This window comes from Clinocottus analis, unplaced genomic scaffold (assembly GCF_023055335.1).
Source record: "Clinocottus analis isolate CAN_PGR_092001 unplaced genomic scaffold, fCliAna1.0.p SCAF_6, whole genome shotgun sequence".
NCBI lineage: Eukaryota > Metazoa > Chordata > Actinopteri > Perciformes > Cottidae > Clinocottus > Clinocottus analis.
Genome location: NW_027176218.1, coordinates 11,084,178 through 11,145,125, shown reverse-complemented (window position 1 = coordinate 11,145,125; position 60,948 = coordinate 11,084,178). Strand labels below are relative to the sequence as shown.

The following is a 60,948-nucleotide window of genomic DNA, read 5'->3' as shown; positions in this document are numbered from 1 at the left end:
ACAACGTGACAGACAAATTGCATCTCCTGGACTGCACTTTGAGCCAGCCCAACACTATCATCTTAAAGACATATGTTTATCAATACACAAAGGCCCACATGATGTCTTTATGGTCTCTTCACAGTCATCTGATAATCAGGCCAGTCCTGGCCGAAATAGAAAGGCAGGCGCCCATATGTTTAGACAAACAGAGACATTATGAACACTTGCTGTCTTATGACTTATCAGGAGATACTACGTTGGTGTGTAGATGCTGCCATAAGAGGAGAGTTCAATGAAAAGTCATTGGTCTTCTAACACATATAATATTATGAGTAAAACAATGTTTCATATTATTGTTAATAGAGAGTAAATACATTTTTCTCCCAACAGAAATGCAATTCAAACTACAGCAAAAGCGGTGCAAGGGCTATTAATGTTGACTGGTTAATTTACACAGGATCTGGCCAGAGGTGACTTATTGTAACGCCTCATTGCCGTGGGCAGGAAGGTTTTTCTGTAACGGTCCTTATGACAGCGGAGCTGGATGAGTGAGCGGTAGGAAAATGTCCTGGGGATGTCAGAGTCAGTCAGTGAGGGACCGGGGCTCTGTTAATGAGCCCGACTGTCGATGGGAAAATACTGTTAGAGTCGTGCCAGATGGAAGGGACACAAACAGTTTGTGTCCAAGGTGCGTGGGGTCAGCTACAATCTTTCTTGCTCACTTCAGGGTCCTGAAGGCGAACAAGTCCTGGAGGGACACATAATGTATGAGACGAGCTTCATAATATACAACTTACATTTTGGGAGCCAGCCAACTTTCACTCGTGGTTTTCACTTTCCATACCAGTGTAATGTGTCACGTTGTATCACATTTCTCCCTCTGACAGATACACTGTCACTTTTGTTGCTTGGTAATCTGATCCAGCTGTTGCGCAGAGGACTGCTGTAACCATAGTAACAGCATGTATAATGTATCAGTTTCCACAATGGTGAAAACATGGAGCAGGTAAGATGTTGTATATTTGTTTTTGTGTATGTGTAAACTACATCTAATGTCTTTACATCTACAGGAGTGCATCACCGGTCTGTACCGATCCCTGGGTAAGTCCGTTGGAGCGGAGCTTTCCTCTGAAGATGTGAGTCTCATGTACCACAAAGTGTTTCATGTTTCCTCCCACACCGATGAAGCACGTGTGGCCATGAAGAAGGTAAAAACTCACAACAAAGCCGCTATATGATCCAATCTTCATATGTCATGACGAGATACTCCTGTGCATCCGTGTCTGTGTCAGATTGCAGGAGGTGACAACAGTTGGTCATGTGTTGGTGAAAATGTGTTGGAGGTTCTCGTGGAAATGGAAAGGGAGAAGGAAAAGAAGGAAAAGGTAGTGGATGCAATGTTTTTCATTTGTTCTGCATTTCATTAAACGGCTTCTAAAAAAATCCAGTGACCAAAATTGTCTTTTGTCATCACTACTAAGTGTTTGTATTGTTATCTGCAGCTCTACTGGGACCTCCAGCTGCTAAGTGTTGGCAATCTCAGCACTATGAACAAACAAGTTAGTGTCGATCCTCATGTGCTGAATGGCTTCCACCAAAGCACAGACCCAAATAGTTTCAAACAGGTGGTGAGGGGGAAAGAGCTGTATGGGAGTGTGAGAGGTGTGAAGAGGCTCCAGAAGGCCGCCCGGCAGTGCTGGGCCAGGTGAGCATCAAAAGTCCAAATGTTACTCTAATACAAATAAGACGCTCACTCTATCAGAGTACAGAGGCAAATATTGTGTTTTACTCCATTACTTCATTTGTGTATAGAATTGACTTTATTGTTGCCTTGCAGATTGATGCAATACTTGCTAAACATACAGTTAGATACAGTCGAAATATCATTATTTGACTTAAACCGATCCTGTGCAACTTCAGCCAGGAAAGGGGACTGAATTGGTAATAGCTGGTCTGTGTAGAGCCACCTAACGTCTGCTAACATAAGCCATCATACAAGCTCATACTGGTGAAGTGAGGCTGGAGCACCTAAACCCCTGACTGTATTGATTGGAGCAACAATACATTTTATTGAAAATAAATTTACCTTTGAATTTGTTTGAGGGAGAATGTGTTATTTTTTTCTTTCAAAAGCCACAAAGTATAACTTGAACTAAGTATTGACACATTGCAATATTGATTCTTTATGGATTAACATTTTTTTACATCTAGAAACAATTAAAACCAACAATGATTTAATGTGACAGGGCACTCACTAAGCATTGAATTGCATTTATTTATCTTCTTAGATTGGCATCAGAGAGTGTGCAGAGTATATTACCCTCTCCCTGGCGGGGCCAATGTGTAGGGGTTAGAGGTCAGGCCTGGGGCTGTGTCTCCCTGTCCGACGTTCTCCTCCTGCTGGAAGTGAAGTACGACGTGGTGACAAACCTGCTTTATACTGAAATGCTTCAGGAGCACTACAGTAAGGAAACGTCCCGCTGAACTGTCACAGCAATAAAACACCAAGAACAATCTCTCACTCAAAGTATTACTTATTTTTGGTTTAAAAAAATATAAAATACAGCGCTGTGACATCAGTGTCTGATTTGATATAGAACATATATAATTCAGTTTATAAACATACAATTATATTTATTGAATATTTATGAAATCTTCTTCTTCTTCTTCTTCTTCTTCTTCTTCTTCTTCTTCTTCTTCTTCTTCTTCTTCTTCTTCTTCTTCTTCTTCTTCTTCTTCTTCTTCTTCTTCTTCTTCTTCTTCTTCTTCTTCTTCTTCTTCTTCTTCTTCTTCTTCTTCTTCTTCTTCTTCTTCTTCACCGCAGCTCTGGGTAGCTGGGAGAACCTGTTGCCATGGCAACAACATGAGGAAGAGGAGGGGCTGGGGGATCTTGCAGATGAGGCTTTGGAGTCAGGTGACATGCTTCGTTTGGCTGAGCTGCCGGGAGCCTTGAGGGGATACAGGTAACACACAATAACAAGGTTATTATTACGCATCTAAGATGGATGAAAATATTTACTGAAATGAAAGAAAACAATGAAGAAACTGAAATGCAGCAACATTTCCTGATTCCAAAACTAAAAAAAGTTAAGTAAAAATACAGTGAACCGTTGAGAGAGCAATTTGTTATGATTAAAACAAGGTCACTCATCTTCAGTTATAAATGAAATCACAAATAGTGCACTTTATCAAAAGTCACATAAACACTGTAAATTTTCCATCTCCCTTCAATGGGCGTTCAACAAAAGCACGATAACAGAAGTTACTCTTCCGCAGGGCCTTCCTGAGAAGCCATCCTGAGTCCACAGAACAGTGTTGGTCTGCTGTTTCGCTCCTGTATGAGTTATGCACATGTCGTCAACAAGAAAGGGACACTCTAGCAGTCCTGTGTGAGAGGTAAATACTTTGTAAACGTTAACCTGCTGGGAGTAACTCTACTCTTATGTTGCACAGAAGCTGGATTCTCGTGATGTCATGAGGTCAGGTTAAGTCTACACATTTGACACAAATGGCTCTTACCAGGTACCTAATGAGTTGAATCATTAATATCTCACCTTCGAGGCTGGACAGGGAGAGCCTGAGGCTGGTGTGCCTATACATCAGATTGGCAACTCTCAGAGCTCAGAGAGAAAACATGTCTTACAGCGCTCTACTGGCAGCTCGGCAGTCCTGGGAGACATGGTGAGCCAAAACGAAAAGTTAAAATTCAAATTCAACACTGAAAAGGAATATGAACAATCTCCAGGTCTTGCTTTTTGCCCTATGCACACTCTGTTTCAGCTACATTATATGCTGTCTGTCCCACATGTATCTGTTCAGGCCACATGTGAAGAGTCCCTGCAGAGCAGAGCAGGCAGCACTGTGGCTTCAACGGGAAGAGGTGGAGCAAATAAAAGACTTTATCTCAGTATCACCACAGCAGGTATAGCAAATTTGCATACACTGATTCTGAGAGAAAGGCACATGACATGACTTAATTTATAAAAATGTGAGATGTTTCTTGAGTAATGGCTTAACGGAAAACACTACAGTCGTAGTATCAGCAGCAGATCAAAAATGCTGGCCCTGTTACAGCAGACAGTGCTGCAGTTGCTGGTGCTGACTCAGGAGCAGGAGAGGAAGCACCTGGTCAACATGGCAAATGGGGTCTCCATAGAGGATTTGCAAGAGCCAGGTTGCACCCTGCCTCCAAAAGAAGGTATATGTATATGCTCTTTCTTTTTTCTGCTGCATGCTTGTCAGAATTCCTTTTCTTTTATATTCCCATAATTTGTATATACCATGTTTCTTGTTTTATGTTTCTTATGCAGATTGTCATCAGCAAGCTGCTTTAAGAAATGGCTGTAAAAAAAGACTGAGAGAAATCCATGCTGACCTGCAGAGACGCAATGACACTGTGACCCCCTTAAAGCAAACAACCCCTCAGCCACAACTCCAGCGCAACACAAGCAGTGAACCGGCAATGTGGCACCAACACCATCTGGAGGATTGTTCCCTGCTCCTTTTGACCCATCTGATGGAGCTCCAGGAAGTCCAAGCATCTGCTTTACTGCCCGCACTGATGGACAAGGTAAGTTAAGACAAACCACAACATCCAATTCTGAAATGCAACAGTACTAGCGGGTCTTTTAATAAAGCACAGACTGTTCAAATAATGATGTGTGTCTTTTAGAGTGCACAGTGTGTCCAAACTCTGCAAGACGCATATGAATCAGAACTTCCAGCACAACGCTACACCAACCTGCTCCAACTGCTCTCAGATGCCCCACTTACTTCAGGCTCTATACTCGAAAATAGCATCAATGAGCAAACCACAGCTCTGTCCTGCTGCAGTGGACTGGTCGATGCTCAAAGCAGCAGTGGTGGGCTAGCTGAAGCTCCAACGGTGGATTCAATCAGAAGGGCCAGCAGAGAACTAAATGGGATGCAAGCTGCAGAATGGATTGACAGGGAGGACACCTGTAAAGGTACTGCAAACACAGGCAAACCTGGACTAAACAATTAAAGCTGCAATTACAACATGTTGCTTTCCCCCAGGTTATGGAGCAGTCATGGAGGACCTGCCCTACTTGGAGATCTTGTGTGTATCAGATGCAACAAGTCAGAGTGTGGCCGCAGATAGAGGAGCCCAGGAGAAAGAAGTGGGCTGTGAAACAAAGAGCCCCCACAGTTATGAGAAACAGGGCTCACTGATCACCCTTGCTTGGAGCAAACCACCAGAGCAGGACACAGAGCATGAGGAGGAGGCTGCAGTTGGAGGCACAGGACAGAGCCAGGATGTACAGCCAAATGATGCAAGCAGTACAGCTGAACACACACTGTGGAAGGAGACTACTGGAGAGAGTGACAGAGAAGAGATGAAACCCACCCTGTTCAACTCGGATTCCACAGGTCATCCTCACGCACCTGCTGCAGAGCAGCAGTGCAGCACAATGGGACAGGTACTCTGTCTGATTTGTTAAGCAGGTAACAAAACATTGTATTGCTATGTCATGGATCTGATTTATTTTTTTTGATCCCTTTTATATCCTCATTAGCCGACAATGGTGGAGAGCACACCAGCTGATCAACCAGAGAAAGGAGAATCTGAATGTGACCTGCAAACACATGCTTTAGTAGCAGAAACCCTGCAGGCTGCACAAGCACATCTCATGGTTGACCCTACTGAGATTAAACAGCACGGTGGTGATATCTGCTCTGAACTGATGAAAGAGACAGCTGATGTGGACAGAGAAGTGCTCGAGGTAGAAATGTGCCCCACTGCAGCAGAGTCGGAGCTGTGGGACCTGAGAGGACCTGAACCTGCTCATGCTGAGGACCAGAAGTATAATACTCAAGCCACAGTAAGTTTGTTGATACATGGTTGTACAACCAAGATCTGTGCTGTAGTCTCTACATTATTCACTCATCTGCTGCTGTTTCCTCTTGTACAGTTTGACAGTAGCCCTGCAGAGAGGGAGACAATGAGGGAATCCACACTGATTGAGAGAGAGCAAACAAGAGAACCAGTTTCGGAAATGGAGAGAGAAATAACAATGCAAAACCTGGTGGACATGCAACGAAAGGTCGAACAGAGGCAGCAGAGAGATAGAGAGAGACAACTGCTGAGGGTGAGAGAAAAGTGGGGAAGCGGAGTAGAACTTTCACCCACTAGTACTCGGATCATTGTTTGTGGGAGGCTGAGGTGACATGTCACTCTGACACGGTTTGTCCTCCAGGTTCAGGAGCGTCTGTCGATCATACAGAACAGAAAGGCAGAGGAAGACCTGCTTGGTCTGAAGCACACAGACAGGCTAAGGCACCTTACAAAAGATCTACCACAGGTAAAACACTGTATATTGAGCTCAGTCTACATAGTTGTATCTATTATTGTTTTACCATTCATATTGTGTTTTAGGAGGATAAGAACCAGCAGAAGACAGTTGTCAGAGAGCGACTGGATCAGCTGAGAAGAGAGAGATCCTATATAATGCAGTCCAAACGAGACAGGTAAGGAAGACCACTTTAAAATGAAACAGGAAAGTAAGGTTTACCACATCTTTTGTTTCCTTTTAATCTTCTAGGAACACTGCAGGATTTAAGGAGCTTCTGGGTCCAGTCGCTCTCAACAGCAGTGAAACAGATGAGGGAGCAGACTGAGAAACTACTGATGCTTAAAGTCTGCCACATTGATTATCAGATAGTATTCTGATGTGTTTAAGTATGTTTATCACGTTGGCCCTTTTGATTATAGTCATATATATATATAAGCTCACATGATAAAAAACAATTGTTAATGCAGTAAGACATCTCAAATTTTAATTGACTGTTTATTATACAGTTATCTTGACAAACGTAAGCATCAACATTAACGTCATTTATCAATGACCCCCTTTAGTTGTGTACACATGATCCCCGTGGCCTTAATTACATACACAATACGTCGCAGAGGTGCGGGTTAACGGTCTACAGAGGTTCCATCAACTCTCCTTCAGGTGAACATAACATATATTGGCGCTGTTGGCCATTACTCACTTGTAAAAGAAATAATGTGACTAGATGAAGAACACTGCTGTAGACTTATAATGCACCTGTGGACTGGGGCTATATTTATTTACAGATCTAGAGGGGTAGGAATATTGTAACATGTCAAAGAATGTAAATTTGGCTAACAATTCTACAATGGGAGGATATGTATAATACAGAGGTTTGCTGCGGGCCCAGTGGTTTTCCTGCAAGAGAAGATCTTTAGGTTCTGGTGAGGAGAGGGAAAATGTCTACATGGGAAAAATTCTGAACAAATAAACATTCTGTTTTTCCCTCTTAAATTGCCCCTATTTAGTGTCCACTAACACTGCAGTCCAACACAAAGCAGGAACACAAGGATTATTACGCTAATAAGCCAGAACATTCCACAGCAGCTCACACACGGAGCCGCTGCATTGCACACATACAGTACATACAAAGTACAAGTATGTCCTCAATTCAAATGACAAGTATGCAAATTAGGTTCAAATTGTGTGGTCTCGAACACACTGACATTCAAACCAACACAGACAAACAAGTTTAAATTTCAAACTAAGAAAGCATGGTGCCTGGCTGACTGATGTTTTACTCAGGGCTTTAATGTGACGGCTGGGGACTTAACAGTCGCATTTTCAAAATATGACTGTTCACCTTAGAGGATGACGTGGACTAAACGTGCTGTTCTCAGCAGGCTGTGCAGAGTACACACTTAGAGGGCTGTAATTAGGTCAGCTCTCTTGAAAGCAGGGCACTTTGATAGCAGTGACACACTGAAATTTAAACAGGTGGGGTGTCAGATTTCTCTGTAGTGTCTTATCCGGACCCTAGATCTACATGTGCAAGATCGTCAGCAAGAAAGCAGCATGCGCTTGTGTGTGATAGACTAAACTACACTGTATACAAGAAAGTCAACAATATTTGCATTTTATACACTAGACTGGTGTTTCCCACAGTGAAAGGTAAAAACAGAGGATGAAAACAGGGCGGTCCAAGTCAAGTTCATTCAGTGAACCTTCTTGCTGGAGGCTTTGATGAGCACTACGTCCATAAACACAAAATGGTCCAGCATATCTCTGACTTATGGGCACCATGGAACTGAGGAGGATTGATATAAGTGTATACGTATCTGTGTATATCTCTTTTTCATGTAAATCATGAAAGGAGATAAATCAACATGTATGTGTGTCTTGAATGGTGTTAGCAATGGGACTCAAGAGATGTCCATGTATTTATGCGTTTGTGTGTGCTCAATGTGCATGTTGTTATGTATGAGTCTTTCTATTGGTGTGCACACTGCACCCCTGGGCCATGATGGCCCCCTTCCTCATCAGAACTATCATTGTAGGCCTCTCTCCTGGCTCCACCTCCTGACCCTTGACTCTTGTCGAATTCTGTCAGGTCAACTTCCTCTGCATCTGCTGCAATAACAGGATTCTCAGCACGAGCCGGCAGTAAGCACTCAAGTTCCTGCAAGAAAAGATACGAGTAAAAAAACGACACCGTAATCATTCAAGCTTACTGGAGCTTGTACAACGCGGGATGTTTAACAATTGCAACTCACATTCAGTTTTTCGGGACTAATCCAATTGTTTTCGGGGAACTGAACGTCAAACTTGATGTAAAGGTCTCCCTTCTCAAATGGGTTTCTGTACTGAGGCATTCCCTCTCCCTTCACCATTCGAATAGAACCTAACACACAACAACACGCCAACAAAATGGTGAAACAGCATACAGATGCAACAGGAATCCTTAACCTAGGCTATGTACTCTATATTTGTGTTATAAGAAGAACAGAACTGTTAGACAAAACCATGCTTAGAATATGTGCATAACTCTGCTTTTGACATATTATGTTGGTTACAACAGTTAAAAAATTTAACTTTCATAAAAATGTATGTGTATACAGAAGATCTGGAGTTAATAAATAAAGAATTATGCATACACCTCCAATGGCATATTAGACACAAAAAAAAATAATAACTAACAGATATTACAAATAAATGAATGTCTTTTGAAGACTCGCTTACCTGGCTCGATGACCTTTCCAGGTGGATATTTGACAAGCAACTGACGTTCATCAAGGTGTGCAACGGTCATCTGGAAGCCACACAGAGCCTCAACCAGACCAATACGTTGGACCATGTGAAGGTCACTGCCATCACGGCGGAATTCCTGATTTAGATTGACATCCAAATGTGTCAAGTGTCAGAACATGATAGAGCTATGATAATGTACTAAATGCCACTAACCAATCAATATAAGAAGCCAATTGTTTTCTTTACCTCATGTTCTTTCTCTTGCAGCACCAGGACTATATCTCCTGGTTCAACTCCTGGTGCTTGGTCAGCTTCCCCAGAGAATGTGATCTTCTGCCCATGTCTCATGCCTTTGTCCACGTGCACTTCCAGCAGTTTAGTCTCCTTACACACCTTATGACCCTCACACTTTCTGCAGCGGTCTTTCTCATTTATCACCTCACCTGCACAAGCACACATGGAGAGATTGGACAATTTCAACATTGGTTCGTTGGTCTACAATATCCATCTTTAAAAAGGACAGTAAGTGTGTGGGTTTTCACAGACATAATACCTTCTCCATTGCAGTCTGTGCAGACTGACTGCATCTGTTGGACCATCCCAGGTGCCAGCTGTCTAATCATGATTCTCATACCGCGTCCTCTGCAAGCCACACACTTCTGCACTGCTCCTGCTTTACCCCCCTGACTAAAAGGTAAACAGTAAAGGGTCATAATTGTTAAAAGGAATGTATATCCAATAAAATTACTCTAACATCATGCTATTTTCTGTCAGGGCTTTGAAAATATAGATTTATTTTTTTTAAAGTAAACTCACCCATTACAGGCAGCACACAGCACATTCTTACTGAGCTGCAGTTTGGTGGTTTTGCCATTATAGAGGTCTTCAAGAGAAACTCTGCACAAAAAAAAGATATACAAGATGTGTGCAACCTCACAATATATTTGAAGCACCTTTTGAAAAACAGTATATATGTAACACACTTACTTCAGAGGATGTATCATATCATCTCCTCTCCTCCTGCCTCCATTGCGTCCTCTGCCCTGTCCCCCCATGAACCCAAATAGTCCACCACCAAAAATGTGAGAGAAGATATCGTCCATGCCTGGCCCACCACCTCCTCCCTCACGTAGGCCTTGCTCGCCATAGCGATCATAAAGCTCCTTTTTTTCTGGGTTTGTCAGCACCTCATAAGCAAAGCTGATCTCTTTAAACTGGAACATGAAAAAAAGGCACAATTAGACAGCTTGACACAATTTCAAACAACTCAGAACATCACAGCAAAAATGGACAACTGTGTGAGTGTTATTGATGAGCCCCTCAAAGTAAAAAGAAACAAGAAGATGATCTAGGTGTCTGTGTCACATTGCAGAATCTGAGAAATTAAGTCACAAAGCAGTATGAATCAAACAATGGTGTGCATTTTGAGAGGAGAATTCATGTTTCACACTCTGATCTGGAACTCACCTCTAAATCCTCAAAGAGTTGGGGGCTGTGTGATCATAATAAACTAAGTTGACATAATTTCTTGGTCCCAATTGTTTAATAATTGAGCTATTGCTGTTACTTCTGTTGCTAACTATGGTGTTGCTGCTGTTACCATGCTTTGGTGCATCATACCTTGTCTCCAGCATCAGGGTTCTTGTCAGGATGGTACTCTTTGGCCAATTTTCGGTAGGACTGTAATAAATCAAAATTCAAAATTAACAGAGCTGTGTTTGCGCCCTGAAGACGGAACCAACTGTGTCAAAAAAGCTCTACTAGCAAAACACTAAGTGTACGAACTGTCCAAGCCAAGTGCTTGACTTGTGGGCCTGCTGTCAAAAACATAAGAACACTTGCAAGAGCATCGCTCAACACCTCAGACACTCGAGCGTAAAAACGTCAGATGTATGATCTTCTGGCAAAATAAAAAATCACTTCATTTGTTTTTTTATAGAAAAACGTTTTGCAAGTGAATCCCACTGTCGCTGTTTGACACTACCCAGTATGTTTTAGTAGGAATAACAACTGTGACGACAGGCGATTCCTTAATATGTGTTAACGTTGGTTGCTTTACGTCACATAATGTAAAAATAATATATTGGCGGATAAAACACATACACAATGTATGTTTTGTTGATTGTTTCAACAATTCCTAACAGTCTGATGTTATCATTGAGTTCGGGGTAACGTCAACGTTACATAGAGACGTACGTTACATATAAACTAGGTATATAGTAGCGTTAGCTTACAACACACGACATAAACCACCACACAAGCGTAGCGTTATCCATAAACCTTAACTCACGACGCATTACTTTTCATGTTTAGCGATACAATATGTTTTACCAACGCCACTAACAGACATTTTTCTCTAGATGTGCTGCTCTCACTGAGCGACTCGGTGGCGGCTATTTGCTGGAATGTATCACGTAACGTCAATAGCCCGGCAAGCTATCGCACTCGTGGTCAACAGTGTATTTCTTGGTTTTCGGGAAGGCTAACTCCATGCTTCAGATTTACGTCACGATAGAAACGACCCCTATTATTGCTGATAATTTACAAACACTAATGAGTACCTTAATAGCCAAACAAAAAACGCCGCAGAGTACTGAATAGTTATTTAGCTCGATTAGCTCACTTGCTATCCTAACTCTCAAGCCGCTGCCTAGAATCCTTAGCTAGTTAGCTCACGTTGCTCGTTTCTAGGCCACCATTCACTGGTGACCTCTCTCTCTTGTTTCATTTCGTTCTTACGAAACACAGTTCGTTTGACAGAGTAACCCGTGTACCTTCTTCAGCTCAGTTTCAGAGGCAGACGGTGAAACTCCAAGGATGTCGTATAGCTTCGTATCCACAACGTTCGACATGATGCTAACCGGCTACCCAGAAAGACCTTCTGCGGAGCTTCAGCTGAGAGAAGAACCGACGCAGGAATCACCGGCTGCGCCGACAGGGTTGCCAGATACTACGACAAACACCCACTCGGAAACAGATGTCACCAAACGACGTCCAGATTGTTACAGAAACAGTCGCGGGGCTTGTGTAATTGCGTATGAAGTGGTATTATCTTCTTATGCAGTGAACCAAGTGGTACGTTTAATAACTATTTGGCACGTTATATTATAACTGATATTTACGCGTTATGCCCGGAAGCGAGTGTCTACATGAGGTGGAAATGTCTGAAAATGTACTTTTAGACTTATTGAATGGAATTATTGCACATGAACACCTAACGTGTTCAAATGGGTCCACTGACCAGCCTAAATTACATTTGCATCTAAATAATGTTGGGTAGGAAGGTTGCACCACAATGTCAGACATTTAAAGATTTCCTATGAGATAATTGGGCTTTTTAAATATATCCCCAAATCTGGAGATTTTCACTGTGGAGAAAAGCAGCATTTAGCTGAAGTGGGTAAATCCGAAAGTCCCTCAAGATGCATTGGACTGTAAAAGAAAAATTGTAAACAAATTTAGCTTATATCTGGTGTCTCTTAAGGTACATCTCAACCCCTTCTGTGATCAAGATTCATAATATTTGTATTTGCATATGCATACATAACAGACAGTTGCTCGGTACAATGAAAAGCTTTTTTTTTGCTAGGTCCTCCTCACACACTGAATTATTAGAAAATATTGCACTTTTTATTTCACAGCATCTATTCCATAGTCATGAGGTACTTTTCATATTAAAATTTTACACATAGAATTAGTTTAGAAAATATTATGCAATATTTTAGATTACACTACCTCAAAGTATAAAAAGCTATTACAATTATATACACTTTAACCAACAACAATTTTAAAGTACTGCTTAAATATTTAGGGGACGTTTTTACCTTTGAAACGTTAAGTGCATTATGTTGTCAAGTGTTGTTATTCTACTTGCTCTTGAGTATTTCAACATTGTGGGATTGGCTATTTATTTACTTCTTCCACCAGTTACCGATATGGATATTGTAATTGGACACAGGGGGCTAAGTCCTGGTCAGGGTCAGCATGGGGGATCAGAGCCACAACATGGGGTCCGATATGTGCACCTGGTGATGAACAAGTTACAGCAAAAAAGTAATTATTTTTTAAGGCTTCATTTAAAGCTCACTTGAGTTGCAGATGTTTATTAGCTGCCTAGTTGGTTTCATGTTGCAAGTAAATATTCAATATACGCTTCCCAGGCTTTCCAGCAAAAATCTGCTGGTTAGAAAGTGAGGGACAGTCCCTAAACACAGGTGTCCAAGGCATGGCCAGAGAGCAAAGCAATAATACTATTGTAAGAGTGAAATGATTCATTGCACGTTCTTAGCCATAATTTGAGAGTTTTGAATGGGAATATTTTTGCTGCAGTATTTGCTGTATCGCCCAGCTCATGAGAGCAATTTGTTCCAGGATGACCGCAAATAAATAACGAGTAACTAGGTCTTCTGTTTATACACTTGATGGACAGCTGAACTTTTCATTACGTTTTAGGTATCCGCCATTTTGATTTCCAATTCTGACAGATTTATTTTTGTGTTGCCTGTCAGCTGATATGTAATTTGGACCGTGTCGATACCGCAGGTCAACACATACGCTGGACTTGCCATGCTCCGCGTAAATGACATTGCAACCGGGGGAGAGGACAGCATCTTCACGCTAACATCATCTCTGGGCCTCTGGGTGACCTGAAAGCCTAACTCGCCGATTTGTGCCGTTCAACTTTTAGAGGACGACTGATACAATGATGGATACGTGGTAATACAACATTTAACGGAAACCTATAACGTAAACCCTGTGCGAGTGCTGGGAAGAAGGATGGCGACGCCAGGTGACGCCGTCACTGACCGACGTTAGCATCCAAGCTACCGTTTTCCACCCGGTAACGTTGCCGTATTAAAATAGTTTGGTAACGTTAGCAACGCGATTAAGATATTGCTAGCGGGCTGTTTTAAGACCTGGTTTGCAAGGTAAGTGAAAGGCACCGTCGTTATTAAACACTGTTAACACACTGACAGAGATTGGGAACAGGGGATGACATAACTCGGCATGACGTTAAGATAGCTGTCGGGATAAGATTAGTGATGCTAAATGAACCATCATATAAACAACGTGCCACTCTGTCCGCTGATAGCCAGCTAGCTGTTACCAGCTGATCGCAGGACTGGAGGAGAGGCCCGCCTTACAGCTGATCGTGGTGACGACATTTAAAACCCATTTCAGGTTTAGTTTCGGGGTAAGGAAGGATTCCTGAAGTTCTTAGTCTTAGCAAAAACACCTGCTTGTTAAGCCTTGTTTATTGTTGTTGTTTATAGCCGACATGTTTACATTAGGCAGCAAAGTCAATAGAATGTTATTGTAATGCAGTCAATTTTACCGGTGCGTGGAAATGAGCAAGTTATGTTAAAACCTAATTTCACAATGTAAATATATTACACATTTATTGTGTGACTGCTGACTTAACGGTATCCGAAAGTATCCATTTTCATTATTCGCAATTATGACAAAAACTCGCTGGATTTATCACGATAATCGACTGTTTTGTCCAATGGGTGATGGCTTGAATCACAGGCTATTAAGAGGGATTATATACTGTATCCGTGGTCTGCTTTGAATCAGGGGGCTGTAAATTGAAGGTCCCACCCTTAAAGCTTTTGGCCAGTGACAGCTTCTGCCTGCCTCGAACAGTGTTCAACGGTCACTATTACCACATTATAGTAACATAGATGCCAGATAATGCAAGACTCAATGATCCTTACCCTATCCACTGACTGACACATTGGTTTCAAGTATTTCTATTGTACGTTCAAGTTAAATGTCCTCCTGCAAGGGATTTATTTTTGACAGCATTATTCTTAATCCAGTCACTGTTTACTCATCTGACCATATGTATGAGGCCATTCTCAAAGCAAGCTGGGTAATGTCAATTCTCAGTTGTGCAGCACTAACTCAATTACAGATGCATTGCTTCCTGCTCCCTCCAGAGAGGAGTGCAAGCCTGTGAGCCTCATGACACTTACGCTGACTTGAATTCTTCCTCCGACTGTAAGGAAGGTAGGGTAACTCCTCCTGGAAATGATTCTGTAACATTTGTTGTTTGTTTTTTTGTCATTACCAGATTGATGCCAATATCTCCTGGGCTTGTGTGTGCCTGAAGTGGGTGTATTTGCATCTTCATTCTGTGAATTTGCTGACGCTGATTGATGTCCAGGCCTGCAATGTCAATGAGGCAAATGGCTGTTTAGCAAGATCTGACTCCTTATCTATATGTAAGTGCCTGCATTATATTTATTTCACAAAGTTAATTGTTTAGCACACAATTCAAAATATTGTCATGACTTGTGTCATCATCACCATGTCTCATCATCCTTTGGTCAACAGCTAAGTGTATGTGCCGGTGACGTCAGCCATGTTTTGGAAATTTGACTTGCACACATCTTCTCACCTGGAGGCTTTGTTGAACAAAGAGGATGTCACGCTTATTGAGCTCATGAACGAGGAAGATGTGTTGCAGGAATGCAAGGCCCAGAACAGGAGGTCTGTAAATTGTCCTTTGGTGTGTTTATATGCTGCATATTATGATATTATTGTATTTCACTGTCTCATATGCCCTTCGGATGCTAACTGGTGCTTCTTTTCTGATCATTATGTATTCGTAGACTCCTCCTGTTTGTGTGCCAGGACCAGTGCATGCAGGACCTGGTCCATATGATTACTACAGAGCCCCCTACTGGTGTAGAGGAGACAAAGCGCTTCAAGTAGGCGATTGTGCAGAATATGCTGATGTAGCATACTGTATCCAGGAAAAGATGTATGCTGCTGCTGCTGCTGCAATACATCACATCTTACCTGACATGTTTGTTTTTTTAAAAGTAAAGTTCAATTGGGCTCAGATTTGTGAAAACAAATGGTTCTTAGTCCAGTTATTTAACCAAACTATTAATTATGCATTGTAAATGTAAAACTACTTAATTGCCTGGAGAACAATCTGTGGAATCAGGACAACCCTGTTTCCCCAGTTATTTTAGCACTACTAAGGTATACATTATAAATAGTTTTAGTTTCTGCTTGGTTTTACAGCAACGTGTGTTCTCTTTATTATTACAGATATCCAAATATAGCATGTGAGCTTTTGACATGTGATGTGGGAGTGATCAATGATAAGCTGGGTAACGAGGAGCCTCTGCTGGAAACTCTGTATGCCTTCCTGGAGCAGCCGTCCCCACTTAACCCCCTCCTGGCATCTTTTTTTAGCAAGACAATTGGGAACCTCATCACACGGAAGACTGAGCAGGTAACACACACAAACACGCTTTTTTGCAGCTAAATCAAAGGTGAATAGTCAGAGAAGATGTTTTTAGAGTTGTAATATAATTCACAAAGTTTGAGTGATGCTCACAGCAAGATAATAAAAACTGCGGTCAGTTGGCCTGTCCATCTGACTAGCTAGTTGGAACTGACTTTGTTTTTTATGTTCCAGACGGATGGTTAGAAATTAATAGTTTAAAATATTCTGGTCACATGGACCATCACTTTAGTCAATGATACTTAATTCATAAACCAAACGCTGGATTTAACACATTTTCAGTGGATGGATAAGATTGCCAGTACACCCAAAAAAAATTAACCCATATTTTCTCACTTTCCGCTGCTACTAGTGATATTTTCATGTGTAAAGGTGTTGAATCTAACAGTCCAGACTGCAGACATTACTATACATGTATGTAAATATGTATTCTTGCAAAAGGATAGCAGTTGTGTATGTACTGTTTGCATTATCTATAGTTTGTGATCACGTGAACAAAAAGCTCAACCCTGAAGCCAAAACGTCTGTTGCCTTGCATAGAAACTAACGATGTTTTGAAATATCTACCTCTGTACATATGCCTCTCCAATATGTTGTATTATTTGCTGCTCAAACCACTGCAAAAATTGCTTTATAAAATACTGTACAGCATGTGTTTTTTTTTTTTTTCAGAAACAATATCCCACTTAAGATTTGTTTTCTATTTTAGAAAACCGCCCAAGTACAACTTTTGAAAGCAATGTGTTTTTCTTAATTTTAATCTGAACACACATTTTAAGTTTGTGTCATGATATTTCCTCTTCTCGCTGTTATGTTCAGGTGATTAGTTTCTTGCGACGGAAGGAGGGATTCCTTTCCTTGGTACTGAAGCATATTGACACATCAGCCATGATGGATGTGCTCCTGAGGCTTATCAGCTGCGTTGAGCCACCTCCTCTCAGGCTCGAGACACTTATTGTATGAGACATACCCACATTAATACCATACTTTTACGCATGACACACTGATATTGTTTGTACTAACAGTGTGATATTTTCAGTGGCTGAATGAAGAGAAGCTCGCCCAAAGACTCATAGAGCTTATTCACCCTGAGAAAGACGAAGAGGTAGAAGGACATTTCAGTATTTATATTCATGATTAACTAATATTTTTGCTAAAACATACTATTACTAGCACACATACTCTTGAATAGACAATTTACAGGACATAATGTTAATGTGTGTATTTGTGTTTTTCTTCTCTTCCAGAGGCAGTCCAATGCATCTCAGACTTTGTGCGACATCATTCGTCTGAGCAGAGACCAGGCCAATCAGCTTCAAGAGATTTCACAGCCTGACCCTTTGCTGACTGTGCTGGAGTCGTAAGAGAGAGAGAGAGAGAGAGAGAGAGAGAGACACACAAACACACACACACACACACACACACACACACACACACACACACTTGCACTCTTTCTACATGATGTGGAGGCGATGATTTACTCCATTCTGTTTCCACAGGCAGGAGTGTGTGGAGCAGTTGCTGCAGAATATGTTCTCAGCCGAAAGTACTGAGAGCTGTATCATCAATGGAATTCAAGTTATTCTCACATTACTGGAAATCAGGAGGCCTGTGTGAGAGTTTTAAGCAATTTTTAACTGTTTATGAATAATACTATCGAGCTCTACTATGTAAGGATTCCTAATGTCATTTTCATTTGGCCACTCACTAGGGGAAGTTAGTGACCTCTCTTAACCATTTATTACATGTTCTATCCATCTGTTTCCTGTTTTCATACATTTGGTCTGCTTATTTATCAGGGTGGATGGTGTAATGGATGCTCAGGGTTTTGAGAGAAGTTACACCGTCAACAGCAGTATTTTGTTAGCCATCCAACCACACCTGATACATTTCCACCAGCTACTTCTGGAGCCACCCAAGGTACGTAAACAAAGATATAATTATCGATCGGTCCTTCATTTTAGTTCTTGTAGTATAAGAACACATGCTACTCATAATAAATAAATATAATGATGGCTATCAATAGAAAAATTAGATATGCCTTGCACAGCAGTATAAGTCGCAGGCACTATGAAAATAAATAAAGCTTTTTCACTTGCCTTTTTCTAAATAGGTTTGATGATTTCTAAAATGTTTGATGCTCTGACATTTAGATTACATTTAGCAACAGTAGTTGCACCTATATAACACAACTTTGCCAAACCTTTAAACATTTATCCTCCCCCCCCCAAATTCCTCTTTGCCCTCCATCTGTGTGCTTTTAGCGGAATCCCATCCTGACTTCTCTGGGTGTGCTCGAGGAACCATTAGGAAATACACGTCTGCACGTAGCCAGACTGGTGGCCTCTCTCCTGTATACCAGCTCCGCTAGCCATGCGGTAGTCGCACAGGAACTCTGCCGACTCAACACAATGGATCTGCTTCTGGTGAGATGAGCAATAATGCTGCATTATTAACCCAATGATAAGAAAGTAATGCATGGTAAATGTTCCATCTTCAATCAAAAACATTCCCTTTTTTCAGGACTTGTTCTTCAAGTATATATGGAACAACTTCCTGCACCTCCAAGTGGAGCTTTGTGTTGCTGCCATCCTCCGGCCCTGTGCCCATGAAATGAGACTTCAGCCTGGCTTAGGATCCCAGGAAAAATCCAGTCCTCGTCAGGATGCCTCACAGGAGCAGGCTTTGATTGATACCTCTTCTGAACCTTCAGCCACACCTGAAAACTCTGCACATAATCTAATGGTGACTCATGTAGGTGTCTCTGCTTGTGTTTGAAGCTAGAGGCTTAAATTACATTTCATCTGTTGGAACATAGATTTAAAACAATTGATTGACTCTCTATCTTTATCTCTTAAAGTTGTTTCAGCACTGCCACCTTGTCCAGAGGATTCTGGAGGCTTGGGAAGAGAATGATAAAATACAGTAAGGATCTCAATAGCATAATGTTGTTCTTGCTAACAGGCTGCAGCTGCCTATAATGGGGTGTGGGTGTGTTCAGGTCAGAAGGTGGTATGAGAAGAGGGTACATGGGACATCTGACCAGAATTGCCAACACAGTAGTCCACAACCTGGAGAAGGGCCCAGTTCACACACAGATTAGTAGTCTCATTACAGGTGAGTGTGGACACTTTTCTATGTAAAAGAAAGAAAGAAGGAATTTTAACACTTGCCAGCTGACTGTAATAATATTTTCTTATTGAAGCTGTTATTGTGATTTTGGATGTAGAGTTGCCAGAGGACTACAGAGGGCGCTGGGAAACCTTTGTGGACCAGACCCTGTCAGAAACTAATAGGAAGAACACCATAGATCTGGTAAAGACACACACATGCTAATGTACGGTACATAATATCTGTCTGTAATTCTGCACACACTCAAACTTCAAATGTGGAACTCACAATGTTTTTTTTTTCATATCCAGATTGGCTCTGGAAACCCACGTCCTTCTTCCGAGGATGATATGGAGAGCCCCTTCCCTAAAGAACTGACACTACAGCAGGTAGACACACATAAGCACATACACAAAACATATAGAGGGTGTCTGTTATCACAGATGGTAATCTAATTAAAATTATGATGTGTGTTTTAGGCCTTTTCAGACTACCAGATCCAGCAGATGACGGCTAACTTTGTGGATCAGTTTGGCTTCAATGACGAGGAGTTTACTGATCATGACGACAGTATTGGGTAAATTAAATGACATTCTTCTCTTTATAACAGTGAGCTACTGATATTGTGTGTCAATTGAGTGATTTCTACTGTTTCGGCAGAGCAACGTTTGACCGAATTGCAGAGATCAATATCAACATTGATGCGGGACAGGACAATGTGAGTTCTTTTATGTAATTTACACTTATGTATTCACGCATTAGTTATATATATATATTTTATATATAACTAATGTGTTAGTTATATATAAAATATATATAACTAATTAACAAAGACATTTACAGCATTTGGGCTGTAAATGTCTTTGTTAATTCTTTAAGATGCATTAATAAATTGTATGGCTGCTAGGAACCAAAAAATAATCATAACAACTCAACATAGACGCAGCCACACTATTCAGGTTTAAGGTTTAGCCTTATCTTCGCATTTGTTGTGACACATTATGTATCTTGATGTTCACTAATTAAACTAAAAACATTTGCTGTGTCTGCCTGTCCTTTGCAGGCTAATACAGCTGTGTTTGAGACCTGTTCCAAGGAGAGGATTCAGCCCTTTGACGATGATGAAGAGGACATTTGGGAGGAGAAAGAGATCAAATTTGCAGCACAAACCAAGTCCCGTAACAGGTAGACACACAGCAATGAATATTGATTTTCAATGCTCTGGATTCTATTTCAGCATTATGCTGGAAGTTTGTTGCCCAATCAAACATACACAAAATGTTTTGTGTTATTCAAGGTTTGGTGGGTCACGATCATCCCAAAGCCCAGCAGCCAGCAAAGATTGTGATAGGACAGAAGCTTCTGGCACCGAGGACTCTGACAGAGCAGCAGACTCCGACTCCGAGGAGGGAGAGAATCCCAAAGATGACCTTGACCCTTTCTCAAGCCAGGGTCAGACCGATGGAACAAAGAGTGAGAAATATTATATTCTGTAGTGATGCATAATTGTTTTCCCCATGTAAAGCAGGGTTTGAGCTTGTGTCTCATGGCATTCAGGCACTGGCTGGGTAGCAGACTTTGGGGAGGTGAACTCGAAGGCTCCTGCAGCAGCAGTGAGTTTTTCTGCCTGGGACACTCCAGACTCCAAACCAGCTGGCACAGAGGCAGAGGAGAAAGGATGGGCCAAGTTCACTGACTTCCAGCCTTTCTGTTGGTGAGTCTGCGCTTATTTGACAAATTGCATCTTTATAGCTTTGTTTTGATAAAACTGTTGTGATAAAATACTGTTGATAAGTTTACACTAAGTAAGATAAGTAAGTAAGTAAGATAAGTTTAAACTACACATTGAGGCAAAATAAAGAAATTATAGTAATAGTTGTAATAATGAGAATGTAGTTGAAGAAAAGGCCCAGCATGTATTTACAGCTTGAAGTTAAACAACATTTTAAACATTGGTTGTACCAATATGACATAATAAAATGATACGACCGGCATAAAGCAATTATAAAGTGCATGAATGTACAACACACCATTACGCCGAATTATTGGGAGCATTGAGCTGGTTTCTCCGCAAAGAGCCGGGTCAGGGTGATGGGAGACACTCAACGTGTGTACCTATATATATCCGGTCTACTCTGTAACTTAAACTTTTATGTCCAGTCTACTGCTTATCTTAAAGACAGGATGTTTGAAATGGAAGCAGGTTTTAGAGCTTTTTTGGCGATCCCAGAATATTCTGCCTTTTATTTTAAACTAGAATTCCGGCAGAGTTGAGGCAGACTTTTAAGTTTCGTTTTTGGGATAACGTTGTAATGATGAGAATGTAGTTGAAGAAAAGCCCCAGCATGTATTCACAGCTTGAAGTTAAACAACATTTTAAACATTGGTTGTAACAGTTGTCCCCAAAAATATTCCTGTAGTTTTTTGTTTTTGTTTTGTTTGTTAAATAATTCGGAAACATATCTTTTGCACAGGCATCATAAATGCACACTATAAAGAGGGACAATATTGGCTCTACTGCATTCAATGCAGGTTTTTTTATTCATATTCTTCATATCCACAGCTCTGAAACAGGCCCTAGATGCAGCTCTCCTGTGGACTCGGAGGTCAGCGGATCAGGAAACGCAAAACCGAACCAGAACCGTAAGTTGGCGCAGCATGGAAAGTGATTTCAGAGACTTGATTATTTATAAATAATTGAAAACAAATTGACAATACAAATGTTATACCACATTATCCATACTGGATAATCTGGACCACCCTCTCCAGCACAGGAACAGTGGAGCACTTTTTCCAACAGATTCATCCAGCTCGCTGTCACAAGGACAGATATATTCCTATCCACTGCAATAAGACTTTATATTAAATCACCTCTGGCCAAATCAATCATTCAACCATACCACTGTTGTTTGTTTGTTTGGTTTAATATATCGTGCATGTTTATATTTAATATTGCTTTAGTTATAAATACTGAAACAATTTTTCCTTGCAGGATTAATAAAGTAACTATCTACCTATAATTTATTTTTTGTTCCAGTATTAGAATGAATATAGTCAAAGGATAAACGGTCAAATAATTCTTCCACAAGTACTTTTAGTTGGCACACTGCTGGGATAAAATAATGTGCCGAAAAGGCTACAGGCCTTGTTCAGACTTGGCTTTAGCATGCATCTCGGATGAGCCAACCACCAAAAACATGAACTTTTAAAACTTAAACTTTATTATAACATCCTAAGCATTTAGGAACATAGGACAAGGCTTGGTTTTCAATGACTCTCTCAAGCATACTTGGACATCCAACCTCTAATCTTGTGGTTGAAGGACAACCCGCTTTTCCTGCTGAGCCACATCCCACTCAAGTGGACAGCTCTAAACATGTCAGTTTAGACCTTGCATTAAAATGCTTCTTGTGATTGGATCTCACTGTCCCACTCTATCACGTACCATTCTATCTATCTTTCATGACATGCACTTTAGGGATAAGTGCTTAAAAAAATGTATATAAACTTTAGCCAAATCATGTCAACTATGAATATTCCATTTCCTCATTTGGAGAAGAAAAGTGGCAGAGCGTCATTCCAGTGCGCTCTAGCAGCGTGACACCTATGTGCGAACACACACACGTCAGTCAAGTAGGGCGTTCCTTCAAGGTGGACCAGGACCTATTCGCGTACCTACTACTATAAGAATGTGGCCCAGAATACCTCAGAATATGATTTGAGCGATTGGATATTGATGTGTTTTCATGGAGTCTTAGGTGCATTCACATCTGTACTTATGCTGTCCACATGTGTTCGGATCACCCAAGATGCCTTAGAGTCATATGACCAAACCTATATCTACTGTATGTAGCAGCTCATTACTCCTGAGCATACATCCATTGTAAATTCAGATAATTTCCTCATCTTCGCTCTCTGCAGCGTGTGTGTGGAGTGTTTGTGTGGCGAGAAAAGCTCCACTAGTAGCGTCGGACAGCTCTTCCTCCAGCAGCTCAGGCAGTGATGAGGAAGAGGGAAAGACAAAGTCTTCATCCAGCGAGACGGTCACCACAGAAACCATCACCACTGGGGCTGGAAAGGAGACAATTCGACTCATCGTGGACGCCAAAAATGAAAGAGCGGTCTTCAGCAGGTAGACACACTTTGCACAGTGACGTGCTGATGCTCCGTCTTGATTGGTGCAGCGTGTCCTCCTTCTGCGAGTGTACTTTCAAGTGTTTTATAGAGCCCCCGACCCGAAATCTTTTTCCACACAATATTACTCCCTCCTCTGTTTTTCCTCTGATGTTGTCCACCCCCATGTCTGTTCCCTTCTTTCTGATCTCCCTTTGACTCCAGAGTATTCAGACCAGCAGTCAGACGGTATGTTGTGCCTGAGGTCCTTTGCTCTGGAGTGTTTCTTAAGTTGTACGACGGATTTAAAAGGCCATCACAAGGACATATGTGCCACGTTTTGTTTTTGCTTGTTGCATCTAACAGGATGTGATGTAACAATTTGCCATAATTCAGGACCAGCCTAATTCATCACAAGAATATATTAACTCCCAACTGGTGGCTTGTAGAGAACCTACAGGACTTGTCATTATGCAAGGCTCATCCCATATTCTCAACATAACCCTATAGTTACTGATGATGACCCCGAGCACGCGGTTTTATGATGCAAATTATTTTAGTCTCAGTAATAACATAAATGGAAGTTTATATAATTTTTGTTTTCTTTCAGAGCGCCGGCATTACTAACAGAATGTAAGATAGCATGCTATGAATAAAAGTTGCTACCAATCAAGCACATCAGCATTCTTACAATACACTAGTAAGTTACTAACAAACAGTGCACCTACAAGCATGCTACAATTAAATATCTGAGATAGAATCTGAGGGTAATTACCTTAGCACAAACCTTCGCCACTGTGTGACCAACTCCCTTTGGTGTTGGTGCGTCACAGCCAGCTATATGTGGGCAGAGTGGATTCACACGTTGCTGTACACGCTGGGCATGGCTATGGCCAGTGTGAACAGCTGAAAGCAGCAACTCTAACAGCAGTCATCTGCAGTTTGTTTCTTACGTTATGAACTCAGATGACAGTCCCTGGCTCTGTTCCGAGTTAGTTAAAGCTTAATTTGTTGTTACTTGCAGCGAAGCAGTGCAGGGGCCAGTAGAAGGACTCCCCATCAAAGACGAGGGGAAAGGCAATGAGAAGGAAAGCAAAAAAGGAAAGAAACATGGAGACTGTTCCAACCCAACTACCGCCAGTCCACCCAACCAGTCGGCTGCTAGCACACAGTAAGTGTGTGTGTGTGTGCGTGTTTGCGCGCGTGTGTGTCTGTTTATTTAACAACTTCACAAATTGTAGTGTACATTTCACTTTTCAATTTTCTCTTCATTATGTAATAACAACAACTGCGTTGTAGTAAATGATTACATTTATTTTTAATGAAAGTGTAATAATAAATGTTTTGCACGGGATAATTTTTAAAAATGTATTTCCAACTGCCAACTGAACATAATTAAAACAATAATCAAAGCATTTCAATAAATACAAAAGGAAGTGTCATATAGTAAATCCTCTATGTATTCTCCACGTATTCCTGCAATTGTTTCTATTGAACAAGCCTGCAAGGTGACTTTTTATAAAAGGATAACAATAAATACAACAGTAAAGGGAAAAGTCTTCATCTTTTTATGTGGATGTCCAATCGGTGCTGAGGAAATATGCAGGCTCCAGATGCTTTGTTTCCCTGCTGTTTCTCTCTGCCATGCCTGCTGCCCACTGAGCAGCTCCCCTGCTGCATTTAACATTCAAGTCAGCCAGAACATTGTGGCATGTATATTGTTCTGGAGGCCATATCCACCCTGCTCTGTCTGCAGCCTCAATATGTCGTGCTCTGGCTAAATACGGCTAGAAATATTCCTGTCCCTATCATTTTTTCTGTTGTTTTGAATGGCATAGATCCGCATATCTACCAAAGCTGAAGCAGCACTTTGTAGCCTTTTCTGGCCTCCAACAACGTCAGTCATGTCGCTAGACGTAGGAAGGACAACAGAATGTTGACGCTGAGCCCCAAAGACAAAAAAAAAACATCTGCAAGAACAGCAGTTTTTTTTCAATTTTTTTTAGGAGTTGTCATTCCAGTCCATTCTTGAGAATACAATATCTTAAGTATGCCTTCAGCAAATTTTCCACAAATGTCCACTTGGACTCAAAGATAAACTGATGACAAATCAAACAGATGTGGATATAAGCCGCGACTTGCCTGTATGGAGACATAAGAATGTGATGCAGTAATCCAAGTTTCCGTTCCTTGTAAAAGAGTTGTTACTTAAGAACTTTAGCAGATAAAACCAAACTTCTCTCAATTTTCCTTTCTGTCTTTGTTTTGTTTTTTACTTACAGAGAGATGCAGCCATCTACCAATGGACCGGCCTAACAATGACGCAAAGGCACACGCACACTCTCACACACACACTCTCACACACACACACACACACACACACACACACACACACACACACACACGCTTCATCCCTGTCCATTCAACACAGCAATGCTAGTTTTGCTTCATGTTAGCAGCCATCATTTTCCCTTTTTGTGTCTAAAGAATGGTAGCTGCTCAGTGTTAAAGTCAAACAGCTCTTAACAGTATGAATGCTGGGTAACACAACACATTGGTCTCGCTCACCTTTTGAACTAAATTATAACTGAACCACTTCAAAGAGTAATGGATGTTTTACAGCAGCGGTGCCCAAGCTTTTTTGCGCCACGAACCGGTTACATGTCAGACAATATTTTCACAGACCGGCCTTCATGGTGTGGGCCATAAATATGATGTAATAAATATGAGATAATAAAATGATACGACCAGGATAAAGCAATTATAAAGTGCATGAATATACAACGCACCATTACGCCGAATTATTGGGAGCCCTGAGCTGGTTTCTCTGCAAGGAGCCGTGTCAGGGTGTTGGGAGACACTCAACGTGTGTACCTATATATCCGGTCAACTCCGTAACTTAAACCTTTATGTCCAGTCTACTGCTTATCTTAAAGACAGGATGTTTGAAATGGAAGCAGGTTTTAGAGCTTTTTTGGCGATCCCAGAATATTATGCCTTTAATTTAAACTAGAATTCCGGCAGAGTTGAAGCAGACTTTTAAGTTTCGTTTTTGGGATAACGTGTGTCAAGACGCTTAGACGCACAGATGGATGTATCTGGTCCTTTTTCAAAATAATATATTTTCCCGAGTTTTTCTCTTCTTCAAAATAAAACTTTTTTTATTTTTTTAAAAACTTTTTTTGAAATTCATTCATTCTTTCTGTGCGGCCTGCTACCAACCAACCCGCAGACCTGTACCAGGCGCGGCCCCGGGATTGCGGACAGCTGTTATACAGAACCTTTCATTGTACTAGACACCCAAAGACAAATTAGGTAACCTATGAACTACTTCAAACATGATGTGTATATTTTTCCTCTTTGATTTCTAGAGAATGACAACACTCATACCTGTTTTTAATGAGCAGAGGTCACATTGAGTGTTTGAATGCCAGTCGTGGCACTTAACAAATAACTAAGTCTAAAATGTGATTAAGATCAACATCACATTTCAGATGGTTTGAGCAAGTATACTATCTGGGCAATAAATCACAACCCAGAGTTTTTGTTTTTTTTCTATTCGAGAATTTGACGGTTTACACTCCAGTAAAGAAAACTGAATTCCAATAATTAGCAAAGATTACAAAAGATGATTGCAAAGCTAACTGCCATTTTCTTTTCAACATTTCATGCCATGCAGACATTTTATTAGTATAAATGTGTGAGTGATGATTTGGCTTTTTTATACAAATAAGATTTATTTGTTTCGATCATGCAGAACATGAACACTCTTTTTAAAAAATGTATTTGGAGCCTCAGATTTGGGAGCATCATGTGTCTCTTCCTTCATGTAGAAAAGTGTGTGTGTGCTGTTGTATCCATGTGTGGAGGCATGTGTGTGTGTATGTGTGTTTGAACTCTGTCTGAGGTACAGAGTGCATTCTCAGGTCAAAGGGGAGTTATGTGGCTACAAAGAAAGCACACCTGTGTAACACACACACATACATGCAGTGCTGCACACACATGCGTACACAACTAAATCCTTACACATGTGCAAAAAACAAGGTTCTCATACCAATTCATATTACCCTCTGAGCTGTTTAAATGTAATATTGTGAAATTTGAACATGTATTAGGTTGTGGCTATTCTTGGTAATATGTAAACGTAATATAAATATAAACCGTATATATATAAACATTATATCTATTTTTGGAATAAATCCAATGTATGGAAAGGCAGTTGTTTGCAGGTTGCAACGTGTGTATTGTATGTGTGTGTTGTACTGTTGAAATGAGGCAATAATGATGTCTGTGTTTCAGTTACTACCCCAGCATCAGTTCCTGTTCCTCTGCTACCTGCTTCCTTCATAGAGGTGGCGTGAGACTGCGTGGATATGAGTTGGTAGTCTGTTGGTTGCCCTCATTATTTTCTTAAAGCATAATGCTGGTTTAGAGCTTGGGTCTTTTCATTCAGTTTTTAACAAAATACCAGGTTAACCAATCATATTAGGAAGAAAAAATGCTGGTGAACGTTGAAATAATACCCAAACTATTTCTTCAGCCTATATTATTATTATTATTATTATTATTATTATTTGTGTGCACATACTTTTCCTCTGTTTATTATCACTCGAGCCGTTGAACAGATTCGTTGATCAATGTAATAGTTGATCAGCAGAAAAATATTAGGCAACAATTTTGCTAATCAATTAATCATTAAGTAATGTTTCAGGTAAAATGTCAAACATTACCTGATTTCAGTTTCCCATTTTGCAGCTTTCCTTTGTTCTTAGTTAACTGAATGGCTTCAGGTTTTGGATGGTTGGTCATACGGAACAAACAATTTAATGGGGTCTCTTTGGCGGAAGAAATTATGATGGATATTTTTCACTTTTTCCTGACAGTTTATAGACCAACCAATTATTTGATTGAACCAGGAAAACACTTGGTAGATTAATCCATAATGGAACTAAGTGTACGTGGCAGCCATGCTATCAAAACTTTGAGTGCGCACATATATTCATATTTGCCCAAAGTAAAGTTGTTTAAATATTCCTACTCAACTGTTTGCTTGTTTGAAACCAGTTGGATTGCTGATCTTCTTTTTTCATTGTATTAATATTATATGTACTTGAGTACAATCTAATCATAACCGATAGAAATCATGGCAAAAACAAGACCCAAGTTGTTATAAACCAGAATTATTCTTCAGCTTTGCGTGTGCCAGACAGTTATGCTTTACTTTATCTTTCTCCTTGTCTCTCTCTTTCTCAGGGCAGGAGTTGACTTTAATTGCATATATGCCTGTGGAACGATTTCCATAGATTGTTGTATTTATTTAAAAAGCACTTTTTCAAGAAGCACTTTTGGTTTGTATTTGGTGGTGCCAAACGCCATCACCTTATTCCCGACTCAAAGAGATGGGACTGTTTGACTTGAACGAGTGAATAATGTAGATACTTTAGAATACCTTTTCTTCAATGCTTTCTGCCAAAGTGTGTCTTCCCACCAGTGTTACAACTGGCTTTCATATATGTGAAATAGCCTCCTTTCTGGCAATGATGTCACTGGTCTAGATCAATCAAAACCAGTCTTTGTTTGATCCCTCTCATTTTATTTTTGTCATGTGATGAGTCCGCCACATGTCAAAGAAAGACTTTGAAGATTCATCTAAGACCACAGATATTTTTGCTTGTATCTGTTCCAACACTTTGATGTGTTTGAAGTGGAGCTGTGTAGAATAAGCATTGGTTTAAGTCAGGGTTAAAGGAGAAAAATAGGGCTTTTATTTTGTCAGGGTGGGCACAGGTTCGGATTCTCATCCCGTCCTTCGCCAAACCTAAGCACTTCGTCTGACCCTTGCGTTGTGTTCTGGTGTGTGTCTGTGTGTCTTCTTCACCTTGAGTGGGCTGCATGTGCAGTGTAGCTACGGGTATGGTGTGATGTTATGCATAATGGCATGAGGTACAATACAGTCATCTTTAAGTGCCATTAAGTTCGCACATTAGCCTCATTCACCTCATTGGGTATGTGCTGTTTTGTACAGCAAATGCCCAACACTTCAATTCAGAGACAATAGTGGTTAAATTGTTACTTCTGTCCCAAGGCCATTTCAAGGTTTGAATCTTCCTGGCATTATAGCTTATTACATTTGTGTTGGCGTGTATGAAAGGCAGCTGTGTTGTAAAATTGCTTTTTTTGTTCTGTAAAGTGAACTGATGCTGGTGGTTGTTTTGTTTTTTCTTCTTTTTGTTTCATTTAGGGAGTAACGTGTCTGTTTCCTGTTGTCAATTTTGCTTGTACATTCAGATATGAACCTAATAAATATCAGACCAAGAAGAAGCATGAGTCTGTGTTTGTCTTACACTTAAAGCCTGTTGATGATAAAAACACTATGAGAGAGGGAGAGCGAGTCCGCGAGCAGGGCTTGGTCTATGGAGGCACAAAGATGTTTATCTTAGGGGCAGGTGAGCTCATGGATTATGTTACCTCCTGCTCCTCACGCTGACAATTAAAGCTCCACCATCTCTCCGCAGTGCAAACATAAACTTTCCTGTCACACAGATGTTTTTGTGCTTTGAGCTGGAATGAGTTCATGTGACAGTGGGGGAGGAGCACTTCACATATTCACTTTTCAGCTTGGAGTCCCATCTATATATATCATTGCCTTTTCACTGAGGGCGTGTGTTGTCACTTGGCTCGAATACATCGTGTATGTCATGACATTCCTCTAAAGTTTACAAGTGGAGCTCAGAATCTGAACACACCTGCTGCTCCAGCTTCTCTTTCTACTCCTCCTCGTCCATCTCTGTCCACATCCACAGAGCAATAAACACCTTTAGTTTGCCATCTGCACCTGCCTGTTCGCTGTGTAGAGCATGCATACATGTGAAGAAGAGTGTGTGTGCAGTGGATGGAAACGGGAAGAAGGCGGAGTTGTGTTTTGCACTTTAATGGGTTGTGGAGAAACCTGCCTGTCTGCTCGGAGCTGCGAGAGGAGGAGCTTGTGGGGTGTGGGACTCCAGACAAAGGAGACATATACTCACTGATACCGGATCACTGGAGCAAAAGGAGAGGCACAGGAGACAATCCTCAACTCCTGGATGACTTTTTTTGTGTGTTTTGGAAACCTTTGCATTTTGTGTTTGACAGCTGTATGGATTCATTTGTGAGTTTAGAGATGTTGGTGCTGGAGCAGTTGTTCTCATATGCTGTCTGTAGCATGTAGAAGTGTGTGGCTTAGTATGTTTGGGATGGAAAAGTGGGGCTGGCACGACCAACACCTCAGTTCCTAGCTTTATGCCATGGGGGGTTGCCATAGCTACCCCTCGGCTACGAAGGCAGACAGTCAGGCTCTCCAGCCTTCTGACATCAGCAGTGAAAAACTGTAAGTTGTATTTATTTTTCTTAACCATCTTCATCAGTGTTGCACCTCATGTTTTAGTTTTCTGTCTGGAAATAAGTTTTGCATTTGTTCCATCTTTCTTTGTTCACCTTTTATATACTCTACTAGTACTCTGACTGAACACACATTAACATGAAAGAAAGCTAGATGTTATAGTAATGGATAGTGTGGACTCAACATGCCTGGAAAGCTGGCCACACATGGTTCACTCAGGAATGTTCTCCAGATAAAGTTGTGTGTGTGTGTGTGTGTGTGTGCGTGTGTGTTTTTACATATTTGTCTGATGGCATCAGTTAAGGTGAATTCCTCTAACAGCGGGAACACATGTTGAAAAATAGTTTGACCCAAGATGAGGAACTACTGTTGTTCATTTTAAAGATCATTCATGACCTATTTATGACATTTTTTGATAAGACAGTAACAGATATACAAACGGGGGAGAGGGAGGAGGACATGCAGCAACGGGTTGGATTTCGACCTGGGCCAGAACAGTAAGGATTAAGCTCGTAGGCCGCCCTGTTTTACTGTGTTTTAAGCACAATTTGCTCGGCAAATATTTGCTCTAGGATGCATCTGTAAGGTCCAGCTGGCTGGACTGTTTATTTCACCCTTAAAGCAGAGGTGAAGTTAAACAGATGGCCAGGAGCAGCAAAGGAGGGTCACAGAGGAGTGTGTTTACACACAAACACAACATTACAAGTAGCTCCGGGTTCAATGTGTTTGTGTGCTGACAACTGGGAGCCAAGAGGTTGTAATTGAGTTAGTACCATGAAGCTGGAACAAAACAGGATGTTAAAAAAAAGAAGTTCCTGTGGACATTAGAGAAGTTAGGCCAGGATTTATACTACTGTACAGCTAATGTTTACATTCCTCTCTGTCACTGTTCCTCCCTCTCTACCGCCTCTGACCTTTAGTTTGGACAAAGACCTGCTGTTTAGACCATTAAACTAATTCTTCCTTCACATACACACATTTACACCAGGGTGAGGGAAAGCCCATCGAGAGCCCAATATTTCCCTTATCACAGTCGGCAAGGTCACACTGAGCAAACTCTCAGCTGTTCTGTTTGTAGACATGTAAAAACTGTCTACACACAACAACTGAGTGTGGCAGCTGCCTGATTCCACGACACTTTGAAATATCCACTTGCATCCAAAGCCCTCTTTAATAAGACACTCCAGTTATCGGACAGAAAAAACAGACTACAGCACTCATCGTCATCATCACAGTACACTACCTGGTCACCTTCTTGTTTGCATAAAGTCAAATCATGCTGCCAAATTTGACTTCCCGGTATATGTTGGCATTCGCGAACAACATCATTACTTTCCCGCACTCACTTCTATAATTATCACAAGTTCCCAAGCTGCCAGTCACGTGTGACTGATTATAAAACACAACCTGTAGCTTATCAGTTGGTGTAGGAACTGATGTGGGAGAGCCAACAGGCCTCAGCACTCAGTGTTGCACATTATCATGCACAATGTTGATCCTTTCAGTCATTTGCTCTGCAGCAATGGCCACTGCAGCAGTGAGCTTCATTATCAGTAATTACTCTGGCTCTAAATTGACTGCCTTCATTAAATTAACTACTCGTTTATTGGACTTATAGCTCCGCAGTTACAGCAGTTTGCATGTGTTTGCATGTGTGTGCCAGCTACAGAGGGTCAGACTGATGCGAGAGCATTGAAAGGGTAAAACGTGCTATCTACTGACTGCAGCAGGAGTAATTAATCTCCTGACCTATCGATTGGTTTACTTTCTGTCTCTCTTTCTTTCTCTTTCGGTCTCTGCTTCATTAACTCTGTACTGTCTTCCCCCAAGGGGAATTAATAACAATAATCTGGAGGAGCGTCCGTATCTACAGCAGCAGTTTGTGTGCCAGCAGATCCCACACACGGACATGTTTGCCCTCACGGCTCTGCCGCCTGGCGTCGACAAGGCAGAGTGGCTTGCCAGCAACAGTGAGTAGACCACAATAAGCACTGCAGATTTTGGATCGTTGGTTCCCCTTTTCTCCTGCTCCTTGTCCTCCCGCACATACTGCAAAAAAAACAAACATTGGAATATGTACAAAGTGTCATTTTTGTATTAATCTCTTTCAGCTGTGGCATTTTTCAAGCATATAAACCTTTTCTTCAGTGCACTGTCTGAGTTCTGCACTCCCAGCTCCTGCCCAACGGCCTGTGGACCAGACAACACGTAAGTTACTGAGCATTAGCTTTGTCCTAGGAGTAACTTGTCAAGCAGATACATTAAGTTTTATTTGCAGAGATTCTGAGATCTCTCTCCATCTCATCTCTGGTTGATGCTGGAGCTGCTTGAGGTTACATTAGCTGCTCCTAACATAAAGCACCCAAATCTCACACTGAGGTCTTGGCCATGGAGTGGGATTGTAGGCAATGTAGGTGCCAGGTTTTGACAGGGTGCAATAAAAAAGACAATTTCTGTGCTTTTGCTGCATCAATAGTCTGACAATGTTTTAGGAGTGCAATGATAAATCGGTGAATGGGACGGTAGCCGCATGAGATCCCGAAGGCTCAACATTTTCTTTGTGTGTGTGTGACCTTGGTGAACTGACACACAAGATTTATAAAGATTATTTTATGCAGTATATACCAGTATTACCTGCAATGTTCAAATAATTGTTAACTTGGGGCATGATAGTGAAGGTACATTTTTGACCATGGAAACACATAAAGTTCCTTTTTACAAGGCTGAACACAGCATGTTGTGTCTTAATTAATGTGTGTGTGTGTGTGTGTGTGTGTGTGTGTGTGTGTGTGTGTGTGTGTGTGTGTGTGTGTGTGTGTGTGTGTGTGTGTGTGTGTGTGTGTGTTGTTGCTGCTGTTGTTGTCAGGGTTTATGTTTGGACCGATGACCACGGCAAAAAGCTGAAGTGCTCTGCTCCACTTTACTTTGACTATGTTATGTCATACGTTCAGGAGCTACTGACTGATGAGGATGTGTTCCCCACAAAAGCAGGTAAAAGGCATGTTATGTGTGTGGCATTGTTTTGCATCATATTCCACGTTCTAAAAGCAATGATATCTTTCCTCTTTTTTCAGGTTCGGTGTTTCCAGCAGGCTTCATCTTTCTGGTCCAGAAGGTGTTTTTGCTGTTTTTTAGGACTCTGGCTCATATTTACTGGTCTCATTATAGAGAGACACTGGCGCTGGGCCTGCACCCACACCTCAACACACTCTTCGCACATCTCACACTTTTCTGCCGGCAGCATGCCCTGTTGGAGCCGGAGGACACTGAGCCGATGCAGGACCTCATCACAGCTCTGGGACAGCAAAGCTAAACCTAAAGAGCAAACAAACATTTTCATCACACACTTACGTTGTTATATCTTATTACAAAGCTATATAATGTCTCTCACCACTCTGGGCCAAATTAACTTTACTTCACAGTATGTATGTATGTATTTTTTTTTTGTTAAATTCTGGGAGTTCAAAGTAGAAAATGAGATACTGTTAATGAACAGTATTTGGGAGAATGAAGCACTCAGTTTTGCTTTTAAAAAAAAGCAGTAGGTCAGACAAAGGAGTATCTGGCTGCAGTTGTGTAGATATGTTGTCAGCTATTGTGATGCTGTGTGACTCTGTAATATTACATTTTTGAGTATTTTAACATAATGGTGCATTATTATATTTTGTAAAGGTCAAGATCTTCAAGGCCCTTCATGTCTTCCTCATGGGCTGAACATATAAATACAAAGCAACAAATCGTCCAGTTCTCAGTCAATATAAATGAAATGTGGAATCCTTAAATTTTGTGTGACAAATGTGATGGTGTTAACGTGACCGCATCAAACGACTCTCCACTCTGCATTATGTAAAGTTCTGTGCTCTGTACTAAACATTTATGACAGACCATTGTCTGTATGTAATTATATGTGTTTGTGTGTTTGTGTGTTTGTGTGTGAGTGTGTGTGTGTGTGTGTATAGAGAGAGAGAGAGAGAGAGAGAGAGAGAGAGAGAGAGAGAGAGAGAGAGAGAGAGAGAGAGAGAGAGAGAGAGAGAGAGAGAGAGAGAGAGAGAGAGAGAGAGAGAGAGAGAGAGAGAGAGAGAGAGAGAGAGAGAGAGAGAGAGAGAGAGAGAGAGAGAGAGAGAGAGAGAGAGAGAGAGTATATATATATATATATATATAGAGTGTATATATATATATAGAGTGTATATATATATATATATAGAGTGTATATATGTATATATATATAGAGTGTATATATGTATATATATAGAGAGTGTATATATGTATATATATAGAGAGTGTATATATGTATATATATATATATAGAGTGTATATATGTATATATATATATAGAGTGTATATATATATATATATAGAGTGTATATATATATATATATATATATAGAGTGTATATATATATATATATATATATAGAGTGTATATATATATATATAGAGTGTATATATATATATATAGAGTGTATATATATATATATATAGAGTGTATATATATATATATAGAGTGTATATATATATATATATATAGAGTGTATATATATATATATATAGAGTGTATATATATATATATATAGAGTGTATATATGTATATATATATAGAGTGTATATATGTATATATATATAGAGTGTATATATGTATATATATATAGAGTGTATATATGTATATATATATATAGAGTGTATATATATATATATATAGAGTGTATATATATATATATATAGAGTGTATATATATATATATATAGAGTGTATATATGTATATATATATAGAGTGTATATATGTATATATATATAGAGTGTATATATGTATATATATATATATAGAGTGTATATATGTATATATAGAGTGTATATATGTATATATATATATATAGAGTGTATATATGTATATATATATATATGTGTATATATGTGTATATGTGTATATATGTATATATGTGTATATGTGTATATGTGTATATATGTATATATGTATATATGTGTATATATGTATATATGTATATATATGTATATATGTGTATATATGTATATATGTATATATATGTATATATGTATATATATGTATATATGTATATATGTATATATATGTATATATGTATATATACATATATATATATATATACATATATATATATATATATATATATATATATATATATATATATATATATATATATATATATATATATATATATATATATATATATATATATATATGAGTGTGTGGCAGTAACTGCTGTGCTGTAAATTCAGCGTGTCTCCAGGTCTTTGGTTTGAGAGCAGCACCACCCGCTGCCAGCACAGGAAAGCAGCATCTATCATTTGTTTAACCTCAACTGTCAGCTATAGCACACTGCAGTCTGGAGGCATACAGTTTGTTTTTTTGGCTGCAGCCTATTGGACTTAAAATAAAACACAATCTGGCTTAAGTGGTGAATTTCAGATCCTATGATGTGAGTATCTAAATCCAGATTAAGTACAACGGTTTAGTATCTATTTATAAATAGCAGGACTATAAACCACATGTCTTACACTGCTTCTGTAATACAGATATGAACAACCTCCAGGACCCTTAATGTTAAAAAGTCAGCACTTACTTTATCCCCATGTCATCTTTTCATTTCAAATCCTGGAGTGAAGCCAAAGAAAATGTGCCACTACCCAAAATACTTACAGACTACATTCTTCATCTTCAGAATTAAAGTTCATGACCCAATGCCTCCTTTTAGTCCGGCTTCCATTACAACAGTAAGCTGATAGGTTGCAGGGTGGTGTAAGGATTAGAAAAACTCTCTCTTTCACCAGCCAGATCCACAAGTTCAAGTTCCCATTTTTGGCAAACCACACCCCATTAAAGTGTCCTTGAGTAGCCGTTACTGAATCCCCGACCCTGGGCTACGAGGACCTTCCTTTGAAGCGTTACCAAAGAATTACTACCGCATGCAGAGGTTTTTAAACTGAGGCCAACTGAAGGTGGCATGTTCGGCCCTATTGCATTAGGTGAAAGGGACGAGTGCCTGTCGTTGCTCTGAAAATAACCGTGGACTCAAATCTGAGAATCACATTAAATGTTTATTGGAGACCATATCCTATAATTTCATGGATTTACAAGAAGCATTTAACAACAACATTAAACACAATGCTGGTAAAGAAAAAAAAAACATCGTACCTCAGAGCTTCAGCACAGAGAAAAGAAGATGTCATCTCATTTGGTCGCTTCTTCCCAGATGTCATCTATTCAGGCCAAATATCCAAAAGTTTGTTACAAATGAAAGAAAAAACTATCAATATATCCCTGAATCTTTAAATCACTGAGTTAATGGATATGCCATGCTATTACATCAGCAAAACAAATAATGCTTTGTTTGTGATGACAGTTTAGTTTAATACCATGATGTTGTTCAGGCTTTACTGCATCACCTTTAATATTTTAATACAGTGTATGTGTGGCCTGAACTGTGCCTACACACTATCATATATTACCTTAAAGTAATTTAAATGAATGCAACTTCATTTTTTTTTAAAGTGTCACACCATATTAGTGCAAAAACAAAATCCAAGAAATAGGTGAAAACTATACCAACATATTCAGAGTGTTTTTTTCCCACTTTTGCACTGATGGGGTGAGTTACTGCATTGAACGATGTCATCACTTTTCGCTGTATTTCGCTGTATAAAATATTTTTTTCCATCATCTGAAAAACTAAAGCTTCCTTTTGAGGATTTGTGCCAAAGCATCTTTGTCTGCTAAGCGATCAGAGAAGGGATGAGTCTGGATAGTGTGAACATACACACACAGACATACACACGCACACGCACGCACACACACACACACACTGTTCTCAGGATAGATAGGAGACGTGTTAATGCACATGTTGGACTGAGTTGAGGCTCAGTGTTGGAAACTGAGCTTACAAGGTATTACTGTAAACTGCTGAGTCACACACGCGCACACACACGCACACATACACTCACACATACTCTCTCTTTCTCTATCTCTCTGCCCTCTCTCTCTCTCTCTCTCTCTCTCTCTCACACACACACACACACACACACACACACACACACACACACACACACACACTCAGCCCTTTAATTAAGGCCTGAAGCCACCTCCGTACACAGAGCATTCTTTTAATCGGGCTCAGACTCTGAGCTTATCATCTGTGTCCTTCTCACAAAAAAGAATAGTTGTTACACAAGGAAAATGAGGAGTATAGAATCACTGCAAGCAGAGCCATATTACCTTTCTGAATCATTTCCTTGAGTTCTTCGGATGTTTGTATTTCAGGCAACATCATGATAATCATGTACCTGGTTACACAACGAAAGACACGAAACGTTAAATATCTGATATAAGATCAAAATGTATGCCACAGGATTCAATGTTCAGGTTAAAGCTTTGGTTCCCAACCTTATAAATGAAGCAGTCATCTCACAACCACCTTGTTAAATTAAATTACCTCTATGGCCTGTCAGCATATCAAGCAAAAAAGGATTTTTATTTACCATTTGAACTGTTTTTAAAACAAAGATAATTGACATAATCCAAAAAAGTGTCGTGACTCAGATTTATCCACTAACTCCTTTTTGTGGGATCTCAACCCCAAAGTTAGGAAGCAATGGGCTGCAGTTTTTACTGTGACAGCACCAACATCTACATCTAAAAAAAAACAGCTGTAAGGATGGCAGATATGCACTACTGGAGTACCTTTTTATTTAATATACTGCCTAGGTGCCCCAAAGTGATCCCTTATTTTTTTATTTTTTTTTATTGATATTGAATTCTTGTCTTGCTTGTAAAGACAAATGTCAGTTTATGCTGTTAACTTTATAAATGTCACAAGACAATTTGGCTCATATATTCGAAAAAGGGCATTTGGGCATAAATCTATGAAAGCTCTGACTGTACAGTTCACATTTCATTTGTGATTTCTCTGAGTGATTGTGATTTCTCTGATGAGCCAGAGACTCCAGTGCCAGAACCAGCAAACTTACAAAAATGATCTTATTTCATCCCTTATAATCAAACTTTAGAGGTAGCCAATTGTTGATTGATACACATTGCTACTTTTATAATGGCTTTGTTATTTAAGTCAGGCTGATTTAGGTTTATTTTCTTTCGTAAGCACTTTTTAAACTGACCTTTAACAACATTTTTCCACCCCTTTTCAGCACAAACTTAGCTTCAAGTCTGAATTCTAAAATTATTAAATCAACACATTTTAATTTAACCTGAAAGCCGAATCAGACGTCTAAAAAGATGGACAAATCTCTCTGTTCATAATAATTCAAATTTGTGTCGTGAAAAATATTTATTGACATTAATACAGCAGAGAAAGGTAAGACATAACATGTATAATAATGAATACTTTAAACATGTCTTTAAGAAAATACTTAATGATTTACAACTAGTTAGCTGAGCTTGTCTCCATAATAAATAAATAAAGTTATGTGACTGAAACGAAACATGATCATTGGGGAGTCCTGAGGGTTTTAACATGACTTCTGTTGGTTAATGATGGTTGAGTAGTTAATTTCTATGTGGGCCAAGCTCACGCTGCCAAATAGTCCACTGTGTAAAAAGAAACAAAAGCCAATTACAGATACAGTCACCGTCACCTCACATTTACAAATAGGCCAATAGAGAAAAATGACTAACTCTCGAAGGATACATGAGAATTGAGTCCTTCATATGGTTCATTAAGGTTGTTGAGGACAGACAATAAGCCTTCCTCCCCCTTCTCCTCCTCCCTCAATCAGGCTTTATAAATGAGAGAGCGAGACTCCAGTTGCTCCCAAAGTGAGCCCCAACGAGTTCCTGCGTTGTCACTGCGTCTTTTTTCTGCGTCTTTTTTTTTATCCAAAGCGAGAGGGCCAGTGTGCAGAGAGGCTGCAGCGGACCAGATTGATGTTGTCGTCACTCATCCATACGGGACAAGCTACTTCTTAAAATAACTTACAATTCGACAACTCCAGAAAAGTTTCGCTTTCATATATTTATATACATATATTGGACTTCTGAGATCCGCCACCCCCCGGACTGTGCGTCTCCACTGCGCCGCCATGTGTGCGTCGCTGCCAACGTGGATGTGCCTGCTGCTCGGTTTCCTGCCTCTGGAGGTCCAGTCCCGGGCTTTGACACTGCAGAGCCTCACGCACAGACAGAGGTACCACTGCCTCACTCAACGTGCACACGCTGAAGCGGGAATAGTGTATAGTTAAGAGTGGAAAACCAAAACGTTTGTTCAATATGTTATGTTGATCGTGTGATTTAGTACAGTGTAACAGCAATGAACGTGAACGGCTTTTTATATTGAGTCAGTATTATTCCATATGATGAATTGGTGAAATCATAAGAGGATACATGTGGTGTCTCGTCCCGGTACTTAAGAAATTAAACTAAATAGAAAATCAAGTCAAATTAATTTAAATTAGCCTGTGGAGGCTTCACATTTAACCCAAAATTGCATACTTGACTGGTTTTGCAACTGGAACATTGTTCTTCTGAGTCGGAAAACCTCCACCAAAACATAAAGCACCCAATTCACAAGATATGTTTGTGCAGATTTAGTGTTGTTTTTCTCTGTTTTATGTAATAGCTTTGGGACACCTTGTCATATGGGAACATGCAATAACATTTGACACCTTTTTTAAATTTAATTATCAATTAATTAATCAAGAAAATGGATAGGTTCATTAACTATTAAAATAATCATTATTTCTGGTGAAGGGCAGCAATTGGAGAACAGTAAACGTTTGTATAGCCTTCTGGCAGTCATTAATGTGAGAAAAAGGTCCAACAGCAGAATGAGGCAATTCCTCTTAGCAGCAGGAGGTGAGACAGAGGTGAAGGTGATTTAGTGGGATTTGGAACAAGCATACGTGAACATACCAAGGGGCCAAGCTGCAACCAGGCCACTCTGAGTACGGCACGCTACTACACACTCCACACACACCTAGGGTGTGATAGAAGTGGATGTCTTTTTGTGACATAGCGCTTTAATAGCACATGCATCATCAGTTTATTTTCCAGTGGCCTTATATAACATTTTACTCCCACATCATTATTGTGTCTGTTAAAATAAGGTTATGTTGGGTATTTGCACCGTGTAAAGAGTGGAGATCAAGAGTGTCTTTAATATATTAATAACGTTTTGGAACAACAGCAATAATTGTATGATTAATCTCTGACATGTTACACGGTGTGGCATATAAAAAAGTCTCAACTTTATATTTTTAACCTTGTTTCTCAAGTTCACTATTTGGTTTATTTGCATTCATTTTGAAGTAAGAAAAAAAGTTTAAGAATGTGCTATAGGTTGGAGCTCAGTAGGTGTCAGCACAAAGTCTCTGGCTGAAGAGAAAGAGGAGAGAGGATCTCAGGGTGATTCAACACTGATGGATGTAACGTAATACTGCCGCTGACACTTAAAAAAATGCCTTGAAAGAAACAATAAAACACAGACACAGAGAAGAGAAGAGAGAAAGTGTGAGAACGAGGTCCCAATAGAGAGTGCAGATAGTACAGACACAAATCTGTGTTCACCTCAATTCATAGGGTAGTGTTATCTTACAGTGTTGGAACAAATGTCCTAATTCAAAACTAAACACAGACATTGCTCGCTATGCCTCTATTGATCTTGGCCTGTCTGTCAGCCGGCCATCACTGTGGTTCATACTAAAATATCTTGATTGAAAGAATTGGCACAACATTTGCACAGACAGGACTCCTCATTTTATAATCCTCTGACTTCATATCTCGTGCACCAATGAAGTTAACGTTTGAGCTTTTGAGTGGAATATCTAAAACTCTGGTCAACCCCTTTTTTTATTGAGCGCTCAGGTCAAAAGGTAAATTTGCAGCAAGTAGCTGCAAAACTAAATATTCTAAACTTTGAACTAATAATATTCTTGTCAGAACTTTGTGGTTATTAGCCAATGTTAGCATGCAAACTAAGACGGCGTGTTACACCTGCAAAACATCAGCATGTTAGCCTTGTCATTGTGAGCATGTTAACATTTAGCTCAAAGCACCACTGTGTTAAAAGACACCGTGACAGCGTCACAAGGCTGTAGACTTTATCCTGTTACATAAATGTCTTTGACACAGACGTCTGTCTATATAACTTTAACTGTGTTGTGTTCCAGTGGCGAGAAGTTTAGTGGTTTACATTGTGTACTGGGAGACAAGTGTTTTAAACCTCACCACAGGTGGCATTTGTTTGTGTATGTTTTTGTGTGTAGGAGAGAGAATGATGGTGGAAAAATGCACCTGGGCACGCACATGTAAAGCATATATTTCAGGTGTGTTTGTATGTGAGTATGTCACACGTCACTTACATGTTTGTGCCCACTAGTGCCCCACCAACCACCAACATCATGCCTGTGTGTTCATGTGTGTGTTGGCAGTGGCAGCTCAAGGTGTCCAGCCAGAATAGTAAATAGGAGTGAGGATTAGTTTCAGGATGAAGATCCTATGTTATTGTGACCCACATTATACAGCAAACAAACATAAACTGTATCTCACTGCATCCGTCCCTCACCTTTATTCTGTTTCTTCACCTCATGAATAGCCAACACTTGAGAATGGGAAGTTTGTGTGTGTGCGTGCACACATATACACACAATATGTTTGCCACATAAACTTTGAACAAATTCTTTAACATAATCAAAAACTAAATATCAAGTAAAAGCAATTATAGTAAATTGTTGTTTACAAGAAAGATGGTGACATGATTATGTCCTTATAACCCAAATTCCAGTGTCTTTATTCAGACACTTTCTGTCAGCAGTGAAAAGAGCACGCGTGAACAGATTAAGCACCATGTTATTGTTCTGAGAGTCATACAGTTAGTGAAAGCTGTAAAGCACTGTGTGCTCTTTGTCCTCTGCTACCTTACATGATCTGTACTAAGTATTGCAGAATTTCATGGCCAAACAGACTGTCTCTCTCTCCAGTGGCTGAACTCTTGAACGTCTGAGAAAGAGTGAGGGATGAATGAAAAACAAAAAAGGTATTGTGACGATGTGAGGAAAAGAGTAAGCTTAGAGAGGAGGGAGGTGAGAAAAACAGTACTTCACGCACACTCAGGGACTGGTGGCGTAGGAGCCTGTTGCTGATTAACTGGACACTTTTTCTTTTTCTAGCAGCCATTTACACTGTTGGTCTAAAATGTCAATGATTCATGACTAAGAGACATGTGAAAGAAACAGCTAGTGTTCCACGGAACGGACGACATAGGACACATGTTTGTTTGTTATTGTACCAATTTAATCTCACATACTCGTAAAAATGCATCTACAAGACTCAAACCCATGCAGGAATTCTCTCAGTGTGACAATAACCATGTTCCTGTTCACATATGGTGTGCATGTTTCGAAGTATTGCTTTAGAAAAGACGTGTTGAAGAAAAAAGAATGTTTAAGTAAGTAAATAAGTAAAAATAATAAGAAAGTATCCCCAACATTCTTTTTTCTTTATGGTATAAATGGCTTACAAAAACTTCTTTTGCCGAATATTTAAATATGCTTAGATGGCTAAGGCGACTTATTTTGTTTCAAAGTCGCAACCTTGACTTCTTCTACTCTGTTTACTGACTGATTGCTGTTATAAATAGCCTTTAGCATCAACTGCTGACGATACTACGCTGCAACCTTCTTTATTTCCTCCGAACCAAGTGATGGAAATGCGCCTATTTCACATTTATTTTTTGGTTGCTTTAAAAGTTCACTTAAAATTTGTTTGACAATTGAATGAAAACAAGGCTCCTGAGCTGATATATCTGCCATATCAACTTATTGTTTAAATAATAGCATCGAGACAAGGAAAAAAACAAAACACTAACTGACATCATTTGATCAGATATTCACAAAAATGTGTTAAACCAAATTGGCTTTCTGTGAAATCAGAGATAGAGAGTGCGGCTGGATGAGCGAACTATAGAAGCAAACCACCTGCTCACCCGCCTCTGTTTATCTCTCTCATCTTTCCTTCTCACTTTCTCTTTCAATCCCCTCTTTCTCTGTATTGAGAGAGACCGCAGGTCGAGTACTGGACACTCCTGCAGTACAAGCCTGACTTCCTGTGAGGCATTTCATCTTGTTTTAGCGATTCAGTTTCACTGCAGCCGGCAAGCTGCCCAGGATCATATGTGAACAGGCTGTGTGTGTTGCACTGCGTTGGCATTGCATCTAAACAGTTCCTCTCTCTTTCTCTGTCTCTCAGGTCTAGTTTACCCAGAACCTCTAAATACCCAAAGTCTATAAACACCGCCATCATGCCTCCTGAATCTGATCTCCTTGCTGCCGTTGACCACCACACCCCCGAGGGAGACAGACAGATCATCTGGAGGGCCCTGTTGCACAAAGAGCCCCCGCCGAGGTTGTCCGACGCGTTGCTTGGCCGAAGAGACAGTGTGCTTTGGGAAGCGCCGGTCTGGCAGCATGGGTCACGAGGTCGTCGTCACGCCAACAGTGGTGGCGGGAGAGGGCACAGCCATCTGATGAGGGTGGGGTGTGTCCTCGGCACCTGTCAGGTCCAGAACCTCAGCCACCGTCTCTACCAGCTAATTGGACAGACTGGGAGGGAAGACTCCTCCCCGATTAACCCTCGCAGTCCCCACAGCTATGGCTAACACCACACCATGGATCTACTGATGCCTTTACCGTTAAACACTGGCAAGTTAGCCAGGTCACTGGCTGCATCAACCACACAGTCAGGGTCCAAAATGAGCCTTCGATGTCAGTCCTTGCAACCCCGTCTCCGAGAGATAACGCTTATTCTGAATAGTTTTCACAATTGCGTTGCGATGACAAACGTAATCGCTGGCTGGATGTTCCGTTGGTTTCTTTGAATAAATGAAGGCGTTTGCAATATTGGATATTTAGGTCGAAAGTCAAAACAATATATAGTCAGAGAATATTTTATATGTATGTTCAATACCATTCTATTGTTTTCAACGACAGTTAACAAATATATTCAAATAAAAAGTAAAGCTTATAGCATTTAATTTCTCCAAAAGCACATTTGCTGTTGCAAATGAGTAATACAGTGTAAACAGGTAATTTCTAAGAGACGGGGTTGGTCCTTGATGTAGCATCTGATCTTGGCTGCTGAGTAGAAAAAGTATAATTCTGGTTCATTATGTCTCATTTCTGTAGTTTTGATTGTCACTGGTTAATAAATGAACTGCTGAGATGGGGGAATTTGGCAACATTGCTTAAAAAAAAAAGAAGTGAGATGGAGCAAAAAGCGCAGACAGAGTAATAATAAAGCCCCAGATTAGCTAAACGGGGGAACAAATGTGAAAAGTAGAATTATCAGCCAAACTGTCCGTTGTAAATATCCATCACAGTCGGCAGTCTTTTTGGTGAAATCTATTATCCCCACCATTTCAGGTGTGCTTACTTTTGGTTTTAACGGTAAATAAAGTTGTTCCGATAATGAATAAAAACTACATTTGTACATAATTTACTGCAGTGCAACTAGAGCCCTCGGTGCTTTGGCATTCATACAATAAGAACCCTTTAGACACTATGCATGTCAACCAGAGAAACTGGAACGGTGGGAAGCCTCTTCCTTCCTGGCCTACCTAACTAATGTCTATCGTCATCAATGGTGATCCTGCTGATCTGAACCTCCTTGAGCTCTGAGTTAATCCACCATGTCTCTTAAAAGGACTTTCATCTCGCTGCAAACAAGTAGCTTTACCTCCGTGCGAACGTGAACCCAGAATAACCTCCAATTAAACCATGTTAACCCTTCACCCAAAACCCCACAGAGCACACAATTAGCCAAAATAACCACTAACCCTAATCCACGATCTGTCGGGACGCTTCTTAACATCTCTAAACAAGGACAACTATACTGTTTGCTGTAGTGTAAACTGTAAATCTATGACGCATCATTTTTTATTTTTGCCACTATTAGGTTGGTTTTTCAGCCTTAATTGCTTTGATTATTTCTAAGGCCTTGTTATGTTTTGCCTTTGACCTATTCAAACAAATCACTGTGAATGTTGACTATCAAAGTGTTATGTTAAGCTTTATATTCTGTATATGGTATGTTTTTCTGTTTGTCAGTTCAGCATAACAGTGTAAGTAGTTAAATGGTATGTTCAGTATGACTTGAATTTAAAAAATATGTTATTTAACTTGCAATTTTGCTGTAAATAACCCACTTTACTACATCTTTATGTTAGTGCCCCTTCAAGATACAAGTGTCCTTTTGTATAACAACTGTTTCGCTCTCATCTTATACTGCAGCATTGTGTAATAAAACTCCAGTCAAACCGTCACATGTATTTTGTCAGTCTAAGAGTACTGTGAGGTATTTTTTAAATTGTAATAGTTTATGATTGTAAAAAGTGCCTCACACCATGTAATAATGAATTATGATAATAATTCTTCATCTGGGTTTTACTGTTTACACACAAGACACGCACACGAGACATGCACATAAGAGTAAAGAATAGGAAATTGAAAAGTCAAAACCGGCCTAATTTCACTCCTGATTATGATTTGCTGTATGTTACTTTTATCAATCAAAACATGCTAGTCTCCTCAGATATAAAGAAACTGTGAATGTCTGTTATGCTGTTGTACCATGACATCTCCAACACCCTTTTATTCTTTATCCAAAAACATCAAGACTAATTATCTCATGATTACGTTATAACCAATTGTATACTCGATACAATCCAGATTTGTTTTTTTAAGTCGAGAATGTCGAACTAAGGTTTTGTATGAAGCATTTTTTGTTTAGTTGTTTGCCTAGAGCATTTACTAAATAGCTGGAACCTTTTAATGAGTTAAAAAAAAAACTCTGTTTATTTAAAGTTATTGAGGTTATACAGCTTGACTAAAATGGTTCTGCAAATGTAACAATTATGTGTCCGCGTAGTCTATTAATTTAACCTATTATTAGTAGAATATTAACGCAAAATCAACAAAACATGGTGGCCACCTTTACACACATTTACCACCCCTGTTAAAAATAACTACTGCCACTGAACACTTGGATCGCTAAACATCAAACTCACAGTAATTCACTGGATAAAAAAATTGACCCCTAATCTCGTAATTGCGAGTTCCTGATGCCTGAGCTGTCGGCGTTGTGTGGGGAAAGCTTCGTGAGCTAGCATTAGCAAAGAGCCCCGTTACAGTAACAGTGATTGTGTGAACCTTGGTAAAATAAACCAACAAGTAAATGAGACCAACGTCTGCGAGTCTTCCTGCCGTGAACGCGCCAGTATTAATAGCAGATAACTGCGATAGCGCCATCATTGCCACTGGGAGAGGATTTGCAGACGATTCCTTTTTCTTTACCTTATCTCGTAATTACATGAAAATATCTGGTATTTACGAGACCAAGATCTCGTAATTACGAGAAAAGTACTCGTAATTACGAGACAAAGGGGTCTTTTTTTATCCAGTGAATGCAATGCGCTTCCGTAAAAATACCGAAACAGATCTATAAATATGGAACTGAACATCTATCTAACCATGAGGTCGGAGTGTTGTTTATGTTTTTTAGAATAGAGTGAAAGTGAAAGTGAATTATCTTTAGTCTCCTGACGTGTTTTGCATACATAGTTCTTATAAACCTTTTTTTTTTTTGTCCATCCAAATTCTACAGACTGTCCTTAAGTGAAGTGCGATATAATTGATCTTAATGGATAATTAGAAGAAAAGAACGCCAACTTGGTAAGTCAATTAAGTTAAGTGAGTATTTTACTGCAGGAAAGAAGGCTATTTCATAAAACAAGGCTGTTTATGCATGACACAAATCTATGCTGCCATACGATCAGTGAAAACAGAGTAAAGGTGTTACGGAAACACTTTTTTTTTTATTTTTTAGATTATTGTATTTATATCACAGAATATCTACGGGTAGAAACTCAGTGCAATGCAATTCAGATCATGTCCCCTTCGAAAATGGTTTACAATGCACATTTAAACATCACTTATTGATAGGAAATAACAAACTTTAGTTATTTCTATGCAATAATCAAAAATGTTATGGAAAAATCCTATTGGCCTATTGCCCAATAACAATGTGTCACCCATGTAGCACTCTTTTTGTAGATCATATACTTTATAGCAAATAAATGCCAGTTTGGGTTATGTTAATAACTTCGGTTCTCTGATATGCGCTGTACAGCTCAACAGGTCCCGAGGTAAAAATCTGATTCATTTATTCACTCCACTTCATAGAATTGTGACCATGAAACTCACTTGATTAACTATTGCAAATGGCAACTTGTGGCTTCTGAAAACTTCAGAAAAACTTGTAATCAAACCGCTGACTTTACAAATAAAATGTGTTTTTCTTAAAACAAGGTTGATATGATACAGACTTGTGGTTTTACACGAGCATCATTTCACAATCTCATAGCTCTTGTTAAGTCTACCTTTGATATTGACGACATCATGTCTAGTAATCAATTTGATGTTCATGTCTGGAACCTCACAATTGAGATCAGTTCAAAGTGGACTGTAGCATGTCTGGTTCCAAGATTTAGCATTGTAAAGTATACATTTGGAAGAATTAAGTTCACAGATTTTTTCCCCTTTGTTTTTCAGAACCACAGATATTTACTGTTGTAATAGCGCTACACCTGGAGTTATTTTTTCCCCATATTCATCCAACCAGTGTGTTTACGATCCTCACAAATATGTTTGAAATGAAACAACTAAACTGTGGAACAAACAAAGAACTACTGAGTCATCCTACGTCAGTCCAAATTTGCTGAGGATTGCGACACACACACACACATACAAACAAGTGCGCACACACACACGCACATTAGAGTGAGGTTTGGTTAAAGTGTGACTGGATATTGGTGGACACGGTATGCCAGCTAACAGTGCAGAAAGCATTACAGTGTAAACCAGCAGGATATATACAGACAGGAGGAACGCAGCCATGAGTGCCATTGATATTGTATGCATGGCTTTAATACATACAAATGCTTTCATTTTTACTCCTTAACAATCTATTTGAATTCCTTTTAAAACAACTTATACTTACTTTAATTTCCAAAGCATGTATGTTATTTATCTTTGTATTTCCTGAAAATGTTGTCTGTTATTTCAAATGCAGGGTCCAGACCCGTCTTTGGCTTATCGGCCAAATGTGGAGATGAATAAAACTAAAGAGAAGCAAGAGTACAGAAACTTTGAGGTAAGCATTCAATGCTCTTCTTATTACACTTATTTACTGCCTGAACTCTGGACTAGTGACTGACCGACTCAGAGCTCAACTGTTTATGTTCTGCTGAGGAGAGAAGGGAGGAAGGTATCTAACCGCAGTATATCAATACATTGTTAAAACTGTGCATTTCAGGAGGTTATCTATGCTTATTTTTCTCAATTGTCTCAATCATATTGAAGGGTGAGGTATTTCCCCTCATTTACCTTGTACACCAAGGATGTACTTACAAATGTTGTAAGAACAGTTCATAAAAACATTGCAGAGTCTCTATTAATGAAGACGTGCTAAGCCGGTACTCTTCGCTGACTCAGGAACTTTAATTTTTACTGATCATGTGATTCACAGTGGTGCATCTTTTTCTCCATTCTTACAATATTTTATAGTAATATAATATATTTGAAAACATTTTACACTGAAGCTTTGAGGGATGAATTGCTTTTGAAAACTAAGATTCAACCAACATTGTAAATACCGGCTACATTATTGGTGGGTTTAGTGTAAATGAGATCAGAATAAAAAATACCTTGTTTTGTTTCACTGCTATACCTTGTTGTGTGTGCCACAAGGGACATTGGACGAGGGTGTTATAATCATACCATAAATCATTAACAAAATACATTTCAGCCATAAAAGTATTCAAATGAAGTTACTCAATAACATTTTATAAACCGAGATGCTGTACATTCTTTGTGTGCATGTCTACGTTTCAGAGTGGAAGTCTGATCGCCCGTGTGTTCAACACATACAAGCTTATGCACACCAATCAGACGCTGGACTTTGTGAAACAAAAGGTTTGTAAATCATCAGGAATAAAAACAGCAAGTGCACAGAAATTTAGAATATATTTGGGAGGGAGACTTTGTATTTTGTGAATTTCTGTTTTGCTCTGGATGACGTGTCGGACAGACTGAGCAAACAACAGCCACCACGTAAGAGGCCACGAGATGTTCTTTCTGGACTCAATGTTGTTGTGTTAACCTCAATTGCACTTCTCTCAAAGGTTACATCGTTCTGTTTTACATACAGTATGTGACCTAACTACAGCTTCACATGAACTGCAAACAAATAGCAGACAAATTGGATCCCATTATCTCTGAAAATTGAACAGAAACCTTTTTTTCAGGAGCTTTTCAGGAGTTTTCCTTGCAAGCTTGAGAAAGTAAACCTCCACAGTAATGCTGTGACTCTTGCCTCCCTAAAGCACTTTGTATGGGCCGGCTGCAACCACACTCAAATGAGGATGATGGACGCCGTCATGTCTCTAGACAAGCTGGTGGACGAGTCCGATCCTGATGTGGACTTTCCAAACTCCTTCCATGCCTTCCAGACTGCTGAGGGCATCCGCCGGGAACACCCAGACAATGGTACCCATACAGGGAGAGAGACAGAACACACACACACACACACACACACACACACACACACAGTGTACTAGTCCTTACATAAGCAGAAATCTGTACTCACTATCCCTCCGCAGACTGGTTCCACTTGGTGGGTCTGATCCATGACGTTGGGAAGACAATGGCTTTTTGGGGCGAACCCCAGGTTCGTACAACCAAAATCAGAATCAGCTTTAATGGCCATGTAAATTTGCACATACATGGAATTTGACGGTGGTTTCACTTTGCCCTTTGTTCTTGTATACAATAAGCAAAAGATGAATATAAAAATGAAGAAAAAAAGACATGAAAGTCTGCAATATCCACTTGTGGGATTGCAGTTCCACAAGGATGGTTGAACTTTGAATAACACTCAGGAATATGATTTCTTACCTTAATGTCAGATGTTTTTAAGATTTGCTTCACCTCTAGCTGAGGTTTTTGTTTTTAAGTCTTTTTTGTCCTTTCAATACTCTCGTTATTTTTAAGTCTTTTCTTCGATCCTTTTTGTCTCTTTATCCAAGGCATGCTTGAACGCATGTTTTGAGTTATTCTTCTAATGACGCCAAACTTAATTGAAAATGTTATATTATATGGAAAGATATAATTAATTGTAATAGCAAACTAGTGTGTGCGTTGCAGTGGGCTGTCGTGGGCGACACCTTCCCAGTGGGCTGCAAGTTTCAAAACTCCATTGTGTTCAGAGGCAATACCTTCCTGGATAACCCAGATGAGAAAAACCCCAGCTACAAGTTAGTAATTGTTATGTGACATTAACATTAGGATTTTCACACTTTTTCTGTCAGGTTTGACATTCTATGATGTAAATAAAACTCTGTACTCTGCTATCTCTGTTTATTTCAGTCCTACAAATGTCAACAAAGTGATTTAAAGTACTGGGTATTTGTCCCGCTACATACTTTCTTTTCCCCCCACTCTTTAGCACTGAATATGGGATCTATGAATCAAACTGTGAGCTTGACAAAGTCCACATGTCCTGGGGCCATGATGGTAAGAGATGTCCTCACATTCAGACACACAAACTTCCACGACAACTTTTAAAAGAAGAAAACGTGTCATGGCATTGAAGAGCCTGGTTCTCTACGCTACTCTATCTGAACTATTGCATTGTTGTCTTCAGAGTATCTCTACAGAGTTCTGAAGTTCAACAACTGCTCCATCCCTGAGCAGGTTAGTAAATAATTACATTGAAAATGCAATTTTTGGGGCAGTTAAAAATTTAGAGTATGCAATGATTTTCTCTCACCTGCAGTACTTACTGTACAGGATCAGGTTTGGATCAAATTTATTTTCGGTCTCTCTTTAGGGGTTGTACATGATTCGCTTCCATTCATTCTACCCCTGGCACTCCCACGGCGACTACATGCACCTGTGCGATGAGAAAGACCTGCGCATGCTGCCCTGGGTCCAACAGTTCAAGTGAGTTCCTCTTTTCTCATGTGTACATTCTCACGGCACTCTGCTTTGACCTGAAGCTGCATTTTTACACCCTTTCAACAGCAAATTTGACTTGTACACAAAGACCACCGAGCTGCCCGACATCGACAAGCTGAAGCCGTATTACCAGTCTCTAATCGACAAGTACTGTCCTGGAATACTGAAGTGGTGAAACGGACAACACTGACTTCAACAGCAACACTATATAGAAACACAGGGTGGTTACATGAATCACTCAATGATTTGTCGTGTTGTTGCTTTATAACAGTAATAACAAAACAGGATTAGTGTCACCTGTATACACATATAACTAATCATATACAAACAACTCAAGTTATTTAAATTACTAAGATATATCTTATGATTGTTCCACATTTCAGATGAAAAGAAATTCAAGAAAAGCATTTCTATTGTTATTCTACTTTAATGTGATAAAAACATGTTTTTAAATACATCAATTTGTGTGATGCATTTAATTTCTAACATTAACAGAAACAAAAGACACAGTGGAAAAAAACAGAAAGAAAGTGCACAGTTGTTTTAGCTCATTACATACAGCAAGAGGCAAGAGACCACGGTAATGAGAAAAAAAACATAAAGACACACACGTACAATGGTGTGCAACACAAACAGAAGACAAAGAATAACACACATTTACTCTCCTGAATAGACAAAGGTTGTCTTTTATTGTAGATTATATATTTCTCTCTTCTTTCAACGTGATTTGACCTACTGCCCAGATTGAATGTTTAACATGTCAGGAACAAAACCAGTAAGGTTTTAAAAGTACGAAACATCTGGCAAAGATCGACGTAGACAAGTGATTCTGTAAAATGTAGTGCAGTAGTGTGGAGGTGAGAGAAAGTAAATAAACTTGTTTTCCATAATTGGCTGATCAGGAATTACAAATATAGACAGAACAAATTTTTTGGTCATTTTGGTTATATTTCATTAAGGCAGGTGGTGATAACAGTCTTCTACGGGCTTACCGGCATCCTTTCAAAACGTCCTCTTTCATTTTAACCCCTCTGCCGTCATCTTCCTCCACATCTTTCACCTCCTCCTGTGACTAGTCCTCTTCGTCATCAGCAACAGTGTCTTTCTCCTCTCGTTTGTCCCCCATCTCATCTTCACTGCTATCTCCTTCTCTGTCGTCTTCTTCTTCCTCCTCCTTCTCCTCCTTCTCCTCCTTCTTCTCCTCCTCCTCCTCCTCCTCCTCTTCCTCCTTCTCCTCCTCTTCGGTTTGCTGTTCATCCGGCTTCCCAGAATGGACTGCAGAGCCTTCAGGTACACTTTCAGTGCATTTGTTCACAGCGCCCTCATGAGTGAGTGGGGTCTTTTCTGGGTGGTTGTTCCGGTTTTGCAATCCCTGGAGCAGGCAGAGGGTGGCGCTGCAGGCAATAAGTGTCCAGATAAGTAAATGAGAAGGAACACCTCTGGTCTGAGAGCGCACCCACCTGACCGCTTGGGCAACAGTGGTGTTGGACATACGACCTGGAGGTGATTTGTCCTACAGACAAATAAAGATGAACATTAATTGATATTCCATAGATTAAAGAATGAAAAGGGGGCACATCCTCTTTCTCTTGTTTTTGATCATTTTTAATTACACGTTTTTAAGATGAGTTTACCTTGAGTCCATACTGACTGAGCATGCTCTCCAAGAAGGTGTTGCCCAGGTGCACTGTGGGATAGAATTCCTCATCATAAACCCTCCTCCACCACCGCTGTGGGTAGGACCTGTCAACACAGACCAAGCCAAACAGTAAGTATCCTGATAGTTTAAGGAATAATAATAATAATAATAATAATAATAATAATAATAATAATAAGTAAAACACCTTTCTTAACTTTTTATTTAGAAATAGTGATAAAACTGCTGATGTTAGTTGCTTTTTTATTGAGAATGCTGGTAATGTTTGTACATGTGCTGAGTGACATCTTTCAGTGCACACAGACAAGAACGGTTCCTTCATTGCCTGGAAACACACACGCACCGAGAGAGAGACACACACAGACACAGAGAGAGCACTGACCCGTCAGCCTTTGGTTCAGTAAACCAGTATCTGTAGCGGTGGGCTCGGAGGTAGGCAGGAGGCTGCTGGTGGAACGGATACTGTGATACATCTGTCTGGATCAACTCTATCACTGCAGAACATAAAGCAAAGCTTTCAGAGATCTGGTTGTACTTAAAAACAAACACTGCCTTCTTTTTAATGGTAACTTAACACCATCATTTTGAGTAGAACATTATTTTTGCACTGTGCTCAATGGGTAAAACAATTAAGTATCTGAAGCCCTGGTCAAAGATTGACTCCAGGTTGTGCCGTATCCCACACTAACATCCCATTAGAGATTGCTGAAAAATGCATCAACAAGGTGTCATTAACTTTTATTTTGTTTTCATCAAAGTGAAGTTGGCGCAGCAGTGTGGCTGGGCATTGGTGTCTCAAATATTTCCTGAAAGTACCACGAGAGGGCACCAAAGACAAGCTTCTGCACATACTGGCTTTTAGTGCAACCAGTGAGAAACAACTATTTAACCTGTTACTTTTACAAACAGTGTGAGCAGCACCGACGCAGTAATCTGGGGCTAGATTCACTTCTTCACAGAGGGCCTTTTCAATATAATAATGTCAAAACACCTTCTGTTATATCATATGGTGAGAAGTGCACTCTATGGAAACTGTTGACTTGTGTGCTCTTCACACATTGTGAGCATGTTAAGTTTTCTGCTCAATTTTATTCAGTGTTGATTTTTCATTAAATGAGATAAAAAATAAAACTAAGAAATTAATTGTAGCACTCTGAGGCTGCGTACCATCACTTTTGCCCTGCAGCAGTCTGTACATGAGGCTGGTGAACCATGGAGCCTGTGTCTGATCCCCGAGGGCGGCAAACCACATTTGCCAGTCCAACCGGGGCTGGTGAGGTGTCACTGCAGCAGGAGGTGCACTTAGGTTGCCAGGCTTATACATAAACTCAATCTCCTAAGAAAATAAAAAATAAACATACTTAGAGGAACAACTTACTTAATACAGTGAAGCAGAACTGTCTGCACAACTGCAAATCATGAAATTCTTCAGTACTGCCTCCATCGTATTATTGTAAGGTTACAAATTGTGCAACGCAGGAGCACATTATGCAGCATGTTTAAATAAAATTACTGTCGTCGTCCTGTCATTAATATCCATATTTATATTGCTCATCAGAACTTTCTCTCACCGTCCACGAGACTGCATCGTTGCTTCCCTCGATGATAACCTCTGGCCGTCCACTGACCCCGGTCATCCTTCTGAACAGACCGTACGAGTTGACCAGCTGGTAGCGATCTACCAGATCATAGGCCCGCCGCACTCCTGGCCACAACCTGGCATTAGAGTCATACTCCACGTAGGTGAATGGCACCTGAGAACAAGAGTGATAGTAACAAGGTTTAATTAGACATTTCTGATCAATTCAAAGGTTAAACAGCATGATTATTTAACTTTACGATATGAAGTTCAATCAATACTGTATTTCCAACAACACCCACCAGGCTAATAGTGAACATTGCAGCAGCGGCAGCAGCAAACAGGGTCCACTGGACGGTGCCCCAAAACCTCTTTAGGAAACCGGAGACACATGCACACCTAGAAAAACACATTACATATTGTACATTTGTACAACAACATGCAATACAAGATGATCGAGCATCCACACAGACAAAGTCCTACCTGAACATGGCTGTAACCATCTCCCAGGTGAGAGAGAGGACACCGATCCAGATAGAGGGGATAGTAACAGTCTTCAGAAACTGGTTAAACTGGTGGTATGTGAATGCTGAAAAGACACAAATGTAAACAATGAACTGCAAAATTAAATTGTTCATCTGGAAATAGATGTACACACACATACACACACACCTGTCCTAGAGGAGATGCTGTTCTTCGTTGTATCCAGCTTCAGGTCAAAGCATACAACTAATCCGAAGATCATGAGGGACCAGACGGTGAGCTCCAGCAGGTATGACAGCCACGACCACAACTTGGAGTCTGAACAGATGAAAGAGAGAACGTGATGAGTTTCTAGTAAAGCTCTGCCAGAAAGGACATACAACTCGGGTCCAGATTCAAGCTTTCACTGTGTGTTCTCAGGCTGAATCCTAAGGAAGCCCATTCCCGCCACACAAAAAAAAAAGAAATTAGGACCAAAAATAAATTTAAAAAATTTAGGACCAAAAAAAAGAGAGAAAAATTTAGGACCAAAAAAAAAAGAAGAAAAAAAAAAAAAAAATAAAAAAATCGACTTTTTTTTTTCCTTCGTTGACTTGAAAAAAGGCAATGAAAAAAAAACAACCCTGTTTCATTCCAGGAGAGAAATGAGAACTTGACTACTGACTATAATTGTCAAAATTACAGTTACAGCCTAAATATAATTGTAGCTAATATATGTACACACAAAAGTACATTGTTGTCCTTCCATTGACCATTTTTAAGAACTGAGTAAAATGCAAAGTCCACACATATATTGAATGAATTATTCACTTTAAAGTAACCCATCAATACGGGCTTACGGGTGGTTGACATTGCCAAGCTATCTTTTGGTGAATAACAAAAGCACTTGAATATAAAACAGTGCTTGCAATGTGCTTGCAATGTTAAATTAAAAGAATACGTGAATTGAAACAAGATTGGACTATTTTGTGACTTGTACTTGTTTTGTTGTATGAACAATACATATTTACATATAAATGAAAGTATTGTAAAACCAAAGTGATGAAATAACGTATTGCTTCGATGTTTTTTTTCTTTTCGTCAATGAAAAGGAAAAAAAAAAGTTTTTTTTTTGGTCCTAATTATTATTATTATTTTTTTTTTTGTGGCGGAAATGGACTTCCACAGAATTCAGATGTTTCCTTCAGTTTAAAATTAAAAAAAACGTTGATTCACATTGTGTTTACTCATTGTGAAGGTGGAAGTCTGAATCTACAGTTGTGCAAAATTACTTATCAAATGTGTATCTTGAATCGTTATTATTGAAGCAAATTAGAAACTTTAAAAAGACAGACACAAATTTTACTTTTTTTTTTTTAGACTTTACAAATGTATATTCTGCAAATGTATCCAGAAAATGTTTATCACACCATTGTTGTTGATCTTGTCTGCCTTGCGTCGCCAGAAGTTGACATGCTGGTCGTCCAGAAGCGACAGACAGAGGGCCAAAGTCAGCAGGTTAAAGAAATTGTAGTTGCCAGTCAAAATGATGAGCACTTGCAGCAACACCTACACGAGAAAAAACCAAACAAATTAACTAATAATTCCTTCCGCTGCACACAATCAGACTGCTATTTGAAAAGGGTGAAAGATTCCATTTGATCTTTTTTAATAAACACTTGACATGCAAGACCTGCTATTAGTTTTGCCAATTGTAGATTTCAGAGCACTTGAATTTCTACTCACCTGCAGGTAAAAAGCCCCAAGTCGGAGTCTACGCAGTGGGCTGAAGAAAAGCAGCGGTGCAGCGATCTCAATACTGAAGGTCCCCACCACACTCAGCTTCTGCCACCACACCGGCAGCTGGTGAGCAAACCAGGCCAGCTGGGTGGGGATACACTGAGTCTCATAGTGATACGTCAGAGCTGTTCAACACACAGTGGACAAGTTAGAAACTAGACAAGAGCCTGAAAGCTCACTTACAAATGAAATATGAATCATTTAACATTTAAATGCACTGATGTTTTTGCAGTTTTCTAATTCTAGTAATGTCCCAACTTCAGGGATTTCCTCCTCCAACACATAAGAGAGAAACCCACTCTTCATTCACCGCTACAGACTCCCATACATACCTGTGAGGCCCCACCATGTGGGGCAACGAGATGTGAGTTTCACCACTCCAGAGGCAAACATGAGCCTAAAGAGCAACCAGCGGAGCAGCCAGAATGTCACACGGTCATGCTGTCTGACCCCTCGTGACCCTCTGATCAAGGTCAGTGGGGCAACAAGGATACAGAGGAACCCCACTTCCAGAAGCAAGTTGTCCCTGGACAGTTATGAGTCAAAGAAGCAACAGAAAACAATGAATCAGTGGAGAAAGTGGCAAGTAAGAGACAGAGAGAGGACAAGAAAACCAGAGCTGTCACACTAGTGTATTAATGTCTACAATGTTGTTGCACTACAGCAGAGACAAACATTACTAAGCTGTTACTAAACGGTGGACTGAGAATGACAAACTGTTCGGCAAATCGCCAAAACTATCTTGGGAGCCAATAACATGCTGCTATTTATATCACTTATTGTGTTAATTACAACACATACATACAAAATATTCACTCACCATTGGAAGTAGAGAAAAACTTGACCCACCTGAAATGAGAAAACAAAAATAGCCAGTGAAAGAAGGCACACCATGACAGCAACTACAGCGACCTGTAACAGAAATCCGGGTCCAGTGGAAACTGTAAACACACCTGGTACATGGACAGGTACAAGGCCCAAAGGCAGAAAAACACCACGCTGTCTCGGAGAGCCTCCACCAGAATGGCGGCGAGGCTCAGTGCGGCGCCTACAAGACACAGCAGCTCCATGGCGGTGTGCGTGTCAAGGCCGAGCTGAGGTCCTAGCCACAGCAGGGTGGGAGAGGACAGCAGCAGTTGCCCGAGAGACTTGCCACCGTGTCGAAGCTGCCAACGAGCAGGCAACAGCCCATCATTACCATAGAGACCTAGAAATAGACACGTGGAGAACAATGTAAATTAACATATGTATTGGATCGCTTCACATCATTGGTATATGCACATGAAGCCTTTCATATGTACATTCATGATTCCTTGCATTTGTTATATTTCTCCACTCATTTATGTTTTGTTTACGTCTTCAGCTGCCTGTATAGATTAGTGGATCAGTACCTGTCTGGCACAGACAACCTGAAAAAAAGATGCTGCTACATAGAAAAAAGTTTGACCTACATTGTAAATGTAATTAGAATCAGCTTTGTTGGCTATGTTCACAAACACACGGAATTTGTCTCCAGTTATATGTTTCTCTTCGACACAATATACAATAAACAATAAATTTCGAAAAGACATAAAGACAACAGAGACAGGAGACAATCAAACACAACAGTAGTCGAAAAAGTAGTGCAGATGGAAGAGTCTGGTTAATTGTTGAATGTATCTCAACATGCATTTTGCATACTAGTGTGTGTCCAACACTTACAACAACTACAAAGCCAGACTGTGTCATTCATTCATCAATTCCAAATGTTCAAATATTGAAAATATATTCCTGAAAGGGCGAGTGCGCATTTTCAAACCCAAGAATGTTGGCAATGTGCCTAAAGGCAAATGTACCGAATATTCCTTAAAAAAACACATGGGCGTGGGCAAGATCCTTAGGACTTCTGCTGGGCTACCTCAACAGATACAAGCAGAGGGGCTGTGGGTGTTGTACTGTATCGTACTTGGTATTACTAACACGCGTGCATGCTTCCAACAGGTCGAGTCTCTCAGCGGCTGTTAGTTCGTAAAGTTACCCAGGAGCAGGTCACTCTCACGGGGTGCAGCCCAGAGAAACGTCTTCTCCCCACAGAGGGAAACACAGCGCCAAGGTCCCAGCTAACAAGCTAACACATAGCAGTTAGTAGTAAATGAAGTGAGCTAGCGTCCACACATTGAGCGTATTTGTTAATATCACCTGGTATCTGCACATAGAGAGACACAAATGCAGCGAGGTAGATGACCGCCATGCTCCAGAGGAACATGCGCCGTGGCAGGATGATTTCACCCATGCCTGGGCCGAGCTGCTGGGTGGGTCAGCAGTTGACTACTGTCTGCGCCTGTTGCAGCAGGACGGGAAGCGGTCGGGAATTAAAATATAGCTCGGAGACACGTCGCGACCAAGTGAGTTGGTGCGCAGTTCACACTAACGGCCGCCAGGTGTCGCTGCATTTCTTTGGCCGTGATGCGGCGTTCACGTCACATCGGATAAAACTCGATCAGTCTTGAAATGCTGGTTGTCCGTTTCCTACTGTCAGATATAGTGAGTTAATTGAGATTCTATTTTTCTTTCAGCTGACAAAATCTTTACTCGGCTTTGAATAAAAGTGGTTTCACAAATCTAAATACAAGTCTACTTTATTTCTGCAAAAAAATAAAAATAAAATGATCCTCAAAGTCTAACAAAGGCAGTTACTATGAATCTGAACTGAACACAGTGAAATGAAGCAACAAAGTGTATCAGTAAAAATTACAATTGTTTCTGAGTTAATTTGAACACACTTGGTAAAAATTATACTGCATGTTGCTGGTTGCAATCTAAAACGTTCTCCATTTTATTTATATCAACATATTAGTAGTATCAGTACTGAACATTAATAACAGTAATGCTTTTGAGTAAAATGAAATTTAAAGATATCAAAATATAATTTGCACAATATTTATTGTATCTAAAATGTCATACGTTGATAGATTATTTTAATAAATCAGAAATATTATATTATTTGTAATACGTCAAACACCGACGTAATTAGGGAGAAAATACGTTTTGTAGTCAATGTAATTGAAAATACGTTTTAGTTCTGGAGGAACGTAATTTATAGGAGACAGGGTTGCATTGAAGCTGACTTTGAAGTCACTTTTCTCCAAAACTGCACAGTAAAAGCTTAAGGCCATGTACAAGAAGATAGCAGAGGTCCCCCTGAAGAAGACTGCGTTGTAATCATACTTTACAAATGCAAGGATCTGTTTTTATAGCCGTTTGAATATTGGAAATTGTGAAATTATGAATAACATTATGTAATTGAAACTAAATTTAAATTTGATGGCCATACACATGGACATAGATGAGGCCCACCTGAGCAACACTTCATTGTAATCAAATGTATGGATCTGTTTTTATAGCCATTTGAATATTGGACATTGTGAAGTTATGAATATCATTATTAAATGTAAGCTGAATTCAAAGTCACTTTTCTCTGAAACTGTACAGTAAAATTTCATGGCCATGAACATGTGAACAGCAGAGGTCA

At 39.9% G+C, this 60,948-nt stretch overlaps 6 protein-coding genes across 16 annotated transcripts; 4 read left to right on the top strand and 2 right to left on the bottom strand.

Annotated features, from left to right (window-relative positions):
• Window positions 1–976: 976 nt before the first annotated feature.
• Window positions 977–7,241, top strand: LOC137804091 (uncharacterized). Of its 4 annotated transcripts, none has more exons than XM_068603069.1 (18): window positions 977–988; window positions 1,053–1,190; window positions 1,275–1,367; window positions 1,485–1,687; window positions 2,271–2,446; window positions 2,807–2,945; window positions 3,259–3,378; window positions 3,544–3,663; window positions 3,802–3,904; window positions 4,057–4,180; window positions 4,293–4,552; window positions 4,655–4,949; window positions 5,020–5,423; window positions 5,520–5,825; window positions 5,916–6,092; window positions 6,201–6,305; window positions 6,380–6,471; window positions 6,546–7,241. In XM_068603069.1, exons 1-18 carry the CDS (start codon window positions 980–982, stop codon window positions 6,619–6,621), a joined length of 2,940 nt encoding a protein of 979 aa, XP_068459170.1. In that variant the 5' UTR covers window positions 977–979; the 3' UTR covers window positions 6,622–7,241. The 4 variants fall into 4 exon arrangements, with proteins under 4 accessions (XP_068459170.1, XP_068459169.1, XP_068459168.1 ...); XM_068603068.1 differs by having other exon boundaries at window positions 1,464–1,687; window positions 4,060–4,180; XM_068603067.1 differs by having other exon boundaries at window positions 1,464–1,687.
• dnaja2b (DnaJ heat shock protein family (Hsp40) member A2b) lies at window positions 6,773–11,960 on the bottom strand. Its single transcript, XM_068603080.1, has 9 exons — window positions 11,798–11,960; window positions 10,644–10,703; window positions 10,011–10,237; window positions 9,840–9,920; window positions 9,577–9,710; window positions 9,270–9,466; window positions 9,015–9,159; window positions 8,549–8,676; window positions 6,773–8,454 (listed from the first exon to the last, which is right to left on the bottom strand). Exons 1-9 carry the CDS (start codon window positions 11,873–11,875, stop codon window positions 8,266–8,268), a joined length of 1,239 nt encoding a protein of 412 aa, XP_068459181.1. The 5' UTR covers window positions 11,876–11,960; the 3' UTR covers window positions 6,773–8,265.
• Window positions 11,961–13,304: 1,344 nt separating this feature from the next.
• ppp6r2b (protein phosphatase 6, regulatory subunit 2b) lies at window positions 13,305–26,255 on the top strand. Of its 8 annotated transcripts, none has more exons than XM_068603072.1 (27): window positions 13,305–13,475; window positions 13,566–13,951; window positions 15,100–15,250; window positions 15,363–15,518; window positions 15,641–15,739; window positions 16,089–16,275; window positions 17,107–17,244; window positions 17,327–17,392; window positions 17,535–17,647; window positions 17,787–17,900; window positions 18,087–18,207; window positions 18,552–18,713; window positions 18,811–19,041; window positions 19,148–19,212; window positions 19,289–19,404; window positions 19,517–19,602; window positions 19,710–19,787; window positions 19,878–19,975; window positions 20,059–20,116; window positions 20,462–20,583; window positions 20,696–20,871; window positions 20,956–21,112; window positions 21,962–22,041; window positions 23,320–23,530; window positions 23,737–23,760; window positions 24,536–24,682; window positions 25,794–26,255. In XM_068603072.1, the coding sequence occupies exons 4-27, from the start codon at window positions 15,391–15,393 to the stop codon at window positions 25,825–25,827; spliced, it is 2,811 nt and encodes a 936-aa protein (XP_068459173.1). In that variant the 5' UTR covers window positions 13,305–13,475; window positions 13,566–13,951; window positions 15,100–15,250; window positions 15,363–15,390; the 3' UTR covers window positions 25,828–26,255. The 8 variants fall into 8 exon arrangements, with proteins under 8 accessions (XP_068459173.1, XP_068459174.1, XP_068459176.1 ...); XM_068603073.1 differs by lacking the exon at window positions 13,305–13,475 and adding an exon at window positions 14,116–14,217 and having other exon boundaries at window positions 13,482–13,951; XM_068603075.1 differs by lacking the exon at window positions 13,305–13,475 and having other exon boundaries at window positions 13,482–13,739.
• Window positions 26,256–30,493: 4,238 nt separating this feature from the next.
• Window positions 30,494–34,819, top strand: LOC137804135 (MOB kinase activator 2). The gene is made up of 5 exons (XM_068603174.1): window positions 30,494–30,877; window positions 32,720–32,859; window positions 33,001–33,097; window positions 33,756–33,880; window positions 33,964–34,819. The coding sequence occupies exons 1-5, from the start codon at window positions 30,795–30,797 to the stop codon at window positions 34,200–34,202; spliced, it is 684 nt and encodes a 227-aa protein (XP_068459275.1). The 5' UTR covers window positions 30,494–30,794; the 3' UTR covers window positions 34,203–34,819.
• A 12,523-nt stretch (window positions 34,820–47,342) lies between these two features.
• On the top strand, window positions 47,343–52,396 carry miox (myo-inositol oxygenase). The gene is made up of 11 exons (XM_068603917.1): window positions 47,343–47,399; window positions 47,528–47,595; window positions 48,995–49,075; window positions 49,816–49,896; window positions 50,307–50,469; window positions 50,583–50,650; window positions 51,127–51,236; window positions 51,428–51,495; window positions 51,626–51,675; window positions 51,812–51,924; window positions 52,006–52,396. Exons 3-11 carry the CDS (start codon window positions 49,034–49,036, stop codon window positions 52,112–52,114), a joined length of 804 nt encoding a protein of 267 aa, XP_068460018.1. The 5' UTR covers window positions 47,343–47,399; window positions 47,528–47,595; window positions 48,995–49,033; the 3' UTR covers window positions 52,115–52,396.
• lmf2a (lipase maturation factor 2a) lies at window positions 52,370–59,772 on the bottom strand. The gene is made up of 14 exons (XM_068603916.1): window positions 59,616–59,772; window positions 58,391–58,644; window positions 58,258–58,286; window positions 57,770–57,963; window positions 57,384–57,562; window positions 57,068–57,206; window positions 55,848–55,976; window positions 55,659–55,764; window positions 55,478–55,574; window positions 55,168–55,350; window positions 54,764–54,932; window positions 53,979–54,090; window positions 53,574–53,682; window positions 52,370–53,452 (listed from the first exon to the last, which is right to left on the bottom strand). Exons 1-14 carry the CDS (start codon window positions 59,707–59,709, stop codon window positions 53,012–53,014), a joined length of 2,235 nt encoding a protein of 744 aa, XP_068460017.1. The 5' UTR covers window positions 59,710–59,772; the 3' UTR covers window positions 52,370–53,011.
• Window positions 59,773–60,948: the final 1,176 nt, after the last annotated feature.

Bases quoted from the DNA above. Each gene is read 5' to 3' on its own strand.
- LOC137804091 (XM_068603067.1), top strand. The intron at 5,424-5,519 runs GTACTCTGTCTG...TATCCTCATTAG, and splicing joins AGTGCAGCACAATGGGACAG to CCGACAATGGTGGAGAGCAC. The intron at 5,826-5,915 runs GTAAGTTTGTTG...CCTCTTGTACAG, and splicing joins AGTATAATACTCAAGCCACA to TTTGACAGTAGCCCTGCAGA.
- dnaja2b (XM_068603080.1), bottom strand. From the start codon at position 11,875: ATGTCGAACGTTGTGGATACGAAGCTATACGACATCCTTGGAGTTTCA. The intron at 10,238-10,643 runs GTATGATGCACC...TTCATGTTCCAG, and splicing joins ACCCTGATGCTGGAGACAAG to TTTAAAGAGATCAGCTTTGC. The intron at 8,677-9,014 runs GTAAGCGAGTCT...GTTGTGTGTTAG, and splicing joins TGGAAAGGTCATCGAGCCAG to GTTCTATTCGAATGGTGAAG.
- ppp6r2b (XM_068603072.1), top strand. From the start codon at position 15,391: ATGTTTTGGAAATTTGACTTGCACACATCTTCTCACCTGGAGGCTTTG. The intron at 17,393-17,534 runs GTAGAAGGACAT...CTTCTCTTCCAG, and splicing joins ACCCTGAGAAAGACGAAGAG to AGGCAGTCCAATGCATCTCA. The intron at 18,208-18,551 runs GTACGTAAACAA...GTGTGCTTTTAG, and splicing joins TACTTCTGGAGCCACCCAAG to CGGAATCCCATCCTGACTTC.
- LOC137804135 (XM_068603174.1), top strand. From the start codon at position 30,795: ATGGGGGGTTGCCATAGCTACCCCTCGGCTACGAAGGCAGACAGTCAG. The intron at 30,878-32,719 runs GTAAGTTGTATT...TCTTCCCCCAAG, and splicing joins GACATCAGCAGTGAAAAACT to GGGAATTAATAACAATAATC. The intron at 32,860-33,000 runs GTGAGTAGACCA...AATCTCTTTCAG, and splicing joins AGAGTGGCTTGCCAGCAACA to CTGTGGCATTTTTCAAGCAT.
- miox (XM_068603917.1), top strand. From the start codon at position 49,034: ATGAATAAAACTAAAGAGAAGCAAGAGTACAGAAACTTTGAG. The intron at 49,076-49,815 runs GTAAGCATTCAA...TCTACGTTTCAG, and splicing joins AAGAGTACAGAAACTTTGAG to AGTGGAAGTCTGATCGCCCG. The intron at 50,651-51,126 runs GTTCGTACAACC...TGTGCGTTGCAG, and splicing joins CTTTTTGGGGCGAACCCCAG to TGGGCTGTCGTGGGCGACAC.
- lmf2a (XM_068603916.1), bottom strand. From the start codon at position 59,709: ATGGGTGAAATCATCCTGCCACGGCGCATGTTCCTCTGGAGCATGGCG. The intron at 58,645-59,615 runs GTGATATTAACA...GTCTATTTCTAG, and splicing joins TCTCTATGTGCAGATACCAG to GTCTCTATGGTAATGATGGG. The intron at 53,453-53,573 runs GTAAACTCATCT...ATTTGTCTGTAG, and splicing joins TCAGTCAGTATGGACTCAAG to GACAAATCACCTCCAGGTCG.